The following is a 54,471-nucleotide window of genomic DNA, read 5'->3' as shown; positions in this document are numbered from 1 at the left end:
TCTGTGTCCCAGGGAACTCGGAGGGCGCAGAGCTCTGGAAGAAAAGTGTGGACACTCCCGGCTGGGTTCTCCGGAGCAGCGAAGGGGCGGCAGGAGGCGGGACTCAATGACCTCCAGCCGCGGCCACGGGGGGGGGGGGCGGGGGAGACCAGGGGCAGTCTGGGCAGACGGTTCCGCCGGCCCGCCAGGGGGCGGTAAGGAGACAGATCATTTTATCGGACGTAACATTTCCAACTGCCTCCTGCGCCTGCGCGGCGGGAGGGACAAGCGCACCCTTCACTCGGCTGCCTAGGCAACCAGGAGAGGGCGGCCTTGCCCAACGGTCAGGAGTACGGTACTTTCCCTCCGGGAAGGGAAAATCCCGCGCGCACGCGCGCTGCGGACTCTGGAACCCGTCCCCCTCCTTACTGGAGCAGTGAGGAACCTCGCCACGGACAGATTTCTACGCAGGCGCCGAAGTCCGTTTCGGCCCCTCGGTTTCCACCCCGCGCAGGCGCACAAAGCCGCGCAGGCAACCTCCGCAGCGGCTTCGCGCACCCTTCGCTCGCTGGCTGCTTTTGTCCCACGCAACCTTCTCAGGTCCTCCGCCAGGTTGGCTCTTCTTTTCTTCCATTCTCCTCACAGGGAGAGCCAGGTGCCGAGAGCCGGTACCCCGCCCCCTTTTCTGTATCCCTTTCCCTGACCCATCTTGCCTCAGTCCTCCCTCCCTTTTCTGTTCCCGAAGCCGGAAGGAGCCGAAGCGCCGACGGAAAAGGCCGAAGCTGTGCCCCGTGAGTGAGGCCTTCACGAAGCGGAGGCGGAAGGAGCCGAAGTTCTCCGGGAGAGGAGGAGTGAACGAGTGGAATCTCCGGAAAGAGCCGAATTTTGGAATCGAGCGTAATCTCTGGAGGGACCCGAGGGCAAGCACCGGAAACCTTCGGCAGGGGCCGAAGTCCGGGACGGTTACGCTTGTTGGAAGTGGACGATTGCTTGGACAGGGCCGGCAGAGAAGGCGGGGCGCGTCTGCGGAAGAAGTCATAGGCTGGGACGGTTTGAATTGTCGGAAGACGCCGAACCCCTAGAGGGGGCTGGGTGCAGAGGAACGCGAGGACCCGCAGAAACCTCCGAACGTTGAGAAGCTGATCTCCGAAAAGTTACGGAGACCTGGCAAAACCGTCGCTTCGGGTGTTTTCGGAAGCAGCCGAAGCCGCCGCCTGCTTACTCCTTCAGCTACTCTCCGGAAATAGCCGACGCGCTTCGGAGTCAGGCTCGGGGTGGGCAGGGGCAGCTCGCGGAGGGGGCGGGTGGGGAGAGGGGGCGGAGCCTGGGCGGGGCGGGGCGGGCTGCCGGGGGCTTGATTAGGTAGAAGGCGGCGAAGCGCCGGCGGCGGCCGGAAGTAGCCGAAGCCAGCGGCGGAAGTAGCCGAAGCGGCCAGAGCGGGCGGGCGGCAAGGCGAGGCGAGAGCTGTACAGGGCCCTACGCGGCCGCCTAAGCATGTCGGACTTCGACGAGTTCGAGCGGCAGCTCAACGAGAATAAACAAGGTGAGGGCGCCGGGGTCGCGATGCAGCGGTGCGGGCGGTTCCCTACGTCGCTCTTTGCCCCCCGCCATTTTCCCTCTTGCTTCCCCCCCCTCTCTGTGCCGCGCGGTGCCCCCCCACCCCGGTTCCGTGGCGCGCGCCTTGCTCACGTGACTCTGGCGTTCCGTCGCGCGCGCGGCGAAGGGAAGGGGGCGGCAGGGCGCGGGCCCGCGACGCATGCGCGCGCTGCGCGTCCGCGCGCCCCACGTGGTCCCGACCCAGGCGGCGTAGGGGACGCGCCGCGAGCGCGCCAGATTCTCCGACATGAATTTTTTTGTTTTTTCCTTTTTGCTGTAAAGGAGATTGTATTAGGTCCCGTAATCCCTTTTTCTCCCGCTGCCTTGGCACTTCCGCTTCCGGTTGGGGCGACGGACCCCCATCTCCACGCCCCCTTTGTTTCCAAAATGGCGGTTGTGAAGATGGGCTACCCTCCTTCACGTGGATGAGGGCAGAACCGTCTCGGGGGGCGCGCGTGGAGATCGTGGGTTCCTCGTACCCCTTTTCCTTTCTGCCTATTAACTGTGAACTCTCCGCCAGGGCGTTTCTGCCCCAGCCACTGGTCGTGGGGCGCCTCAGATTAACGTGTTGGAAGCCCATACAATCTTAAGAGGGAACCATCTGCATTGTTTCAGCGTCCCGCACGCATACATCTTGCATATACAGGGCTTTTGACGTTCCCGACAGTCGCGATATGGAGTGTTTGCTCCACCACATCTCCCTAACTTGACAAACCCAAGTCCTGTCCAATCCCAAACTCAGGGCCCCTAGATTCAGCCTCATGATTCTTATCAACGTAGAGGTAGGGGAATTGAGGTTCTGCTTGAGGAAAAGGGATCTTGCCCAGTTAAGTACTTAGGCGGGAGGCAGATATCCCTTGTGTGATGTCTAGGATTGTGGTGGGTCGCAACAAAGCCCAAGGCCATGCTAGTGCTGATCCGTTAGTGACTCCAAGAATATTAGAACTGGGAGAGTCGTTAGACGTTTTAAAATTCTTGACTCCATATTTTGGTTTGAGAGTGAGGAAACTTAGGAGTAGGGAAGCTTGGGGACATGGGTCTTAGATCTTGAGGTTTAAGCTTAAGATCCGTGTTTCTAGCTGGAGTTTGAGGATGGAATGAGGGCTTATGAATTCTCCTTTGAACCCAGGCTGGAGTTGTGTAGGGCAGTGGCTGGCTGAATTAGTAAACAGTTCCTGGGGAAGAAATAACATTTACTGAGTTCGCAAAGTATTTTGACTCTGTCTTAGGTGACTTATGTACTGCCTAAGAGCATGGTCTTTGGAGTTGAGCACAGCTGGGTTCAAATACACATTTTGTTGCCTAGTAGCTGTGCTACTGCAGTACCTTTATAGCTTGGTTTTTTTTCATCTGCAGATTGACCATCATTATTCTTTTGTCATTGGGTTTTTAAGAGGATTAACATTGGTGCTATTAATGACAGTTGCAGTGATGAGTGCTTACCATGTGCCACAAGAGGGGCACTTTGCTCTTAGCATGGTTTCTCTTTCTCCTTCCTTTTTTTTTTTTTTTTTTTATGATTTTTTTTTTTCCATTTGGAGATGGGAGATAGGGGTTTCAATATGTGGCCAGGCTGGTCTGGAACTCATAGGCTCAAGGGATCCTCCCACTTCAGCCTCCTGAATAGCCAGGTGTGCGCCACTTCCTCTGACTTAAGCATGGTTTTTCTAAGTAGATCCTTGTAACAGCCTTCTGAGGCCAAAATGGTTTCCATGCCTTTATGGGGAGGAAACTGAGGGCTCAGAAAATTTAAACTTTACCACGTTTCTGCTGGTCAGAGACAGAGCTAAGATTAAATGGAGAAACATCTAAAGTGTGTGGCTTGGCATACACTAAGTGCCTAATAAGTGATATTTATCGTGAAATCTCACGTGTAGAGAGGAAGTAGAAAGGCAGGTTTTCGGCATGCATAGAGATGACATCGGAGTTGGGGAAGGGCAGGGAAATGTACTTTCCAAACATTATTCTGGCAAGTCCTCCCAACGTGGATAAAAAGTAAATGTGGTGTCTCACGTTCAAAGAAGAGAAAATCAAGTCTTAAAGGTTAAGTTACCTTTTTTTTTTTTGATTTTAAATTTTTTTTTTTTTTTTTTTTGAGACAGAGTCTTGCTTTGTTGCCCTGGCTAGAGTGAGTGCCATGGCGTCAGCCTAGCTCACAGCAACCTCAAACTCCTAGGCTCAAGCGATCCTCCTGCCTCAGCCTCCCAAGTAGCTGGGACTGCAGGCATGCACCACCATGGCCGTCTAATTTTTTGTATATATATTTTTAGTTGGTCAATTAATTTCTATTTTTAGTAGAGATGGAGTCTCGCTCAGGCTGGTTTCAAACTCCCGACCTCGAGCAATCCGCCCGCCTCTGCCTCCCAGAGTGCTAGGACTACAGGCGTGAGCCACCTCACCCGGCCTTATTGTATGGTTTTATATAGTTGGTAAGCAGAAACACAGATACTGATTCTGACTTCTGTCTGGGTGTAAAGCCAAGTTCAACTGTGTTGGACCACAAAGTGGAGCTGATTGAGCTGTTCTTCGAGGCTCTTTCAGATAATGTTGCTCTGGTCCTCCCAGGTTTTCCCCTCTGGTTTTGAGAGGCCAGACCCTGAGACTTGGTAGGGCTCCTGGGTTGGTGGAGCTGCTCCTGCAAGATTACTACAACACAGTGAATGAAGCTCCGTCTCTGTTCTTATCTTTGCAGCATCAGTGTAGGAGAGGGTTCTTGCCACAGGGGAAGCTCTGTCCATGTCCACCTTGTCTGTGAGTCTGCTCTGCAGGCCATCCTCCCTGCAACTCTTGGCTTCAGTCCATTTCTCAGCTACCTGTGTCTACAGGGAATTGCCTTGTCTATGTTCCAGGCACCCAGTGGGCATCATTGCCTCTCTGTGGGTCTCTCTCTGCTTGCTTGTCTGTTTCAGAGCCTTAGCAGCAGGAAAGGCTCTTGGGACTCACAGTCTGCTCATCTTACAAGTGTGGAGCCAGCGCTCTGCCCAGTGCCTTGCCTGTGTGCTTACCCCACTACTCTACACTGCTGATGTGGCTTGTCGATTCTTCCCTCCCCATCATAATCTTTGGGGTTTTGGGGGGGCCTTCCTAGGAGACAATTCCATTGTCATTAGTGGCTCCACTCAGACTCTGGAATGTTCTGCCATGTTCAGGTGTATGGCCTTGGTACTTAACTCACAAAAATTACAGTGTTTAAATTCAGGCTTCACTGTTTCTTAGCTGTTGGGCTTTGGACAAGTTGTTATTTCTCTGTGCCTGAGTTTTCTTATCTATTACGTGAGCCCCCAGCAATGTTTTTCCAAAGCAGTAGTGAGGATTAAGTACAAATAAAACTGTTAGTACAGATTTCAGTTTTAAGAAGCATGTCAATATTTGTTACTAAGTTATTTTCTCTTCTGGGTGCATGTTTTTCTTGAGCCTTAGTGGTTATGGAGTTGAGATGTGTTTACAAAAAGTTCATGTGGCATCAGAAAAATACATGAAATAAAATATTATGAGTGAAGCTACAGTGTGCTTTGACACCTTCTCCTCACTGCCTTTTCCTCCTCTTGTCCCCAGGGATCACTGCTCTTTAGGAGATACGTGTGAAACTACATGAGTACAATAACGTGTTTATCTTTTTTTTTTGCTTGTGTGTGCCTGATGGATAGTTGAGAAATCAGGTGCCTTTGAATTAGGGAAATAACGTATGATGGTGCTCATGAACACCCCTAGTTCTCATGGTTTGTTCTTTCCCTGTAAGGGTTCATCTCCCTTCTTCAGAGGGTGAAGTGTCTGGTGGGAGCAGAGGTTTCTGTGGTTTTGCTAGCAAGGCTCCCTTCCTTGTGGCCGCCTTGGAGGCAGATGAGAGGGGTTTAGGGAACCCCTAACTCTAACCCCTACTCTGCCTCCCCCTCCTGTACTTGGCTTTGAGGGAGTAGGTGAGCCAGGGAGGATCAGATGGTTTGGGATTCAAGTGTGGGTGGGGCAGACTCCTCTTCCGACCTGCTGGAGCAGGGTGGGGCATCTTCCCCTCAGTCTGCAAATTCAGAAAGAGGCCCCTCCCTGGGGGAGGGTGCTCCTGTATTATTTACCTGGTTGGGAAGGGATGGGTTGAGTTTCCCTGCTTCCTGGGGATATCAGATCCTGTCTGGCACCTGACCCTTGGGTCTGATGGTGGGGCTGGGGGTGCCAGCTGGTTGCAGAGGTCTTTCCTGAGGGGTCGCTGGGTCCCTTCAGGAAAACATCATTGGGTCTCTTGATTCCCCAGCCTCTAGCCCTGCCCCTCTCAGGGACGACCCTGGGGTCAGGCCCCTCAGCCCTCGAGGGGGACCAGGAGCCAGCCTCCTCTGTCTTCTCTGGCTCCCCAGCTCCTCCTGAGCATCCTCAGGTATCTTACACCCCGGGGGCATTTGCAGGCCCCGTCCCCCTGGTCCCCTGAGTCCCTGGACTCGCTTGTGGACCCAGGAGGCCTGTTATGTCCCTTCCTCCAGCAAATCCCTTCCCTTTGGGGGTGGCCTCCCTGGGGCTCCGGGCATAGCCACCAGCGTGCAGGGTGGGCTGGGCCCATGTCCTTTCTCTGCTCATCCCTTCCCGCTCCTCTCACCCTTGCCCAGAGCGGGACAAGGAGAACCGGCACAGGAAGCGCAGCCACAGCCGCTCTCGAAGCCGGGACCGCAAACGCCGGAGTCGGAGCCGGGACCGGCGCAACCGGGACCAGCGGAGCGCCTCCCGAGACAGGCGGCGACGAAGGTACCAGGGCTTGGGGTCCACGGCTGGGCCAGCCTGGGAGTTGGGGGTGTCAGCCAGTCCATGACTGTGCTTAGTTGGTGGCCTGTGGTGTGTGTCTGAGCCCGGGCTCTGTGTGGCTCATTCTTTCTTTGTGTGTATCTGGGGGAGGGATCTGCTGCTTGGTCTGTCTTGAATTCAGTTTTTACCCTGTTTCTGTGATTTCTTTCATTTCCTTGTTAGTAGTGCCGGTGTGTTGCTGGGGGCAATAGGTTTTTTATCTGGCAACTGGGAATTGATTCTGTCTTTTCCTTCACAAGGGGCTGTTCTCTGTCCCTGACTCTGAGGTCCTGTTTCTTCTTTTCGACTCTCTGTGGTTGTCTGTGGGACTGTCTTCAAGGGGGTTGGTCTCTGTCTGCAGTTTCTTTCTTCCCAGCCTTCCAGGAAAAGGGAGTTCTTGGAGTGGGGCCTGGGCTTACTTTTTAGCTCAGGGATGCCCGTTTTCTGTTTTTCTAATGCCTCTTCCCTCCCTAGGTCCCCCTCTCTGTTCTCTGTCCCCTTAGGTGAGGAAGGGCAGGGTGGGTGGAAGTCCTGCCTTCTCCCATCTCAGTTTCTCCAGCTGGAGAACAGTCTGTCCTGACCCTTTCCTGCTTTCCTCACTCCTCTTTCCTGGGGGTGGGGGTGTTGGTGGGGGGAAATGGCAGGGCCGAGGGGGGCCTGCTTGCTGCTTGTTCACCTCGGCCCTGCCCAGCCCTCGGGCTCAGTGTCCGGGGGAGGTGTGGCATGTGGGGAAGACGAGGGTCCCCAGTCACCCCTCCCCATACCTTTCCCTCCCACCCCCCAGCAAACCTTTGACCAGAGGCGCTAAAGAGGAGCACGGTGGATTGATGTGAGCTTCTCTTCCTGCCCCTTCCACCCTGACGTCCACTCCCTTCACCTTCCTCACACCCTGTGTCCCCTGCCCTGCCCACATCCAGCCCTGGCCCAAGCACTTGAAACCAGCACCCTCCCCAGGCCTGGGCCCAGCCCTGTCCCTGATTTTCTCCCTTCTGGAGAGAGCGGAGCTTATGTGGTTGGGGGGTTGAGGGGGGTGCCTGGGAGGGGCTCACAGGCCCACTGTTGGTCAGACTGAGGTTGCCCTGCCCCGCTCTCCCCTCCCCCTTCCCCAGTCGTTCCCCTCGCCATGAGAAGAAGAAGAAGGTCCGTAAATATTGGGACGTGCCCCCTCCTGGCTTTGAGCACATCACCCCAATGCAGTACAAGGCCATGCAAGGTAGGCCCCGGCTGGGCTGCTCCAAAGGGTGGAGGGTAGGGGGCAGGGGCATGCATTGTTCTCTCCATCAGTCATTCTCCTGTGTGTGTGCTTGGGAGGTTATAACCCTGGGGTTTCTGGCCTCTCCCCTTTTGAACCCCCCTAGAGGAGGACATGATCTGAGATGCCTGTGGTTGAGGGAGGGATGAGGCCTCCATCTGGACACTTTTAGGAGACGTGGCTTCTTAGAAGCAGCAGTTACTGGGTGGTGGCCTCTGATGCTGAGAAGAAGGTTCTGGAGGGGCTGAGGAGGGAGAGTTCTCAGGGTGTGTGATGGGTGGTACTTGAGCTCTGGTCTTGATGGTTGTCCTAATGTGGTTTAATCCTGTTTTTACTTATTCTGAAGCTGCGGGTCAGATTCCAGCCACTGCCCTTCTCCCCACCATGACCCCTGATGGTCTGGCTGTGACCCCAACGCCGGTGCCTGTGGTCGGGAGCCAGATGACCAGACAGGCCCGTCGCCTCTACGTGGGCAATATCCCCTTTGGCATCACTGAGGTACTGCCCTCCCCCTGCCCCTCCCCTCTCCCTCGCTCCCCTACCCTGTTGCTCCCCTCCCCTCCATTCCCTCCCCCAACCTGCACGGGTCAGACTTTGCTCCTGCAAGACCCCCCGGCCCCCTCCCAGACGGACCGATGGAGTTGAGCCAGCCAGGGGCCGGGCTGGGGGTGGCCCTCTCCCTCCCTCCTCTTCCCCTCTCCCGTCTCCCCTCCCCTCACCTCCTCCAGCAACCCAGGGATCAAGCACACACATAACGTACCTACGTGTTGTACCTACGTGTCGGAGAGAGACAGAGAGGGAGACTCGGACACACACACACTCACACACTCACACACACATACAGACGCACGCTCCCCCCTTCAGTTTTTTTCTGACACTCCTCTCGTTCTCTGCCGCCTGTCCCCATCCTCTCCCCCACATCCCTCCCATGGTCGCTGTTCTTTTATTTTTGATCGCCCTGACCTCCCCCTTCCCCACCGCTCCTCTCCCCCACCCCTCTCCCCCACCCCTTCCCGTGGCACCCCCTGAGAATCCCGAGATCAAAGAGTTGTTTCCATTTCTCTTTAAAGTGAAATATTGTGGGGCTGAGATCCCTCGTAGCAACAAAAAGTTTGCTACCATCGTCGAAGGCAAGTAAGGTCCATTCTGACTTTCTCAACCTGCACTTTGCTACATTTGATAAACCAGCCCCCGGACTCCAGGGCCAGATTCCTCCACATCACTCTTTTCTCCTCCCCTCCCATCCCTGCCCCTTCCTCCCCACACTCCTTCCTTCCCTCCTGCTCCTGCACTCTTGCCCTTCGTCCTCCCTTTCTGCCCTCTCTGCTCCTGCCTGCTGCTCTTTTTCTACTGCCCCCATTTCCTTGTCTGTCTTCTCTGGGTGTTTTTTTTGTGTGTTGTGTCTCATCTTTTCCGTGTTTATGTCTTTTTTCTTTCACTGTTGTCTTCGTTTTCATCTGTCTTTTCTTGAATAATCTTTCTCCTTTCCCCTGATTTTTCTGGGGACCCCATGGCTCTCCCCCACACCTGTCCATCTCCTGCTCTTGGCTGTCTTTCAATACTGCTTCCTTCCCGCTTTCTCTTCGTTTTCCTCTTGCTTTTGTTCCTACTATTGATCTCTACACCCCCACCCATATTCCACTGTTCCTTCCCTTCCCCCTCCGCCCTACCCTTGTCCCTCTCCCCTTACCCCAAACCCCTCTGTGTCTCCCTCTCTCACCCTCCCCCTCCTCTCTCCACCTCCCTTCCCCTGCCCCTCCCTGTCTCCTATTCCCTCTGCAGGAGGCCATGATGGATTTCTTCAACGCCCAGATGCGCCTGGGGGGACTGACCCAGGCCCCTGGCAACCCGGTCTTGGCTGTGCAGATTAACCAAGACAAGAATTTTGCCTTTTTGGAGGTGAGTTGGGAGAGTGACAGGGCCATGGAAGTGTAAGTGATGTGAAGACCTGTCCCTTTGTCCTGTGGTGTCTCCTGCTTCCTTGTGTTGTCTGTTCCCACCTGGCCCCTCTGCAGAGTTGCCAGAGTGAGCTCTGTAGGGGCTCTGCAAATCTGATGCTACCTCCTGCCTTCTTTTGTTCTTTTTGGTGGCTTTGGGAGGCCTTTTGGTCCTCTGCAGACCTCTTCAGCCTTGTCTACATTATTCTAGCCCAGTCCTAGGCACTCTGACAATACTGGCCTTCCCAGAACACACCTTCCCCATCTCGGGACATGGCTAGGGTTATTTACTGTAAGCTAACTAATGCTACTAACATTTCCTGTTAGTGTTTCTGAAACTAGGGATGGACTTTCATTTTATGTATTTGTTTATTTTTTGAAATGGAGGTCTTGCTCTTTTGCCCGGGCTGGAGTATAGTGGCATGATCATAGCTCACTATAGCCTCAAACTCCTGGGCTCAAGTGATCTGCCTCACCCTCTCTAGTACCTGGGACTCTAGGTGCATAACCACCATGACAGACTAATTTTTTAAAAACCATTTTTATGGAGACACAGGGGTCTTGCTATGTTGCCCAGGCTAGTTTCGAAATTCCTGGCCTCAAGCGATCCTGCTGTGTCAGCTTCCCAGAGTGCTGAGGATCTTGGTTTTTAATTTTCAACTCCTGGCGGATGAATACTTTTGTAAATACAGTAAAGATGCTGAAGTAATGTTAGCTTGCTGCAAAGGTTTCTAAGTGCTCCATCTCCAATTCTCTCATTGCAGTCCACTTTGAGTTGCATCGTTCTGGATGTCAGCTGTAAATGTCACCTTATCAGAAAGACTTTAATGCTGTTACCTCATTTAATTAATTTTTCTTGTGACATCCTCTTACAGTACTTTGTCCCTTTTCAGCATCATCATAGTTTGCGGTTATGTGTTTGTGTCAAGTGCTGGGCTGGTGTCTATAATCTCACTAGAGTGTGAACTCCTAGAAGCAAAGACACACCTGTTGTCCTCCCAGTGCCCAGCTCGAAGCCTGGCACCTTGTATTTGGTCACATGAGTGAAAGAGGAAAATCCTGGTCACAGAGCCCCTGGGGTATACCAGTCCCTGACCCCCTATCCCTCACAAATGCTTCTCTTCTATTCAGTTCCGCTCAGTGGATGAGACAACCCAGGCCATGGCTTTCGATGGCATCATCTTCCAGGGCCAGTCACTGAAGATCCGCAGGCCTCACGACTACCAGCCACTGCCTGGCATGTCAGAGAACCCCTCTGTCTATGTGCCTGGTGAGTGGGCTTCTGTCAAGGCCCCTTCTTCTCCAGCCCTGTTTCCATATCCCCCACTCTTCCCTTCTTCAGCCCTGTCGGAGCTGCTTAGGAAGTGGGGTAGGTGTTTTGGAGTGTATTTGTCTTCCCACTGCTTCCCCCATGCCTCTGAGTTGGGTCTGCTTCTCCTGGCAGAGGGGGTGCCTGGGGCCCAGGGGAGCGAGCTGGGACCTGCTTGAAGATACACAGCTTGTACATGGCAGAGCCAGGACCAGGCTGAAGGTGCTGGGGAAGTGAGGAGCTTACAGTCTGGGACATGTTTCTGCTTTGAGGCCTCAGAGCTCAAGGACCCCAGAGGGCTCCATGCGTGTGTGCCTGTCAGTGCTGGTGTGCATCCGCAGATGTCAGCAAAGCTCTCCAGGGTGGGGTCTGGCACCTGGGTATTCACTCATTTTTTTTGTCTCCCAGCGTTTGCCTTGAATCCTATGTTCTGGGCCGTTCTCCACAGCTGTGTTAAGTGTTGTCTTCAATTGGTAGATAATGTAGCAGAGGCTTGGCCAGCTTTTTCACTGTGTGTGAAAGCAGCCACAGACACTACCTGAGCGAACGGGCATGGCTGAGTTCAATGTACCTTAGTGTGTGGTGGCTGAAATTTAGATTTCATACGTTTTCCACATGCCGTGGAATAGTCTTCTTTGGGAAAGCTTGTAGGCTGTACAGAAGCAGGTGGTGGGCTTCATTCAGCCTGCAGACTGGCTTGCTGACCCCTGCAGCAGTTGAGGTGAAAGTGAGGATTCAAGTTTGTTGGAGGCCTTGTGAGGGTATGGGAAGTGCTGCCTGGCTGAGTGAGGCTGATGGCCCAGGCCCCTGGGACACGGAGGACCTGGCTTCTCCTGGCTGATGCCTCGCACTGGAGGACCCTGTTAGAAACCATGTTGGCTCTTCCCTTCCTGGAGTGGGGGTCAAGGAGCCAGGGCAGCACATCCATGTCAGTGCAAGACTTGAGCTTGGTTCCCAACTTGCCTCCAGTGCTTTTCCACCATGAGTTTTGGTAAATTCAGTGCATCCTTTTTAACTTATCAGAAACCCAGGGGAAATGGGCATTTATTGAAACCTTAAAATCTGTACCCCCATAATATGCCAAAAAAAAAAATACAATAAAAAAAAAGGCAAGAAATTATACAATAATTATTGAATAAATAAATAAATCATAAAAATCTTTAAAAAAAAAAAAAGAAACCCAAGGTATAATAGATACTGACATACTCTCATTTAAGTGTGCAGCTTGATGACTTTTTACGTATGGGCGCATTTAGCAGGTTGAGCTATGGAACATCTTTGTGCCTTGTCCCAGTAAATTCACTGTGTTTCAGTTTGTCTTTAATTATGTAAGTAGCCCACCATTTGTTGGTGCTTGTGTGTCAGGCATTGTCCTAAGTGTGCTCCATGGATCTTCTTTTAACCTTTGTGACGGTTTTGTGGTAGAAGTTAGGGGGCTTGGGCCAAACCTGCCCAAGTCCCACCTGCTTTTGTAAAGAGAGATGTAGCACACATCTCTCAGTGGGACTTGTCTACACCACCTCATCCACTGCTGCACCTAGGGAAATGCAGCACCTCCTTCTGGTGGGGGCACATGTGGGCCCTGGGTGATAGGACGGCAGGTTTCAGACCTAATGTTGCTTCTGTTACTAAGCCAAGAGGCTCGACTGTTCTGAGGGTAATAGGGTGCTCTGGCAGGGACTGAGCTGAAGGTGATGGCTGTGATAGCTGTGGCTGCTGAACTCCTCTGAGGGTGCCCTCTGAGGGCTGAGCTGGCCTGGCCACCATGTGAAGTTGAGGCATTTCCCCATTTCACAGATGAGGAAAGCTTTGGGATGGTGGGGAACGGGTTCTCTACTGGATCTAGGTCAGTCCATCTCTGCCCCACACTGTTTTTGCTCCATGTGGGATCCTTTCGAGGTACAACTCCTGCAAAGTCACTTTGCCCGTTTTCCCACCTGACTCTGGGAACATCCCTGCTAAATGGAGGAATTGATTAGCGCAGGAACCTGAGGCTCTGGGAAGATTCCCTTGAACTTGTCATAGGTAACAGTGGGTCATGTCACTGACTTAGTGTTTACCAGGGTTTGTCTGGGCCGGGCTGGCCTGGCCCTGTTGTGGTTAGGGTGTCCAGCAATTACTCCAGCTGTGGGGACTCCTGTGCCTGTTCTCAGGCCTGGTATTAAATGCACGCACCTTGTGCAGTGGGCACTAGCATTCTCCCCGTTCTACCCATGAGGATGCCTGAGGCCTTTGGAGCCTCATAGGATACAACCACAACTTGAACCTGGGAAACTTGACTCTCGCACCCTTGGCCCTGTGCTACTTCCTGAGACACACACAGTGGTTAGAGCCTTTAGCCTGCCCAGCTACCTGTGGAGAGTCATAGTTGAGTGTGAGTTTGGGAGGCTTCCTTTTTCTGCCTTTGTGACTTGGTTCTATACCCCAGGTTATTCCTTTCATAGTTTAGATAGGGCTCTTGTGAACATTGTGGTAACAGATAGAAGGAGCATGGCATGGTCCCTGGCCTATGGAGAGTGCTCAGTATCTGTTCCCGTCCCCAGGTTACTTGTGCTTGTCTTGGTGACACACAGGCTGTGCCTCCCATGGTCTGCGTGGCCCCACTCTGCTGGGTTCACCTCTGATGGTTGGAGCTGGCTTGGTTGGTGTCAGTTTTGTGGGAACTGGAGGGGCCAGGATTGGTGGTGGGAGAGGGTGCACTGGGGACATGTGAGCCTGGAGGGTGGATGGAATGCTGCCTCCTTTTCCTCCCAGGGGCATAGCAGCTCAGCTGCTGAGACTCTTTCCCATTTCCTGTCTTATCTGTTCCTTCCCAAGATCAGGATGGAGGTAGGATGGGGCCATGTCCAGTGGGCGTAGGGGCTACAGAGGAAGGGGAGGCCACAGTGCTGGGCTTTGAACTTGGGAGTCAGGCTGGATGGGTGCTGGGGCCTTACGTAGCTCACATCTAATAGGATGGCTCTGAGAATGAAATGATAGATTCATGAAGGCTGTGGGAGTCAGGTTGAACCGTGAACCATCCCATGGGGCAGGCAACTTGTCTGTGAGTCCAGAGTTCAGTGGTTTGGGGGCTGTTAAACTCTGCTGGTGTGATCACACTGACATCTTAGCCCTATGGACATCAAATCCAGCATCCTGGCCACATCCAGCAGTCACCTCTGAGATGATACCAGCCAACACTGGGGACACTGTTCTGAGACTCACTGAGCTCATGCCACCCCAGTGAGCGCAGACCGCCCCCCCCCCCTGCAGTGGCACAGATGAACTGACTGCTGTGAAGGGAAAAGCCTGAGAGATTTAACAGGGAGACTTACCTGGGTGGTTGTTGGTGAAAGGCACCTGAGGGGTGAGGAAGGGGTCCAACGTGTTGTGACTTACCAGCAGGTTCAGAGTGAAGGTGACTGGCCAAGGTCACCCAGCAGCAGGTGGCAGATAGGTGTGTGAATGCAGGTGTGTGCCCTTGGTGTTCTGGGAGATGCCTCTATTTTGAGGTTCCTCTGAGGCTGGAAGAGTCTAGGAGAGGCAGTGCATTCTGTCACCGGGGAGCCGTGGTGTGCATTGCCCACATCTCCTCCTCCTCCTGGGGAGGGAGGGTGAGTGTGCAGTCCCTTCTACACACCTCAGGCGGGGGGTCCTGGTCTGCCAGTGAGGGGCTCACCCTGTAGATCTTCCCCTGGGCTTTTGAGAGGTGACCTTCTACTGGAATTGAAGTCCTTTTTTCCCATCTGCCGTTAGGAGTTGTGTCCACTGTGGTCCCTGACTCGGCACACAAGCTATTCATCGGGGGCTTACCCAACTACCTGAATGATGACCAGGTAAGGCCCCTGCCTCCTTCCCAGCCCCTCCCCACCCCCAGCGCCCAACGGCCCTGATAGATTCTTGGCCCGCTGCAGGTAAAAGAGCTGCTGACATCGTTTGGGCCTCTCAAGGCCTTCAACCTGGTCAAGGACAGTGCCACGGGGCTCTCTAAGGGCTACGCCTTCTGTGAGTACGTGGACATCAACGTCACAGATCAGGTGAGTCCCGGATCCCTGCCCAGTTGCCCCGTCTGCCCTTCCCTGTCCTGCGCTGTTTCCAAGCTGAGGTTTCCCCTCTTCAGGGGATGGGGCGGGAGGCGGCCAGCCTGAAGCAGTGTCCTGTGTGTGGGACTCTTCCCCTTGCCCTTGTTTTTGGCTCTTTCCAAGCTGTTAACCCCTTTGCCTTCCCCTCTTCCCCACCAATGCCCCGGCTCGGGGGGAGGTGTCAGGCTCTGGGTCCTGACCGCACCTCTCCCCTGCACCCCCTCCCACCCCTCATCCTCCAAACGCAGGCCATCGCAGGGCTGAATGGGATGCAGCTGGGGGATAAGAAGCTGCTTGTCCAGAGGGCGAGTGTGGGAGCCAAGAATGCCACGCTGGTGAGCCCCCCGGCACGTCATCTTCCATTGGTTAGAGGGACCCTGGGGGTGGGAAGGGGCTGGCAGGGGGCAGATTCTTCTGAGCTCTGGCCCAGCTTTCATGGGGGGAGATTTGAGGGGCATTTGGTACATCCTGGGGGAGGGGGCAGTGTGATGAGGAGTTCAAGTGGAGGGACGGCCTTTCCCCAGGTTGGTGTCTGAGGGGCACAGGCTTGAGCAGAGGGAGGCTGGGTCTGGGCCCCCTGTGACGCCTCTGCCCCCTGTTCCACAGAGCACCATCAATCAGACGCCTGTGACCCTGCAAGTGCCAGGCCTGATGAGTTCCCAGGTGCAGATGGGTGGCCACCCGACTGAGGTACTGTGCCTCATGAACATGGTGCTGCCCGAGGAGCTGTTGGATGACGAGGAGTATGAGGAGATTGTGGAGGACGTGCGAGACGAGTGCAGCAAGTACGGGCTTGTCAAATCCATTGAGATCCCCCGGCCTGTGGATGGCGTCGAGGTGCCCGGCTGCGGAAAGGTCAGGGCACTCCGGGCTTGGCACATGTTACTCCTTCTCCCTCTTTTCCTCTCTCTCTCTCTCTCTCTCTCTCCCTCCCTCTGAAGGTACACACATGTACGCACACCACCCTCGAGTGCCCCCTCAGGCCCATCTGTGGGAGATGTTCGTGGCCCAGTGAGGTGTGTGGCCTAGTGGGGTCCTAGGGCCCACAGCTGAGATAGAAGCTGGGGACACAGCTGTTGTGGCTGAGAAGCAGTTAGGTTCAAAACATGGCTTTGCCTCTTTGTTGTTATGTGATTTTGTGCAAGTGGATTTGCCTTGTCTGTGAAGTAGAGGAGAAGTCCTCAAAATAGTCATGGCCACACCTGCTGGTGTCTCCTGTTTGCCAGGGTGCTCTGCTGAAGCTGGCCTGTACTGGCCCGAATTCTCCCTGTAGCTCCTGTGCCCCTTTGTGAGAGGAGCTGACAGGTCACACAGGCAGGTTTCAGTTTCTTTTGGTCTGATTTGTGAGCCCACTAAGTCAAATTGCCGCTGATCTTGTTTTTTTTTTTTTTTTTAAGGTACAAAATAATATATTTTTTTAATCCATTGGAAAACTGTACTCCTAATGCAGCCCAATAACCTGAATTCCAAAGCGGAACAAACTCCTCCAAGGAGACAGAGGACACAGAAACTGTATTAACTGCCAGGGAACACAGGCTTCCATAAAAATGCCCCAGGTGGAGCAGGCAGGCAAGAGGAAATGGGGTAGATAGCCAGAGGGGATGGGCAGCCATGGGGTACAAGCACAGAATGCTGTGCAATTCCTTGGACTCCCATGTAAAGGAAAAAGCCTTAAAACATAGGAGAGAAGCAGCAAATATGCACTGTGGCTGAGGAAAGAATGGGAAATAACTAAAAAACTTGCTGTGCTTATGTGAAGGGCAGGAAACTTGCCGCTGGTCTTATGCTGGGTCTAAGTACCTAATGTCATCCTCCTTGTGAGGTGGTGGTGAGGCCTTTGACCTCTGTTTTTTCATCCCTTGTTGGGTGTATTTATGAAATTCCTGCTGTGGGTAGGCTCTGATCTAGGTGCTGAGGGTTCAGCAGTGAATAGAAGCCCTTGCTGCTCTTGAGCAGCAGCAGTTCTGGGAACATGGCTGTGAGCCACCTGGAGTAGTTGGGGGGCTAGGACTCCTTGGGGTGGGGTTCAAACAGGGAGGTCAGGATATTAAGAGAGGCAGTGAGTGGGTGAGGAAGATGTTGGGGCAGGGTGAGGAGGGCTGGGGGGCCGTGTGGGTCTCAGTGAGATGGGAAGGAAGCTGGCAGATAGAGATAGCTCCTTATCATAGGTGGTAGGCACAGAGCTGGCATTTACCCTGGCCCTGCCCAGCTGAGCCCTGCAGGGTGGGATGTGGTTGAGCAGGGGGAGTGGTGAGGGGTGGCTGTGGGCATCTGGGGCTGGCCAGGAGCTGGTAGAGTCAGTGCTGCCTGGGTGGTGGGAGAGCGGGTTTTGCCAGAGAGGACGCTGGCTCTTCAGGGTCAGATGGGGAAGGGCCTTGTTAATTCATGATGAGGGAGTGCAGCAAGTACAGGCTCCTCAAGACCATTGAGATACTCTGGCCAGTGCATGGCATTGAGGTGCCTGCTCTGGAAGGGTCAGAGTGGCTTGTGGCTTCTCCCTGGAGTAGTCGGTTTTTAAAGGAGAGAATAGGGCTGTGGTCATGACCTGATTTAAAGTAGTAGCAGGGATGGAGAGAAGTTGATGGATTTGAGAGACGTGAGCCTGTAAAGTTCCCTGGGTGTGATTGGTTTGGTCTGCTGGGAGGGGGACAGAGATCAGTGAGATGCTCTTGCTCAGAGTGGCAGCTCCAGGACCTGGGGAATGGCAGGTTACACACAAGGGTAATGAATAGTTTGGGGGGGGTCAAAGTGGGATCACCTGGCTTTGGGGTTTCTGAGACACTTGGTAGAGATGTTGAGGAACAGTTAGATGGACAGATCTGTGTTCCCAGCATAGGGGCTGATGGAAACTCTGATGATGTCATTGAGAGACCAACCTTGATTTGGATGTTGGCCTGCATGAGCTTGCCCCGGAGACAGGGCTGGAGTGGGAAGGTGGTGGCTGGAGAGGTGAAAAGAACACAGGGCTGTGAGTGGGCAGAGGGCCAGGGGAGGGGGTGTGAGGAGGAAGGTAGGCAGCATCTACTCTCTTTTCCTTTTCCTGGAACTCCCTGCTACCCCTGCTTTGGGATAGAGCCTGGTGAAGCAGAGGCTGAGTGAACATGTCTTGGGAAGAATGAATGGAGAGACCTGGCTTTGCTATCAGAGGACCTATTTTGCTTTTTTAAATTTATTGCATCCTATTCCTGTTTTGCTCTTAAACTTTTTATTATGGATGTTTTAAAACATGCTTAAAAGCAGAGAGTGTAATAGTGATATATTATTTGTATTATGGTATATGTAGTAATATTAATATAGTGCTCCATTACCCAGCTTCTAAGTTATTGATATTTTGTTCTTAGTTTCTATATTCATCTTATTCCCCACCTTTTTGCTGGAGTATTTTAATGCATATCTCAGATATATTTCACCTGAGATACTTAGGTATATTTGTCTAATTTCTCAGCTACTTAGATTCGGGGTTAACTCTTTGCTGTGGGGATCTGTGCTGTGCATTGCAGGATGTTTAGCTTATCCCCAATACCTTCCCACTAGATGTCAGAACTGTTACACCCGTCCTTGTGACAGTCTAAAGCATCTCCGGGGCTGGGCCCAGTGGTTCACACCTGTAATCCTAGCAGCACTCTGGGAGGCTGAGGCCGGCGGATCGCTCGAGGTCAGGAGTTCGAAACCAGCCTGAGCAAGAGTGAGACCCCATCTCTACTATAAATAGAAAGAAATTCATTGGCCAACTAATATATATAGAAAAAATTAGCTGGGCCTGGTGGCCATGCCTGTAGTCCCAGCTACTTGGGAGGCTGAGGCAGGAGGATCGCTTGAGCCCAGGAGTTTGAGGTTGCTGTGAGCTAGGCTGATACCATGGCACTCACTCTAGCCTGGGCAACAAAGCGAGACTCTGTCTCAAAAAGAAAAAAAAAGCACCTCCAGACTTTGCTTTAATGTCCCCTGGGGGCATATTTGCCCCTGGTTGAGAACTACAGCTCTAACCAGAGAACCTTTTTTAAAAATTTTAACAAAACCACAATACCATTATTATATTATAAAATTAACATCAATTCCTTATTGTATGCCTAATCCGTGTTCAAATTTACTCTCTCAAAAATGTACTTTTTACAGTTAGTTTGCTTCCAAACAAGGTCCCCGCTTCAAATTTGTTTACAAAATTTCTTCCAATTTATCAGTTGTATTTTGCTCCCCCTTTTCTTTTTCTTTTTTTTTTTTTTTTTTGAGACAGAGTCTCACTTTTGTTGCCCAGGCTAGAGTGAGTGCCATGGCGTCAGCCTAGCTCACAGCAACCTCAAACTCCTGGGCTCAAACGATCCTCCTGCCTCAGCCTCCCAAGTAGCTGGGACTACAGGCATGTGCCACCATGCCCGGCTAGTTTTTTGTATATATATTTTTAGTTGGTCAATTAATTTCTTTCTATTTTTAGTAGAGACGGGGTCTCGCTCAGGATGGTTTCGAACTCCCAACCTCGAGCAATCCGCCCGCCTCGGCCTCCCAGAGTGCTAGGATTACAGGCGTGAGCCACCGCGCCCGGCCCCCCTTTTCTTTTGTTAGCGATTTTATTTGTTGAAGAAATAGGGTCATTTGTTGTATAGAATTTCCCATGTTTTAAGTAGGCTCATTGTATCCTCCTTTTTCTCCGTTTTCCCATAAACTGGTGGTTCAGGCAGTATTAGAAGCTTGAATAGATGAAGGTTCAAATTAAGTTTTCTTCCTCTCTATTCAACATGGGCTTGAATCCTAATTTCTGAACGTTCCATCCTTACCTGTTGTCTGGGGAGAGCATGGCCATTAGGGCCAGAAGTACCTGCCATGGTGCCTGGTGCAGAGTGGCATTCAACATAGGTGGCCTCTTTCTTCTCTTGGGAGCTTGTCTTTGTCTCCCACCACTTGCCCTGTGTGCCTCAGTTGACACTCAGGCATGCTTTGTTCTCTCTATGCTTATGGGGTTTCTGTTCTCTTACCTGTGCTCTTGTTCTTTCATCCTGGGGGATGTTTGGGTGAACTCTACCAAACCTGCGCTAAGGGTCCTTTTCTGAAGCCTGTGGTGAGGCCCTCTTTCCCTCTCTGTCACTTTGTGCACCGAGTCCTGGGCTTGGATGGATGTTGGCTGGTCGCTGGGAGTGAGCCTTCCTTGTTCACAAACCTGCCTCTTGTTCCCCACAGATCTTTGTGGAGTTCACCTCTGTGTTTGACTGCCAGAAAGCCATGCAGGGCCTGACAGGCCGCAAGTTCGCCAACAGAGTGGTTGTCACAAAATACTGTGACCCCGACTCTTACCACCGCCGGGACTTCTGGTAGAGGCGGGTGGGGGAGGGTGGGGGCAGGGCTGGCTGGGGGCTCCTCCCCCCTCCCGCCCCCCCCTTTTCCCCCTCTGAAGATGATGGGCAGAGGAGTGACAGCCGAATGACAGCCGGCAGCAACTGGAATGGCAGCAATTAAGGGTGGGGGGGTGGGGGGTTGGGGGGTTAGGGCAGGGAGGGGACTGGGGAAGTGCGCACACAGGCCCACTCAGACACACGCACTCACACAGACACAGAGGGAAGGGGTTGAGATGGGGACGGGGTGCACAGCAGGGCGGGGTAGGACCCCCATAGCCCCTCCCAGAACAGCCTCTCCTCCTCCTTTGTACCCCCTTCTCCTCCCCTTCCCCATGGTAGGAATATAGCGTGTTTATATTTTATGGCCAAACTATTTTGAATTTTGTTGTCCGGCCCTCAGTGCCCTGCCTCCCCCCCTTTACCAGGACCACAGCTCCATTCCTCTGGCCTCTGGTCCTCTCTGACCCTCCCTCACTGGTTTCTTACATAGTTGACTCTCTCTTTAGTCTTCCCCCGACCTGCTCCCAGTCCCCTCCTGTCCCTCTCCTACTCTCTGTGGCAGTTTCATATTTGCTAAGACGAATTTGCTCATTAAACATTTTGTTGTATTTTACTTTATGGAACTGCTCTGTGTCCAGTGTGTCCGACCCCTCTCCGTTTCGGTTCTGGGCGGGCAGTTTCCTTTGGCAAACTGCGGGCCTTGGCGAGTACCCTGGGCACCCTGTGCCTGCACACCCACTCCTGGGGGTCTCGGCGGGGCAGGGTCCTGGAGGGCGTGGGGCTCTGGGGCGGGCTCCCTCTGCCGAGGGGAGGGAGGGTGGCCTTGCGGGCCTTGGATCCGCTGTGTGGGGCAGGTATGGCGTGCGCAGGCCAGGGTCTCTGGTTTCCACCACCCTTCACTGGCTAAGCGACTGCCGGCGGCATCTCTTTCGCACCACCTCGCCCTCTGCGGAGCCGGGACGCCTGGCGGAAGTGACGCAAGGGCGTCTTACGACAGCCGCCTGCGCGCCGGAAGTGATGCGGCCCTGGCGGGCTTGGCCGCTGCGCGGGGCCAGACGCGGAGGGCGGGGCGTGCGCCACTTCCGCTTCCGGTCCGTCGCCTCCTTCGGTTTCTTCCCGTCCCTTTAGCGGCTCCCCTCCCCCGCCTGGTTATCCGCGCCCCTCCCGGGCGCCGGGGCGGAGGGGCCCTCGGCGTGCGGCCTTTCCTGCGTACGCGCGTGCGCCCGTGCGCGCCTTCGCCTCTGCCGTCCGCGGCCAGGCGCGTGCCCCCAACACCGAGGCCAAGCGGGGGCAGGGGGCTGACCGCCATGACCCCCAGGAGCTAGGCGTGAGGGGGCCGAGGTGAGCGTGGGGCAGGGGGCGCGGGGCGGAGCGCGACGGTCCGGCCTGCCCTGGGCGCCCAGGCCTGGGCTGCAGCGCGCGCTGTTCCAGCCGGGCCTCTGGATCTGTGAGTTTCTGGCTTCTAGTAGTCCCTTACCGGCCTTTGTGTGTCTGTGCCTGGGTCGGCCTCGACTGCCCCTGTCTCTGTCGGTCTCTGTCGTGTCTGTGTCTCTGTTAACGTCTCTATGTCTTGTGGGCCTCTGCCCGTGTCTATGTGTTGCTCTATCTCCCTGTCTGTTTCAGTGCATTTGCAAAAGGATTTGGAGATAGGAGTGTCCCTGTGTGTTTGGCCCGGCTCTCTTTCTGTCTGTCATGTCTGTGTCTAATTGTCAGGATTTTGTTCCTATCTCTCTGGGTTTCTGTGTCTTCATTCCCCTCCCGCCATACCCATCTGGCCCTGGTGCAGGTCTTGCTGCCCTGCCTTCGCATCTCATTCTTGTCTCCATACCTCTACTAATCCCGAAGTTTCTTCCCAAATGTCAGGTGCTTGGTGTAGGATCTGCCGCCTTTCTCAAGGTTTCTGAGTGTCTGATGTGGTGGTTAAGAGCTCCAATCCTGGATTTGAAAGCTCCCTGCTTGCTAACTGTGTGATATTTGCTGGGCGATCTCTGTTTCCAACCCTCAGTTCCCTAAACTTTAAAGTGGGGACATTCATAGTTCCTACAGCATAGTATCCTGTGTATTTAAATCGAAGTGATGCTCATAAAGTGCCTAACAGTGTCTGGTATTTAGCAAATGTGTAATTACTGGGAGCTCTGGTTTTTATTATTATAGTACTTAGAGATTTTCTGTTTTACATAGTAAGTGCTAGATATTGGTCATCTGAGTACTTCTTGGAGAATTCTGCCATATTGTTTGCATTCTATTTAATCTATTAGTTTTCTTTGAGTCAATTTAATTTGAAAAACCGTCTAATTCTAAGCAATATCTGCGAGATCTTAGTTTTTATGTCCTAGTTGTATATTTTTTGCTAACACACTTTAAAGAAATACACAGTATTAAAGTAGCACATCTTCTGTTGCCACCCATTTAGATATGTTCTGTGTTTTTTCTCTGATAATAATAGCAGCTAGTGTTATTGAGTGCCTACTATCTGTGGGGCATAGAGCCAAGCACTTTATGTACCCATCTTGTTTAATCAACAAGCCTGCCAGATAGGAATTCTTTCCTTCATTTCAGAGTTGAGCAAACTGAATCTCAAGGAGGTTTGCTCCACTGGTAGCTGATGTGGCCAGGATTTGAACCCAAATTTCATGTCCTTTTCTATTATATCCCATTTTTATCAGTCCCAGGGCTCTTTTTGTTTCAGGATCTATGTCTTTTCTCTTTGCTTCTTGTTATGTCTTTGTCTGTCTCATCATGTCTCTGGGTAGCTCTCTGCCTGGGTTTTTCTATGTCTCTTTCTGTCCTTGTCTCTTTCTCATTTCATTTATTGTCACTCATCTTCTCTGTATTTGTCACATCATTACTTTATCTTAGTTTGGCTATGCCTGGGGCAGCTTTTGTTGAACTAGCTACATCTGTCTTCAGGTACACGGCTCTCTGGCCTTAGTTGAAGGCAGGGGCCAACTTCTCTCATTCATTGTCTTAGATCATGGTAGGGCTCCGAAAGTCTCCTGTGGCTTGTTGGAGCGGCATAGACTGTGGTGGTCAGAGCCTGCTCTGAAACCAGGCTGCTTCAAGGGTGAGGTGTGTGTCCATGGGCAAGGAAGTTAACTTCTCTCTGTCTCAAGTTTCCTCTCCTCTAAGGTGACTGTGAATCATGGGGGTGTTGTAAGGATTAGTTGAATTGATCTGTGTGCAGCATTCAGAGCAGTGCCTGGCTCAGGGTGAGTGCTGGGCAAGTGCCTGCTGGTATTGTCATTATTGGCTTCATTCCCCTCCTGTTTTTCTCATCACCAGTGGTAGTACAGGTTCATAGTTTAAAAGTATAAGTTTTGGAGTTGAAGTAGGCCTTGGGTAGAGTCTGCTTTGCTGTTCCAAGTATGTGACCTTGGCTGAAATACTTAATCTTTAGGAGCCAAGTCTCTGTTACATGAGATAATGTACATTGTACTGAGTGAGCTCCTGGCGCACAGCTAGGACCCAGGCAGTGGGCCTGTGTTCCTTATTTCTCCTCCCTTGAGCTTTGGACTTCCCCCACCCTTGGGCCACCTAGTTCCCTGGTATCTCCTATCTTCTTGCCACCCTGGGATGGCTCTCCCCTTCTGCCTATCTCTTTAATCCCTTCATGGGCGCCTTTCCCGTGTATCCTCTGGATTCCTACATTCCTGCCTCCTCCACCCTTGCTGCGGAGGTCTTTCCTGCCCTCCCTCCTTCACTTCCTTCCTGCACCATTTACTGAATGGTTTTTCTGGGCCATCTTCTCTGCTGGGAAAAGCTACATTCAGGCAAACTTGTTCTCTGTCCCCATGGGGCTCATGGGTCGACCTTAGCCACAGAATCAAATGACTGTAAAATCATGAGGGTGACTGAGTCTACCGACGAAGCTCGTGGCAATGGCAACTGTGGTGTTTGAGTGCAGATCTGGGAAGTTTTAAGTGGGTCTCTTGAGGTCAGTGGGCATCCCTGGGCGAGGAAGGAGAAAGAGCACACGGGCAGGACGGAGGGTCTCATGAAGTGCTGCCAGAGTTGACAGAGTGCTTTCCACTCACCAGGTTAGATCACCACTCTCTAGATCATTGCACGGAGCCCAGGTTTATAGAGAAAAAAGCTGAGATACAAAAGTTCTTGGCCTCCCCAGCATAGACCAGCTTGGAGATAGCCGAGCTGGGGCGAGGGTTTGTGATCTGCCACTGCGTACTCTGCCTTGCTGAGCAAAGGCCCCATGTAGGAAGAAGGCAGGCATGTTTGAGGAACTGAAAGTTGGATGGGGTAACTTTCAGATGGAGGTTAACTAAGGGCAGAGCCTTCTAGGCCACAGTTAGGAACTTGTCTTCCATCCTGAGGGCAGTGAGGAGCCCCAGGAAGGTTGGGCTTGTGCTCTGGGCAGCCTATAGCCTGTCTGTGTTTTCAAAGTTGCTCTCCCCTTCTCAGATGCAGTGACCCGCCAGCACCTGCTGAGGCCTCCCTCGGAGAGTCACCCAATCACTACACGCCTTGGGGGGCCCTCACTGCTGCTGGGCACCATGTCGACTTCATCCCTGAGACGCCAGATGAAGAACATTGTCCACAACTATTCGGAGGCAGAGATCAAGGTTCGAGAGGCCACAAGCAATGACCCCTGGGGCCCATCCAGCTCCCTCATGTCCGAGATTGCCGACCTCACCTACAACGTTGTGGCTTTCTCCGAGATCATGAGCATGATCTGGAAGCGGCTTAACGACCACGGCAAGAACTGGCGGCATGTCTACAAGGTCAGCGCCCTGGGTCCCCTCCCCTGGGGTGGAGGATGGGGCAGAATCTATGTGTGCCTAGAGTAGGGGGTCTTCCCAGTTCTGGAATACTGCATTAATGTAAAATCTTTTTTTTTTTTTTTTGGGAGACAGTCTTGCTCTGTAGCCTCGGATAGAGTACAGTGGCATTACCATGGCTCACTGTAACCTCAAACTCCTGGACTCAAGTGATCTTCCTATCTCACTCAGCATCCTGAGTAGCTGGGACTATAGGTGTGTGCCATGACACCTGGCTAATTTTTCTATTTTTAGGAGAGATGGCGTCTCGTTCTTGCTCAAGCTGGTCTTGAACTCAAGCTCAAGCAATCCACCTGTCTTGGCCTCCCAGAGTGCTAGGATTACAGGCATGAGGCACCACTCCTGGCCTTTTTTTTTTGGTTTGTTTAACAAAGGCTATAAATAAAGCATTTTAAGAAGCTTTGAGCCTTATAATTTAAAACTATTTTGAATGAATGATGCATTTGTAAGATTTAAATACTCAGAAGGCCTGAGAGGGTCCTTGGTTTCTATACCTTCTATGTGCCCAGATGCCCAGTTCTTTTCCTTAGAACAGCCAGGTGCTAGCTGCTGGGGACCACCTCTGTGTACCTGTCCAGGAAGATGTGTGCTCCTGTTGACACAGGTGATGCTGTGCTGTGGCTGTGTGCCCAACAGCATGGGTGAACCTCTCACACCTTATCAGCCTCGCACGCTGCGTGCTGTTTGCTTCCATTTATCTGACACTTGGGGAGAGGCAGCCCTGTAGAGACAGAATGCAGATAACAGGTTGGTACTGCCAGGATTTGGGGGTGAGGAGCTGGCTACCATGGGGCAGCACAAGGAAATTTGGGGGATGATGGGACTATTATGTATCTTGATGGCAGCACTGATTATGTGCCATACACATTTGTCAGAATTCAGACTGTGCGTTAAAATGAGTTTTACTGTATGTAAATTAGACCCCAATTTAAAAAAGGAAAATGAGACCATCTTAGAGAACATTCCCTGTTAGGATGTAAAAGATTTGTCACATTTATTTTTCTTTTATGATTGCAGAATAATTTAATTCACTAGTTTCCTGTTGATAGTTTTTTTTAAAGGAGTGTGCAGTGTTTTGTTTTTATAAGCAAGACTGCTATGAGTATCCCTGTACATTTACCATTTTCTAGAACTGGAATTGCTGGGTCAAAGGGCATGTGCATATGTGATTTTGTTAAATGTGGCCAAAATGCCCTCCACAGTGGTGGTCCAGTGTGCAAGCCCTAATCCATTGAACAGACAGGCAGATCTCAGGCTTTGGGCCAAAGGGAATGTGTCTTTCGGTAGAACATGGGTGGGTTTCAAGTTTGACCATGGCTCTGGGGACCCAGGGGCCTGGCATCCCCGTCTGGTCTGGTCACTCTGTTTCTCATGTTACAGCAAAATGGCCAAGGATGTGGGCTGGGGCCAGGTGACTGCCTCACTCTCCTGGTGGTGGGGCCTCAGGCTAGTTCCTGTATCTCTCTCTGGGTGAGGGTTGGGGTGTTGATGTACGTCTGACTCTTGGGCAGTGGCTGGTGCTTGTTGGAGGGTCCTGTTGCTGTTTCTTCAGCAGGTGTCTGTGGAAGGTTTGCTCTCATGGACTTAGACTGGGGTGTGTTCTGGCTGAGTTCCCTGTCCTTGCTGATTTTGAGACTTCCTGCTTAAGTTTCAAAATGAGCAGGATGGTTCCCTCTGCCCAGAGATGAGGAGGCAGGCCCAGGGAGTTGGAGCAGGGAATTGAGGCCCGTTTCTTCTGACTTGTTTTCATGCCCATCCTGACATGCCAAGATTGGGTTGTGGCTTGGGTTGAATCATAGATTGAGTCAGTAATTGGTGATTTATTGTGAAGGACTAGGTGATGGTGGTTCGGCTGAGAATGGGCCAGGGATGCAGGCGAGTCTTTGTGTGGAGGCAAGGGGCTGGAGGGATGGGTATGTAGAGGGAGGTGGGTCCTGAGGGGCCCCAGATAGTAGGTCCTTTCTGACAAGTGGCTGGGGTAGTGATGCGGGGGCCAGAGAACAGTAGGGCAGTCCTTGGGCAGGGATGGTCAGCAAATGCCAAGGCCTGGAAGTCTGGGGTGCATGCCGTGCATTGGTGTGGGTGCAGGGCAGGGAAGTAGCAGAGGTGCATGGGCTCAGGCTGCTTTCTGAACTTGACCTGTGTTCATTCCACACTTCTGTCCTGAGACTTCCTGTGGGTGGCCCCTTGCTGGATGGTGCTAGGGACTCAGCCCTGATCAGATCCTGCCCCAACCCTTGAGTAGCTCTTGGGTGGATAGGGATCAGCTTTGGAACATGTAGACAGGCTGGCAGGTGCCGTAGAGGTAGGAACACAGCAGAGGACCCTGCTAGCCTTAGGCGGTCAGGGATGACTTTCTGGAGACGGTGGGTCAGTTTGGTCACAGGTCCTAGCCGACTCTTCCAGCCTGGTTCTTTCTAAGAACTTTTCAAAGGTAGATTACTGAAAATATAGTTCTCTGGTTCTGACAGATGCATATATTTGTTACTGTCACAACCATCAAGACATAGAACGTTTATACCCTCAAAAAGCTCCCCTCTGATCTTTTGCAGTCCTACCTGGGCCCTACCCCAGCCCGGTCATTACTGTTCCATTCTCTGTCCCTGAAGTGTCTCCTGGTTTTTGGGGCTCCCCTTTCTGTGTTCTCCAAAGTACCAGTCTTTGGGCGTTTGGGGGTCCCCAGCCCATGTGGCTGAGGGCACAGGGTTCATGCTTCACTCTGCACCTGTGCTTCCTCATGCTGAGGATGGGATCTGGTCTCAGTGTGCTGCTGTCCTGAGAGTGGCTATGTGGGGTCAGCATGAGTGTGTGCCCCTTCCACGGTGCATGCACATAGCTAGGCACAGGCACAGGACAGAGGTGGGTGGGGAGGGGGTGGTTCTCCCTGGGTGCACACCTGGCCAGTGCCTCCCTTCTTGGCTGGCCACCTCCCTCAGGCTTCAGTCCCCTCTTGGAAGTGTGAGTGACAAGGACAGAATCCTCCAGGCTCATGGTCCCTGAACCACTGTGAGCCTGCAGCATCCCTTCTGGCCTTCTCCAGAGCCCTGTGTGCTGACCTGTCAAGGGCAGGTGCCCTCGTTTCCTGCCATCCCTTTGCCACCATGGTCTCGTTTTTGTCACGTCAGCCCTGGGTGGTAGGTAGGGCAGGAACAATCTTTCCTCTTTGATGGATGGGAAAACGTAAGGCCCAGAGGAGGAAGCTGTCTGCCTGGGGTTGTGGGGGAACTGAGTCTTGGGCCCATCTCTCCAGAGCTCGACCTCTTCCACCCTAAGAGTCCTGGCTGGTACTCTTTTTGCCCGCGGCCCCCCCCCCCCAGAGAAAGTATGAGCTTGGGGACCTGGCAGGGCTGGCTTCTGTATGTCTTCCCTGCATGGCATTGGGGACGAGTCTTGGTGAGTGAGGGCCAGTATTTGTTCAGTGCCTTGTATGTGTTGCCCTGTGCAAATCCTCATAATTACCCAGTGAAAGAAGTACTTTTCCTCCTTTTTCTCCATTTTCCAGGTGAGGAAAGTGAAGCACAATGAAGCCCAGGGCTACCCAGGATGTAGTAGAGCTGGGAGAGGAGCCCCAGAGCACACTCTCTCAGCCCTGCACGGTACCTAACTTCTATGAGGAATACGGGGTCTCAGTCTTTATCTTAAACCAGGGATCAGCAAACTAAAATCCACTGGCCAAATCTCGCCCTCCGCCTGTTTTCGTAAATAAAGTTTTATTGCAACACGGCCAGGCCCATTCATCATGGCTGCCCAGTAGTCGAGATAGAGTGTATGGCCTGAAAACCTGAAATGTTTTTCACCTGGCCCTTTACAGAAAAAGCTTGCTGACTCTGTTTTAAACATCTTTGACAAAGTTATTTTAAAAATAAAGAAAATAAATAATTGGGTTAGCCAATTGCTCACATTTTCTTTTTTCCTTTTTTGAGAACAGGGTCTTGCTCTGTCACCCTGGCTAGAATGCAGTGGTGTCATTGTAGCTCACTGCAACCTTAAACTCCTGGACTCAAGCGAAGCGATCATCCTGCGTCAGCTTCCCGAGTAGCTGGGACTACAGGCATGTGCCACCACGCCCAGCTAATTTTTTTTTTTTGAGATAGGGTCTTGCTGTGTTGCTCAGGTTGGTGTCAAACTCCTGGCCTCAAGCGATCCTCCTGCCTTGCGCTCCCAAAGTACTGGGATTATAGGCCACTACACTTAGCCCAGTTTGCCCACTTTTAAAATAAAGTTTTACATTTTTTTGTGAGGAGTAGCATCTAAGCAAATCATTAGTGTACAACCAGCTTAGCTTTGACGTATGTGTACACCTGTTTAACCTTTGCCCAGAGGGAGATTGAGGTGTGTCCAGCCCCATAGGAGGCTCCCTCACAACGCTCCTCCCCCATAGGCACCTGTCTGACTTGAGTTTGCCCAGGCAATTCTTTTTTTTTTTTTTTTACTGCCCTATGCAATGGTATCAGGCAATTCTTGAATCATGGACATAGACTCGTGTATGGCCTTCCGTGTCTTGCTTCCTTTGCTCACTATAACTGTCAGGCCTGGGAGGTTGACATGTGTTGTCGTGTGTACCAGCCGTTCATTTATTTTTTTAATTGTGTATGTGGTAGTCCCACTGTGTGCATTTGCCACCGTTTATACATGTATTTTGCTGTGCGTGAGTATTTGCACTATTTTCTGGTTCACGGTCTTTTTAACTGCAATTCCAAAGTCCAAAGAGCTCTGAAAATGAAAGTTGTTCATAATCCATTTGCTAGAAAGCCTGACCTGAGGTCATTTATATGACGGTTTATTGGTCCCCTTAGTGTGACTATTGGTATAGTTTTCTGCTGGGAGAGTTCTCTTATGTGTGGCAGGTGTATTATCTTACTGGTCTGAACTCTGGAAAATTCTGAATTCCAAAGTGCAAGGGCCCTAGGAGTTCTGGATCCAGGACTGCCTCTTGGAATGGGGTGTGATAATACATGGAAATCACTTTCCTTTTTTCCTTTCTCTAAAATGTAAACACCTTGAGGGCCAGTTAAAGACTAATCTCTGATAACAGCTGTACATACTGTTAACACACCTTCAAAAAGCCTTGCCAAATGTAGGTCCAGCTGCCTCAAGGGGTTGGGGAGATACAAATGGCCCTGGCATTTTTCTTGGCAAATTTTTCCTTGGTTCAGAACCTTAGGTTCAATGGCTGACACCTTCCTCCCTTATTTCCTCTCTACTCTAGACCTAGGTGCCCTGGAGGGGTTGGAGGTTCACAAAACCCCTGGAATCACCTGCACAATTTAAGGTGGTGTGCCTTTTTCTGAGGATGGTGGCTAAGGCTTCCAGCAGATCCTTTAAGGGGCTGCAACCCCTCGTCTTGCTCATCATAAGGGCCTTGAGCCCGGACTTGGGGGAGCCACAGAGACTGTTTTTCACCTCTCATTTCAGTTTGTTGAAAAGGGAGTTTGTTCTCATGTTATGAAATACAAAGATACCAAAGGGTGCACATGGAACAATAGTTTCCTGCACCCGTCCTTTTGTTCCTGGTGTTGTGGAATCCGTGAGTCCCTCAGGCCCATGGTTTCCCTTCATTTCAGAGGTGATGAGCTCCCTATGTTCCAGAGCTCCCCCTTGGTTATCTTCATGGCCCTCCCATGTTTGTGCGAGGTTTTACATTCAAAAGGGATGACACGTTTCAAACTTACAGAACAGTACAGAAAGCCTTCTGAGGTACCGTTCATTGTGATTTAACAAATGTGGTTTTTTGGGTGTGTGAGTGTGTGTGTGTGTGAGTGATGTTACTTTAGAGTTTCTTTTTAAAGCAATAGGTCAGGGTTGTGGCTCATGCCTGTAATCCCAGCCTTTTGGGAGGCTGAGATGGGAGGATTGCTTGAGCCCTGAAGTTCAAGGCTGCAGTGAGGTGTGATCTTGCCACTGCACTCCAGCCTGAGCAACATAGTATGACCCTGTCTCTAAAAAAAAGAAAGAGCAGTTCTGCACTGATGCCCAGGGCAGCCGCAGTGATTGCAGCGACTGTAGCTGCCATTTCCTCTTTTTATTTTTTCTTGAGCTAGAGCTTGTGTAACATTCAATTCACCCCTTTAAAGTGAACAGTTCAGTGGCATTTGGTACGTTCACAATCTTGTGTGGCCACCACTTCTGTCTAGTTGCAGAAATTTTTCATTTTCCCAAAGAGAAACCCCACACCCTGAGTAGTCCCTCCCTATCCGTCCTTCCTCCAGGCCCTGGCAACCCATGATCTACTCTCTGTCACTGTGGAGTTATCTGTCTGGACGTCTCACATTGGTGGGATTATACTCTGTGTGGATTTTTGTGTCTGGCTTCTTTCAATGGCACATTGTTTCTGTGGTTGGTCCATGTTGCGGCATGTGGCAGTGTCTCGTTCCTTCTCATGGCCATATGATACTCTGTTGTGTGGACAGATGTGTGCCTACCTGCTGACGATTCATGGCGTGTGGGACTTGAATCCTGGTGGCTGCCCCAGGGCCTGGCCCGTGGCACGGTCTCCAGCCCATCTTTATGGTGCCTGGTTGGTGACTGGTGTGTCCCTGTCCCTCGCTGCCAGGCCATGACGCTGATGGAGTACCTCATCAAAACCGGCTCAGAGCGTGTGTCACAGCAGTGCAAGGAGAACATGTATGCCGTGCAGACGTTGAAGGACTTCCAGTATGTGGATCGAGATGGCAAGGACCAGGGAGTGAACGTGCGTGAGAAGGCCAAGCAGCTAGTGGCCCTGCTGCGAGATGAGGACCGGCTGCGAGAGGAGCGGGCACACGCGCTCAAGACCAAGGAGAAGCTGGCGCAGACTGCCACGGGTGAGGCCCCCGCCCCTCTCCCTGTTGAGGCCCCAGTGGCCTAGAGTCTGTTCCTCTCCTGCCGAGGCTCCTGTGCCTAGCCACTGAGCCCCTGCCTCTCCCTTCTCCCTCTTTTTCCTCTCTTCAGCCGGGCGCTGGTCCCGCAGGCTCACTTGGGCTGTTTCTGTCTCCTGCCTCACACCCTGGGGCCCTAGAATTGAGAAATTTCATTCTGCTTAGCCACAAAACTAGCTGAACACCTCTTCAGGGCCCAGGTGTGTCCAGGTGATGAGGGAGGCAGGCAGAGCCCTACCTGTGGAGCTGTCATGCAGGTGGAGCATGGTCCTGTCTAAGAACTGTCAGTGCTAGGGGCAGGGACTCCTGAGGGGACTGCACCCTGACCTGTCAGGGTGCTGTCCTCTCGTCTACAGCAAGATTGGGGGTGGGGGGGCATCATTCTAGGCAGAGGGTGGTGGCCTGGGCGAGACACAGTGGGAAGGCCAGCATCAGAGCCTGCAGGCCACCACAAGGCCTTTGGGCTTGCTTAAAGAGCCTTTATTTTTTTATTTTTATTGTTTTTAGAGACAGGGTCTCACCCAGGCTGGAGTACAGTGGTGTGGTCATAGCTCGATATAACCTCGAATTCCTGGGCTTAAGCGATCCTCTTGCTCTGGCCTCCCAAAGTGCTGGGACTACAGGCATGTGCCACCGTATCTGGTCATGATCCTTTAAAATGTTCTTAGGTGGTGGACTCAGTTTGGTGGGTGGTGACTGCTTTACCAAAAATTGAAATAGAGTAAGTAGGAAACGGGAGTGCATCGCACATTGTCAGGCTGAGATCTGTCTTGTGAAACATTTCCAGTTATGTGGATGGGTATGTGCGTCCTAGACTGTGCTGGGAAACATGTTCTATACTGGTAGGGGCTCAGCCATGAAGAGACGCCAGCCGTTCAGGGACGTGGGTAGAGAGAGCTGGGAGTGTTGAGACTTTTGATCCGTCTGGGTAATGGATGGAGGCGTCCTAATTGGCAGGAGGTGATCGGGATGGGGAGACGATGGTGCATGGCCCCAGAAGTGGTATTGGGTGGACCTACCAGGGCAGATGGAGCAGGAGGGAGCTTGTGACCTTCAAGGGGTCTGGCTCGGGGGTCGGCTCATCTGGGGGAGATGAGGTCTTCTGTTTGGATGAGTTGAGTTTGGAGTCACTATTCAACACCCACTTGGAGGCATGAGGACACAGTAGGGTGTGTGAGGCCTGGCCTGGGACTCCAGAGTCATGACCTGTGTGCCTGCAGACAGCATTTAGAGCAGAGAGAGTGTAAAGTGCAGGAAAGGAAGCCAGGTGATGGAGGAGTGATGGGGCTAGGGGACACCAGGAGGGGAGTATGTGAGGTGGAGAGGGGCCACTGGCTTGAGGTGGTCGGATGGACGGGCAGGGTTGAGTTGGACCCAAAGAGGGATGTGGGTGAGAGCCAGGGGGACTCAGGGAGGAGTTTTCAGTATTTGGAGATCCTAGGGCAGAGATCGCATACTTTCCATGAAGGGCAAGAACATGATAATCTTTGGCATTTCTGGCCACACCATCCATATGTGACTGGGCGCCGGTGCTGCCCTCAGACTGTCCTCATGGGCTCTGAAGTTTGGATTTCGAGTAATGTTCATGTCTTGATAGTTTTTTTCATTTGATCCCTAACCATTAAAAAACGTGAAGACCTTTTTAGTTCCTGGGTGGCTTTGCCACAGTTTGCTGGCCCCTGTTCTAGAGCGAGTTGTGTGGAGGGATGAGGATGAAACAGGAGGCCAGGGCAGTTAGACAGTGTGCCCTGAAACTCTCAGGCAGCTGGGAAGGGCTGGTGGTCCCACAGGGAGCTCACACTAAGGCCAGGTGCTCTGAGGATGGGGACATTAGAGCCTTGCTTGCTTGGTGCCTTTACTTGCCCATGAAGCGGGAGATGGGGCCTGCAGCCTCAGTGAGGGCGAGGCAGCTCAGGGTCAGGGACTTGGCAATAGGCTATGGACTCCCAGCACCCACCTGGGAGTCCTGAGAGTTTGAGAGGGAGGGCAGGGAGGAGACCACAGAGGTTATGTCCTCCCAGTGGGTTAGCCTTGTCTGTGACCCCATCCTTCCTTCTGTCTCTGTCCTCTCAGACAGTCATTTACCTGCATTCCCATTCTCACCCTTTCTCTGTTCCTCACCCAGCTGGCCACCCTGGTCCCAGCCGGCCACCCTGGTCCCAGCCTGTGCCCCCAGCCCTGGCTCCTGCTGGGGACACCACTCTGAGTCTGGCCCAGAGCTGCCTAGACCAAGTGTGGGTGGGGCCAGGGATGGCCGTCTGCTGCTGCGTGGGGTGTAGAGAAGGTGGGAGCCTGCTCCTCCGTGAGCAGCCTGGACAGTGGGGCCGGTATGCACAGGGGCCCAGGATGCAGGAGCAAAGTGTCTTGATGCTAGAGCAGATGGAACCTGCTGATGCATCCATGATGGTGCAGAGGGCAGGGCAGGATGGGGCAGGGGCTGCTCTGGGGCCCTAGTGGCTCGGGCCCAGGACAGAGTCTGTCCTCTGCACTGTGGAGGGGCAGGGTCCCCAGGCCTTGGGGACTGAAGCAAGCAGGACTTGGTTCGAGGGCAGGATGGGGTCAGGGGCAGGAGGTCAGAAGCTGCTACCTGTGGAGGCTCGGGATGTCCTATCTGTCTGCTGGTAGGGTCCTGCCTTGCTTTCAGGTGCCCAATCCCTCCCCTCCCACTCTTGCTCCTGGAACCAAGAGCTTCTTCTTGTCAGCCCATTCCTCTCCTCTGACTGGGCTTTGGATCCCACAGTCTGAACAGATGTTGTCCTTCCCCCTAAATTCCAACCATTCCCTGCCAGAGGCAGTTTAAGCCCTGGAAGCTGAGACCCTGGGCCTCCAGACACTCCAGGCCAAGATGAGAGCTTTGAGGCCTGGGAGACCAGGCCATGGGACAGACTCCAAGGCATGTGGGGGCATCTCAGGCTGGGCGTCCGGCAAGAGCCTTTGTGGCAGGGCTCAGAGTTTCCCACAGTGTGCTCCCCCATCAGCAGACTTTCGTCTGTCCTCCCCTGGGGACCCTGCACACCCCTGCCTGTTCTCCTGAGGACCTGGTGTCTGATCCCTGCCTCATTTGCAGTCTTGGCCTTCTGAGGTCATGGGGTTGGGGAGGAGACATGGAAACTGAAGCCTCTGTCTGCCCAGGGTCTGGGTTTCACCTGCTTCTCCCTGCCCCCAGCCTCATCAGCAACTGTGGGCTCTGGGCCTCCGCCTGAGGCAGAGCAGGCGTGGCCGCAGAGCAGCGGGGAGGAAGAGCTGCAGCTCCAGCTGGCCCTGGCCATGAGCAAGGAGGAGGCCGACCAGGTACCTGGGCTGTGGTGCCAGGGCTCACTGTTCGACATCCCATCTCCATGCCGCACCCCAGCCTCTTTCCTCCTGGCCCTGACCTCCCTGGGTGTGTGCCCCCACTCGTTCTCTGACTGGGTCCTCTGCCCCAGTCCTGTGCTCTGTTTTTGTCCCTCCTCCCCTCTCTGGGGCCTGTCCTGCCCTAGCCCCTCTGCGTGTCCCTCATGGGCTTGGGTGACCGACAGCCTCTCTGCTTCTTCGGCCCTCTCTAACCCTGGCTCTCCTCCACCTACCCCTCTCTCTCGGCCTGCCTCTCTGTGGCTCTGGCTCCCCCCGGCCCCTCACGCTCTCTCTCCCTCAGCCCCCGTCATGCGGCCCTGAGGACGACGTCCAGCTCCAGCTGGCCCTTAGTTTGAGCCGAGAGGAGCACGATAAGGTCAGAGCAGCCTCCCTGCCCCTGCCCAGGGCTCCCCTCAGACCAGCCCCATTGCCCCTTCCTGAAGAACTCCCTCATCCTGCTGGACCCCAGCCCACAGGCTCCCGTGTGTTCAAATCTCTGCATCTTTAGCTGAAGGACCTCGGGTCAGACAGAACCTGAGGCAGACATGCTGAGGCTGCTCTGGGTGAAGCAGTGTCTCCTGCTCCCCCAGTGCAGGAGACACCACCGACTCAGCAGGACCAGGCCTGGGCTGTCCCCCGGCATGACACCCCCCACACTCCTCAGCCCTCAGACCACACCCTCCTCCCTGTGTCCTCCCTGACCTTTGACCCAGGTGTCCCATCCCATTCCATACATTGTCCGCATCCCATTTTAATTTTTTTAAGTTGCTTTTGTTAGGGTGGGAGGGGGTGGGAGGGGGCCTTCTAGGCTGGGGGTGTCAACATCTACCTGTTGCCCAGTTCTGACCCCTCCCTCTGGCCGGCTGCTCCGTGCCCCCAACAGGAAGAGCGGATCCGTCGTGGGGATGACCTGAGGCTGCAGATGGCCATAGAAGAGAGCAAGAGGGAGACAGGAGGCAAGGAGGAGGTGAGTGTGGGCGGCTCTGCACACCATGGCCTGTTTACTGCCATTGCTGCTGATCTTTCTCTGGCTCCTGTGAGCTGCTCTTCATCCCACTTGCCAGATCCCTGGGACGCAGAGACTGAAAAACAAGGCCCTGGAGCCCCTCTCTCCCCACTGGGGCCTGAGGCCAGCAACCCACTGGGCCTCTCTGCAGCTGCCTGCTGCCTTGGAGGTGAGGGTCTTCTCTGCAGGTGTGTGGAGCCAGGCCCAGGCGCTGCTGTGGTCCCACCTTGTCAGGTGCTGATGCCACTGGCCATCACAGGTGGATGAAGAAGGCCCAGAATAGGCTAACAACAGCCTGACATGTGCCACAGGAGGAGGGTGTAGGGCTCATCCATCCATCCATCTGTCCCATTTTCTCAGGCACCTCCTAAGTGCTGGGCGATGTGCTAGACACTGAGGACTGATTGGTGAGCAAGAGAAGCATGGTCCCCTCCCTCCCCTAGACCTTGGAGAGGGACAGTGTTTCCTTGGTGTTTGTGTGTTCTGCAGCTGAGTTGCAAACCTTTCCAGAACCTCTCTGCTTCCACATCCTGTTTTATTCTCAGCTGGGTGGTTCTGCTCAGTGTGACGGGGCCGAGGTCACTCATGCTGGCCTTGTCCTCCACCCTCCTCCTGTGTGGCCTCTCGCTGGTCACTAGTCTGTCCTGAGTGTCTTCACGGTGTGGCTGCTGCTGCTGTTTCCATCCTTGCACCACGAGGGCAAGCTCACCGGGCAGGCTCTTGGCCTGTGCCACATGCTGTTGGTCTGAGCAGGTCCTGAGGCAGCCCAGATTTAAGGAATGGGGACACAGCCCCCTCCCCATAGGAGGGGCAGCAGATCGCTTGTGGCTGTGCGTGATCGAGCACAGTGGGCCTTTCTTGATGTACAGAGAAGCCAGTTCAGGATGCAGCTCCCAGTGATCCCCAGTGAGGATTCCCCCACTGGAGGAAGTTGGGGCACCAGACTCCCCATCTCTTCTCTGCTCCTGTCCTGCCCCACCCTGCCCTGAGAACAGGTGGGGAGGATGGATGTGGGTGCTTTGGGTAAAACTTGGCTCATCTGTCCCTGGGGGCACTTTGGCTCAGGGGTGCTGATTGAGTGCGTGTGGGGGGCACCTCCACCTTCAGAACTAAGGGACGTTGAGTGTGGGGGCCATTGGAGAGGCAAGCTCAGGGTGGTCAGGGTCGGGGCTTAGGGGGAGTTCCAGGGGGAGGTGTGGAGAGGTGCTGCAGTTTGAGGGGAGGGGTGGGCCTCTGTCCTTGTTCAGGGCCATGCAGAGGACCTCAGGGCAGGTGGGTTTGAAGAGCCACCCTGTGCTGTGTAGAGGGTGGACTAGGGGCAAGGGTGAGGGGACTTGGGTCAGGGTGGGGCAGGTGGACAGGCAGGCTGCCCTGGGAACGTGAAAGGAGAGGAGGGTGCATGGGTGTCTGCAATGGCTCTGCCTCCCTCGCATCCCTTCTTGTGGATGGCTCCTGTCGAGGCCCAAGGCCCTGGCTACCCCCTAAATGCCTGAGGGCTCAGCTTGGTCCACGCCAGGCCCTGCCACCCCCTCACGTTCCTTCTCCTTTCTCCCCCCACTGCAGTCGTCCCTCATGGATCTTGCTGACGTCTTCACAGCCCCGGCTCCTGCACCAGCCTCCGACCCCTGGGGAGGACCAGCACCTGTGGCTGCTGCCATCCCCACGGCTGCCCCCACCTCGGACCCCTGGGGGGGTCCCCCCGGCCCTCCAGCTGCTGATCCCTGGGGTGCTCCAGCTCCCACGCCAGCCTCTGGGGACCCCTGGAGGCCTGCTGCCCCCTCAGGGCCCTCAGTTGACCCTTGGGGTGGGACCCCTGCCCCTGCAGCTGGAGAGGGGCCCTCACCTGATCCATGGGGAAGCTCTGATGGTGAGTGCCACCGCCTTAGAGATGGCCTTCACTCGGCCATGTCCTTAGATGGGGATAGACATAGCTAAGTAGCGCCAGGCAGTTGGGGGGCACCCTGGGCACTGATGGGGGCCCTGAGCTAGAGCTGAGGGGGGTCAGGTGAGACAGCCAGGAGGAGAGCTTGTGAGATCAGGGCCCAGAAGGCCTTGGGGCTGTGGAGAGGGCCAGCTCAGAAGGCAGAGTGTCACGTGGGCAGTGGGTGAAGCTGGGGCAGGAGCAGGAGAGAAGGTGTCAGATGCCCAGCTGGACAGGGATGGGGGTGGAGGCGGGTGACAGGGAGCTGAGGAAGGGCTCTGAGCATGTGAGCAGGTTAGGGGAGGCAGTGGAGAGGCTCCTCGCCCTGGGTAGGGTATAGGGACAGAGCCTGGAGGCATGACACCCACAGCTGGAACTCAAGCATGTTGGGGCATCCAGCTGGGGTGGGCTTCTTGAGGGAAGAGGGCTAGGGAGGGGGAGGGAGGGGTGTGGGCAGCATTTGTGTGAACAGCCACAGATTCAGTGGTGACAAGCCCCCGAATTGCCTTGGCAGGCAAGGTCACCAGCCCCTCACGTGCCATTTTCTTCACCCAGGTGGGGCCCCTGTCAGCGGACCCCCAGCCTCTGATCCCTGGGCACCAGCCCCAGCTTTTTCAGACCCCTGGGGGGGGTCACCTGCCAAGCCCAGCACCAATGGCACCACAGGTACTGGGCTGGGGGCAGGGTGGGCAGAGCCCCAGTGAGTGTGAGCAGGTAGTCTCCTGGGTCCTGGGGAAGAAGGTGCTAGAAACCTGGAGGTGAGGGTAGAGGCAGGGTCCCTGGGCAGGTGCTAAGCAGACCATCCTGCCCCCCTGCAGCAGTTGGGGGCTTTGACACAGAGCCCGATGAGTTCTCTGACTTCGACCGACTCCGCACAGCCCTGCCGACCTCCGGGAGCAGCACAGGTGAGCCGCCCTCCCCTGGGAGCTCCGTGGCTCCTCAGGAGCCCAGGCTGGGCCAGCCGCACTTAAGGGTGAAGAGTGCAGTCAGATAGAATGAGCTAGACTCACCCACCTGTCTTTAAAAGAAGTATGTATCCAAGTCCTTTCAGACTTAGAGAAAAGTTGCAGAAATAGTACAAAGAATTCCTTCTTGGGAGTCCACCCCCTCCCAGATACCAACCTCAGACCCCTCTGCTTCCGGGTTGCTTTTGAGTGCATTGCAGACCTGCTGAGTGTTTCCATGTGTTTTTGAGAGCAAGGACAGTCTCTGTCCTGTGTAGGCAGCTTTGTGGTGACCAGGATTTGGAAAGTGGCCCTGACATGCTGACCTCCCTCCATCATCTCTTTCCTTGCCCCTAGCATCCCTCGGCCCAGGGTCTGTCCTCAGTGGGTGTTGAGTTCAGCTGCAGACCCGTCTGGAGAGTGTCCGAGGTCTTGGGAACACCACGTGGTTGCTTTGGAGTCTTAGCAGCAGCAGCTGCTGGTATCTGCCTGTGGGAGATGTCAACTTTGATCACTTTTATTTTTTTGAATTAAGGGAAGTTCTATTGTGTGGTGTTTTTTTTTTTTTTTTTGAGACAGAGTCTCACTCTGTTGCCCTGACTAGAGTGCTGTGGCATCAGCCTAGCTCACAGCAACCTCAAACTCCTGGGCTCAAGGGATCCTCCTACCTCAGCCTCCCAAGTAGCTGGGACTACAGGCATGCACCACCAGGCCTGGCTAACTTTTTCTATATATGTTTAGTTGTCCAGCTAATTTCTTTCTATTTTTAGTAGAGACGGGGTCTTGCTTTTGCTCAGGCTAGTCTCGAACTCCTGAGCTCAAACGATCCTTCCGCCTTGGCCTCCCAGAGTGCTAGGATTATAGGTGTGAGCCACTGCTCAGGGCCAAAGGAATTTCTGTTGAGGTGCAGATTGTGGTACAGAAATACGTGTCTGGCCGGAGGTGGGAAGTGACGGGGACAATGGCCACTTGCATTGGACACTTCCTGCTGGGTCCTTTCACACTAGGGTTGCTTTCGATTAACTAGCCAGTCTGCAGTTTTTGTTTTAGGCTCTTCTGCCTCCACACAAATTTGTACATTTTTCTTCAGCATTAGATAGAATTTTTATTTAAAAAAAATTGAGACCTTGAGCCAGCAAATGTCATCAAACCTTCCGGGTCATTGGTGTTTGCCATTGTTTCTCCACTCGGAAATTCCTGTTTAGGGCTGTGTAATTAGCTTCTGTGGGGGCAGCTCCTTTGAGACTAGAAGTGCCCTGACTTACCCTTTTGGGTCAGAGACCATGCAGCAGGCACTGTGCTGTGGCTGTCACGGCGACACCCTGTTCCATCATTCCTTCTAGTTTGTTCACTGGAATCACACCCCCTGGTTTTGAATGTGGGCTCTGACACTCGGAGCTGCTGGCCTTGGGCAGGCAATGCCTGCCTCTGTGCCCTAGTCTTTATCCTTGGCCTCCAGCGATGGGCCCCACCTGGTCTGCACTGCTCCCAGGTTGGAGCCACCCTTGCTGGGCAACCCCTCTGAGCCCCTCTCCTGGCTCCTTGTAGGGGAGCTGGAGCTGCTTGCAGGAGAGGTGCCCGCCCGCAGCCCTGGGGCGTTCGACATGAGTGGGGTTGGGGGGTCTCTGGCTGAGGCTGTGGGGAGCCCCCCGCCTGCAGCCACACCAACCCCCACACCCCCCACCCGGAAGACGCCGGAGTCATTCCTGGGGCCCAATGCAGCTCTTGTTGACCTGGACTCGCTGGTGAGCCGGCCGGGCCCCACGCCGCCAGGAGCGAAGGCCTCCAACCCCTTCCTTCCAAGTGGTGAGTGTGGCCCCCTTGCCCGTTCCCGGGTCCTCCTGCCCGTCCTGCCAGAGCAGGCGCCTCTCAGGGATGCTTCTCCCCACCCACCCGCTGTACCCCCAGCTGGACACAGATGCTTGGTGGGTGGCACCCACTGACTCTATTCATGTGTCTCTGTTTTCTCTCCCTGCAGGAGCCCCGGCCACCGGCCCCTCTGTCACCAACCCCTTCCAGCCCGCCCCCCCTGCGACGCTCACCCTGAACCAGCTCCGGCACAGCCCTGTACCCCCAGGCCCTGGAGCACCCCCCTACATCTCTCCCCTTGGTGGGGGCCCTGGCCTGACCCCAGTGCTGCCCCCGGGGCCTCCGGCCCCTAGCACGAACCCCTTCCTCCTATAATCCAGGGCAGGAGGGGCTTGGCCCCGCCTCCCCCTTTCTGCTCCCTGGAGATCAGTGCTGTGAGTGCATGTGAAATGGGCCCACCCAGCGCCCTTCCCTCTCCCAGCGCCCACTCACACTACGCCCTCCTCCCACGTCCCCACCCCTCCTCCCTGAAGAGAAGCTGGACACGGGGTGGGGAGGGGTGCTGGCCAGAGGAGGACCCCGTTCCCGAGGCATTAGGAGGGGGAGAGACGGCTGGGCCCCTACCCATTCCCCCTCCCTCCAAACTCATGACCCCTCATCAGTGTTTGAGCCGCCTCCTTCTCCTACGCACCCCTTGGTGAATCCTTGGTGATGATTTTGGCAACTTCGGGAATAAATGGCAATTCTCATGGGTGTGGCTGCCCCAGACTCCCATCCACAATTCACACGTCCCTTAGCATCCCCTCACCCTAGGACCCAGGGCTTGGATCCCGTTTCCCACTTGGGGGCACCTGGAAACCAGTCCCTCTTTCTCAGAAGGCCTGATTTCCTGACCCTTCCGAGGTCCACAGGGGTGGGCGGCCTTGAGGATAGGAGGTGTTCGGGGCCAGCGGCCTGCAGCCCTTGCAGGTCTAGGTGGTCACCCCTCCTGAGGCCAGGAGTTAGCCAGACACTCTTCTGGGTTCAGGAGGCCCCATTTGGGAGATTGAGGTCAGAAGGACATCCCAAGTTTCGGTGGGAAGATGGTTGTGATGACGATGATGATGTTAAGAATTCTTGCTGAGATGGCACATGTTCACAACACGTGTCACCATTGCCATCGCCTGTACTCCCTGTAGGCATCACCAATCCATCCTAGCACTCCTTGGAAAACCCTGAGTCAGACTCTGCTGGCTGGGCTGAGCTCAGTGCACCTCCAGGGTCCACCTGTTTGTTGCCTGGGTTCTTGCCCCCTAGTGGGGTGGGGGCTGCTGTCATCTCCAGGTGTAGATGGACATTGAATTCTTCCAGGTCCTGCAGCCCAGGGGCTTCAGTGATGGGCACCCATCCACATCTGTTGTAGGCAAAATGGGCTTCCCTTTTATGTGGTATCTCCTTCCAGTGCTCCCTGGGGTCAGGTCCTGTTTGCTGGGTTGTTCTCTTGGTGAATCCAACAGCAGCTTGGGCTTGGAGGCCCTAGGGATGAGGGCTGTGCGGGAGCCAGGCACCCTGAGGTCAGTCAGGCTTCCTTCTTGTCCCTTTTTGCCTGAGAGAGGCTCTGGGCTCAAGGTGAGGAGACAGAGTGCCACATCGCTGGGGCACTTGCTCCCATGGGGGACCCTAGGGGGAGCACCCAGGCCAGCCGGCACATCCAGGAAGACCACCAGGAGGGAACGGCTTGGCAGTCGCCCTTGTGTGCCTTCTCCGTGGTGAACAGAGCAGACCTGCATCATGCATGGAGGTTGCAGACGGGAGAGCGGTTGACCCCTGAGCCTTGGAGATGACCCTGGGTTCCATGTCCCAGATGGGTTGTAGAGCAAAAGGGAGTGCATAGGGTGACAGGAGGTTAGGATTCTGTTATTGCTGTGAGGCGGGTCCTGACCTGTCAGCATCAAGGAGTGTTTTCTGGCCTCCGCCCCTCCAGGAGACCAGGGTGTCTGGAGGGTTGTGGAGGCTTGGTGAGGAGGCGCCAGCTACGCCATGCAGGAAAGGATGGGGTGCAGGGATGCAGGAACTCTGGGGTCAGCTGGTTCAAGATTCAGTCCCAGGGGAGTGTCTGCTCAGCTAGGGAAGGGCATCCCCCTTCTGACACCCAGACTTGCTGTGTTGGGATGAGGTGACTTCTCAGGAGGACATGGGGGCATTACTAGGGGGGACATAATGTTTCCTGGGGGAAGAGAGTGCCGTCCCTGGGCAGCAACAGTTGTCTCTTAACATACTTGGGCTGTCTGTGACCCCTGCTGCTCTAGTCCTTGGCATGGAGGCCGCAAGGGCAGGAGAGCCAGCTGCAGGCAGTTCTGGGTGGGGTCACGGGAGGGCGGGTCCTCCTTCCTGCAGATTTTGGTCTTCCACAATGCTGTTGCTCAGCGGCCACTCTCTGGATTAAGGATATATTTCATTATTTTGTATATCTGAGCCTTCACTCCAGTTCTATTAAAAGAAGCAAAGGAGGAAGGTAAGAAAGGATCGAAGGTTTGAAGCTTTAGTTCTCTCTCCCTTTTCTTCATTTGTCAAAACAGAAAAGACAACATTAAAAGAAAGACAAAAACCCAAATAGTAACATGGCACATAAATTAGTGGCTAATTATAACATCTCTTCTGCATCTTCCTTTCGTTCTTTACACTATGAAATACAAAATGTCACCAAAGATCTTCTGTCTCCTAATTTATTCCTCTGTCCAGAATATTCCAGCCACCAGAGTTCTCAGGAGCTGTCATTTGGGGGAGAGTCCTGAGCACCTGGGTCTGTAGTGACGCTCTATGATTGTCGAGTGAGCTCGTTTCACGCTCACTGCGGGACTTGCTCTTCAGCAAATGCTCACTGTCCTGAGGGTGGTGTCCAGCTTGTTAAAGAGAAAATTCAGTGATACTTGTTAATGCATGGTAATGCGGCCTTTATTCCGGACCATCCCGGACAGGCGTGGGCAGTAAGGTCAGTGGAAGGAAAATTACCGAGAGGAAACCTCAGGGATGAGGGGGATTCTGGCCTAAGTGACCTCACGGGGCTCCTGCTGAAGGCAGGCCCTCAAGGTCAGACCTCACCCGGGAGGGTGGAGGGTGAGGAGCCGGTCAGAGCGAGGGTGGGGATTCTGGCTACACTGACCTACCAGAGTCAGTGGACTTTACAAGGAAGTGCACAGATGGGCCTGGGGGAAGGTTCAGAATTCCCACTAAAGTTTGGCTAAACGGGATCTACTTCAGGTTCCAGGCTGAGTTGCCTGGCAGTGTGGATGTGCCTCTGACCATCCAGAGGGGCTGATGTGGACAGACACACACCACGGAGCTTTTCTGTGTGCTCTCCTGGGTTTTGGATCTGGGGCTGGGTGGGCAGGGGCCGGGAGGGGACCCAGCAGGCAGCACCTAGGAGCTCCGCCTGGCCACCGAAGGCTGCTGCTGGGGAACTTGTGGGACGCAGCCCTGGGTGTGTGTCCTGGCTTAGTCCTCTCTGAGCCTCCTGCACTCTGTTTGGGCCACATGCTTCAGGGCCCTCGGCATGTGGCTGTGGACGGCCTGATCTGCTCTCCCCATGCTGCCCGTGGGCCTTCTGGTTGGTCCCCTCGAGCCGGCCTGCCACGGTGGACCCGACACTCCCTTTCCCCACCTGTGTGCGATGTGCCCTGCACTGAGCTGCTGTGGAAGCCTCCTACTCACATCGCACGGTGGGACTCGGGGTTCTCAAACCCCATCCCTAGGGCTAGCCACTTGTTTTTGTAAGAAAGTTTTGTTGGAATGAAGTTGTGGTTGCTTATGCACTACAGTGGCAACATGAGGTGTCACGGAGACCTGACACATCCCTTGAGCATAAAATGTTTACAAGCTGGCTCAGTGAGAAGAAGTTTGCTGATGCCCTGCTACTCCTCGTATTTTGTGGGATTTCTGGTGTCTGCCCCATACCCGGGACAGCCCACACGCCCCATGGGCTTCCAACATGTTTTCGCCTGAGAAATTGTTCCATTTGCTGCCGTTGTTTCCTGTTGAATGTGTTTTTCTACTTTTAGGCATAATTCTTTAACATGTTTCATCCACTTTATTTTATTTTTTTTGAGACAGAGTCTTTCTTTGTTGCCCAGGCTAGAGTGAGTGCCATGGCATCAGTCTAGCTCACAGCAACCTCAAACTCCTGGGCTCAAGCAATCCTGCTGCCTCAGCTTCCCAAGTAGCTCGGACTACAGGCATGCACCACCATGGCTAGCTAATTTTTTCTATATATATTAGTTGGCCAATTAATTTCTTTCTATTTATAGTAGAAACAGGGCCTTGCTCTTGCTCAGGCTGGTTTCAAACTCCTGACCTTGAGCAATCCGCCCGCCTTGGCCTCCCAGAGTGCTAGGATTACAGGCGTGAGCCACCGCGCCTGGCCTCATCCACATTATTTTAGTTCAGATATTTATGATTTCAGAGAGCACTATTTAATGATTGCTCTATAGATGCAAACTTCTTAGTGGACGCATCCCCTCAATCCCAGGATGCCTCGCCCTGCGAGGATGCCAGCCGTCCTGTACAGTGAGCCACCCTGTTCCCTCCGTCTGTGGCCCCTCGCAGCACCGGCAATTGGAAGGTGCTGCTAAGAGGTATAACTATAATGCATTTATGGGGGGAGCCCCCACAGCAGGTAACCCAGTGTGTTCAGAGCGGAATGACCAACGAGGGGGGGGGCTCAGGGTCATGCTGGGGAAGCATTACCTCCATCTGGGAGTGGCCACATCTGGGAGTGGCCAGACCCTGATGTCACGGGCGCAGGGCTGAGGCGAGATCCAGGTGGTGGGGGTGTGGGTTTGCGGTGGGGCTGCTGATACTGGAGCCCGAGGGTTATCTTAGGTCCCCATCTTACCAAGTCCTGGTGCTCCGGAACTTAGCTCTTTGGAACACATATTTGTTAAGTTCATCCCTCTCTGCTTTCACCATTTTTTTTTTTTTTAAATTCTGTGTTGGACTATTCAATTTCTTTAAAAAGAAACAAAAGAAAGTAATAACAAAATTGTCATAATTCTCCTGAATTCCTTGGAACGATTAAAAGTTAGAGACTTTCTTTCCCCATTTGTGAAAAGGGAAAAGAAAATATATGAAAATTACCTAGAGGAATCATAGCCACGTGAAAAAGAGGCTAGAAATGGTTTTATTTTTTCTGTGTAATTTTCTTCCTTTTTCTTAGTATCTAAGAAACACATTATTTGAGGTTTGAGGACCTTGTGTCTCCTCTTATTTTCTGGAGTATTGTGACTGCAACAGTTCTCAGCAGATGCTGATGTTAATGAGAACGTCTCCCCATTAGACCCTTAAAATTACTACTTTAAGGGCCTGCCTGGCTTGTAACTTGATATTGATTTCAAGTAGATTGAATGACTGCATTTAATTATTCATTCGTCCAGCCCATCTCTACTCCATTCTTTCAGTGAAACTGTTTTGATGGCAAACTCTCTTGAAGCCCTGCATCCTCAGATGCTGATGTGGCAGCTCTGGGCCAGCCCGAGATGGTGGGAGGGGCGTGCGCATGCGTGTGTAAGTGAGTTTCTGCTCTGGCCACGTTGTCCTGTGGAAGGACAGTGGGAAGTGCCCAAACCAAGCCCGGATGCTGGCTGATGCTGGAAGTCTCCAGAACTCTTCTGTTGAGAGAGAGAGAGAGAGAGAGAGTGAGTGGGTGGGAGGGACAGAGGTGAGATGGTCAGGGGTCCTCTTTTTTCCCATAGAATTCATGGTCACTGGCACGACATCAGATGGAACTTCTGTGCTGTGCGGAAGGGATGCCACTAGCCACTGTTAAGCCTTGAAATGTGGCTGGCATAAATGAGGTTTCTAACCTTTTAATGAACTTACATTTCAGCACCTCCGTGTGGGTGGCTGTGGTGTTGGGCCGGGATCGGGGAAGCCGAACAGCGCTCCCCTGTGCTTTGCGAGTCTGTCCAGCAGAGGGCGCCAGAGACTGTGGACGGAGCTCTGCGCTGCCGCAGGCGGGGTGCGGGGAAGGGCTGGAGTCCCTTTCCGCGCGTGTGCTCCTTCTCCGTTGCACGCACAGACTGTTCAGTAAAGGAATTCAGTTCCCCGGAAACGCATTTCCTCTGCCTCCAGCCTTCGCACCCCACGGAGACCCTCACTCACACGTTCCTTCTCACTTCCTCATCCCCTCCCCTCCCAGCCCCGCGTGCGCACTATTGCTCCAGCTCTCCCGCTCTCTTCCCCTCTCTCCCCAGCTCCGCCTTTCTCACCCAGCACAGACACACGCGCAGGTACATCCTCTAAACGCACAGACATGTCTGTAAGCTAAACTGTGTGCCCCTCAAATCCATATTTCTAAGTCCTGGCCCCCAGTACCTCATAATGTGACTGTATTTGCAGATGGGGCCTTTACCGAGGTGATTAAGGTAAAATGAGGGCCGGGCGCGGTGGCTCACGCCTGTAATCCTAGCACTCTGGGAGGCCAAGGCGGGAGGATTGCTCGAGGTCAGGAGTCCAAAACCAGCCTGAGCAAGAGCGAGACCCCATCTCTACTATAAATAGAAAGAAATTAATTGGCCAACTAATATATATATATAGAAAAAATTAACTGGGCATGGTGGCGCATGCCTGTAGTCCCAGCTACTCGGGAGGCTGAGGCAGGAGGATTGCTCGAGCCCAGGAGATTGAGGTTGCTGTGAGCTAGGCTGACACCACAGCACTCACTGTAGCCTGGGCAACAAAGTGAGACTCTGTCTCAAAAAAAAAAAAAAAAAAAAGGTAAAATGAGGCAGTTAGGGTGGGCCCCAATCCAATCTGACTGGTGTCCTTATGAAAAAGAGATTAGGGCTGGGTGTGGTGGTTCACACCTGTAGTCCCAGCTACTGGGGAGGCTGAGGCAGGAGGTTGGCTTGAGCCTAGGAGTTTGAGGTTGCTATGGTGAGCTATGATGATACAACTGTACTCTAGCCTGAGCAACAGAGTGAGACTCTGTTTAAAAAAAAAAAAAAATTAGGGACACAGACATGCACAGAAGGACGACCATGTGAGGACACAGGGAAGATAGCTATCTGCAAGCCAAGGAGAGAAGCCTCAGAGGAGTGAACCCTGCCCACACCTTTGATCTCAGACTTCCAGCCTCCTAAACTGAGAAAATAAATTTCTGTTGTTCAAGCCACCCAGCCTGTGGTACTTTGCTATGGCAGCTCTGGCAAGTGAACATAGTCACCCACACTGTCTGTGGACGGACATATGTACATAGTCCACCCCAGCTCCACAGCCTGCCCCCTCGCAGCACTCTTGCTCTGTCTCACTCTGTGTCGCACGAGATCACCCTTGTCTGTCTCCCAAGTCCCTGGAGTACCTTTAGCCTCTCTCTCTCTCCTTAGAGGGGGCCTGGCCTGCCACCTGTGATGCTCCTGGGCCCCCAGTCCCAACACTGACTTGTCCTTCTGTAATTCAGACAACAGGGAGAGGATTCTTGACCCAGCTTCCTCATTTCGAAGCTATTTCACCTTTGATCTCTATTTTATGTAGAAGTGTTTTTGTTTTTAAATTTTCACATATGTGGAGATTTTTCAGATAGTTTTCTGTTACTCAGTTAATTCTGTTGGGATTAAAGAACAGAGTGTATATTATTTCAACTTTAACCTTAATGAGTTTTGTCTCATGACCACATATGTCTACCTTGGTGAATGTTCAATGTGGGTTTTATTTATTTATTTTTTATAGTAATATGATTCTTTGTCTCTTCAAAGCACTTTTTTAAAAATTTCGGCATATTATGGGGATACAGATTTTAAGGTTTCAATAAATGCCCTTTCCCCCCTCCCCCCACAAGTCTGAGTTTCCAGCATGACCATCCCCAGATGGTGCACATCTCACTCATTATGTATGTATATACCCGCCCCCCCTCCCCCCTCCCATCTGCCCAATACCCTATTACTGCAGTCCCTATGTGTCCACTTAGGTGCTGCTCAGTTAATACCAGTTTGCTGGTGAGTATATGCGGTGCTTGTTTTTCCATTCTTGGGATACTTCACTTAGTAGTATGGGTTCCAGCTCTAACCAGGAAAATATAAGATGTGCTATATCACCGTTGTTTCTTAGAGCTGAATAGTACTCCATAGTATACATATACCACATTTTATTAATCCATTCTTGAATTGATGAGCACTTGGGCTGTTTCCACAGCCTTGCAATTATGAATTGTGCTGCTATAAACATTCGAGTGCAGGTGTCTTTTTTGTAGAGTATCATTGGATCTTTTGGGTAGATGCCCAGCAATGGGATTGCTGGATCAAATGGTAGATTCACTTGTATCGCTTTAAGGTATCTCCATATTGCTTTCCACAGAGGTTGAACTAGTTTGCAGTCCCACCAGCAGTGTAGAGTGTTCCTCTCTCTCTGCATCCATGCCAGCATTTATTGTTTGGAGACTTTTTGATAAAGGCCATTCTCACTGGAGTTAAGTGATATCTGATTGTGGTTTTGATTTGCATTTCCCTGATGATTAGAGATGTTGAGCATTTTTTCATATGTTTGTTGGCCATTCTTCTGTCTTCTTTAGAAAAGTTTCTGTTCAACAAAGCACTTTTCGTATACGTTATTTTCCATTCTATTCTATTATTATTATTTTTTATTTTAGCGTGTTATGGGGGTACAAGTGTTAAGGTTACATATATTGCCCATGCCCCCCTCCCCCCTCAAGTAAGAGCTTCAAGTGTGTCCATCTCCCAAATGTTGCACATGTTACTCGTTTGGTTGTATATACCCATCCCCTCCTCACCCCTCCCACCATCCGGACACCCGATAAATGTTACTCCTATATGTCCACTTAGGTGTTGATCTGTTAATACCAATTTGCTGATGAGTACTTGTGGTGCTTGTTTTTCCATTCTTGAGATACTTCACTTAGTAGGATGGGTTCCAGCTCTATCCAGGAATATATAAGAGGTCTTATATCACCATTGTTTCTTAGAGCTGAGTAGTACTCCATGATATACATCAATGTGGGTTTTAAGTAAAAATGTTTTTCAGATGTTAGATAAAACTGGATGCATTCACATATATATTTCTACCATTTGTATAGGTCTGTTCTCCTAATCATTTATCAACCAATGAGTCTGTTGGGTCACATTAAAATTATTGTTTTATTTGTAACTTCAATAACACACTGAATTGATCTTATAAGAACTAAACAAGAAAGCACTTGCAAATTTATCTTAAAGTTCAAAATATTTATTGGAAAAAATATAAACAAAAGTCTCAAAGAAAAGAACATGAGGATACTTCATATTTGAAATATAATTTTCCCTAATCAATATAATTAATTATTAAATGATGCAGTTTTATTTACTGTATCTTTGTACTATGCAGAAAACTCCTTAGCTCTGATCATGAGCACAGAGCGATTTCCTGCGGATGATTCTGTGTCCCCGGGTTTATTCCCCTTGCCCAGGGTAATTTGGAGGACTGACAATGCCTGGATTGATCACAGGACAGATACTCAGGAAGCCTGGATCATCATCTGTTTCATCTGCAGGGGAGAAAAATGGGCGCAGTGGCTCTGCAGTGGGAATTTTAGTGAATGTGAAGATATGGGACCCATCACTGAGGTTATAAAAGGACACGGTGCCCACATCCATGTCCAGGAAAATCCCCATTCGGCGTACCCGGGGACGCACCCAGAGACCTGTGAAAGGTGTGGTGCTGGCAGTGTAGAGCTGATCGTCTATCAAACCCACAGTCCAGAAGCCCAGTTCTGAGGACAGAAGGATATCTCCTTCTCGATTAACGGATTCTTTGCAAACTCCCACGTCCCATTCTTTGGTTGTGCCCACGTCCACCTCCCAGTAATGCCGGCCGGAAGTGAACCGAGGGGAGCCCAGGACACACAGTGCATGGTTGAATCTCTCTGCATGCTCTTCCCTATGCTGCTCTGAATGCCCACAACAGACATTCCTCAAGTCGTCAGAAACGAGGAGATGGTTGTTGGCTGTGTCCACGTCGAAGGTCATGTCCACTGTGGAGAGAAAAACTAGAGTTCAGCAAAGACACACTGTAGACTCGCTCATCCCTTCTGCTGCAAAAACCCAAACATTTCATTTCATTTCACTCCTTTGTCTACTTTTCTTCCATGATCAGAATTTCTTGGGGCAACTTACCTGGCCCCCCCTTATTATGTCAAATGTTATGTATAAAATCCATGAATTTGTAATAGAAATTCCTCTGGCATTAAGTTTGGATAATTTGTTTAAAGATTTTTTTCCATTTAGTACATAAGAGACGTGAAGGAAAAGACTGTAGTTTGCTCTCACAATTATGCTAAGTAGCACAGATTTTATGAATGTATAGTTATCTAATACATAATTTAAAGGATGGTAAATATGTTAATAACTGTAGAATACTAAATTGTTTTGGCAAACATTTCATTGAGGCTTGTTGATTAGACAATTGCATTCCAGGTTTCTTTCCTGGGTTTATATAAAAAATTAAGAGATATTCTCGGAGTGCAGAGATTAAAGAGGTTAACTGGGGAAGTCAAGATAGAGGAAATGATTCCCAGGGATATGAGTGGGATGCTGGGATCATGGAAGCAATTTATTTGCGGAACTTGAATATGGCAGTATTCAGAGGTAAACTTGGAGAAGAACGACTACGTGTATTGCCAACATCTCCAACTACCCCTAATTTGTCAGGATGGGTGCAGAGAGCTGCCTTTTCGAACGTGTCTGTATATGGAGCCAATGGCAGACTCTGAAATAAGCCTCTGTATGAAAGACTAATAACTTTATTCAGCTCCAGTATGAATTGGCTCAGAGGAAAATGCTCAGACTTTCCAACATTCACGGAGGATTTGTCAAGGAAAAATCATCTGGGACAGGTTTCACCACTCCACATACAAGTTTTAATGCAGCAAGAAGAAAAGAAAGTAGTCTATTTTGTTCACACTTGATGTCGCAGATTGAAATGGCTGCCTAAGCACATTTGTCATATTCATACCCACACATCCAGTGCTGATTGTGAGACACATTATAGCAGGCACAGGGAGTAGAGAATGAACCAGGGCTTGGCACACACCAAGGACCCTGGGTTCAAGAATCTGACAGGTCTGGTCTTGCATCCTGACTAGCACATTATATATGCAGCTGCTCTGTGACCTTTCACCTTAACTCAGAGTTGATGCTGAATTGGGCATTATTCCTCTTAGTTCTGTGTCTGCGAGAGAGGCAGGTGCTTCAGTGCTCAGCGTGGTGTCTACTGGAACTACCAGCACCAGGTACCTTTGCCACCCTCGCCTGGGGGCCTGAGCACTGAGGCACATTCACTGCCCACACTCACCATGGATCAGAACCTGAGAGGTTGCACATTGCAGATTCCTGGGCTTCACTGCCAGTTGTGCATGTCCTCGCTGCCGAGAGTGTGGTTTAGGAGCTGCAGCATCACGACCACCTGAGCTCTTCTCAGAAATGCACATTCTCATGCCAGCCCAGTGCTGCAGCACTGGAACCAGCATTTAAACAAATAATTCATGTAGATATGCAAGGTGAGAAGCCATTTTCCAGGTCCATGTTGCCCAAGGAAATGTGTTTCTTTGGTAAACACAATAAATTTTTTTGTAAACACATAAAAAGTAGTAAGAAGCAGGTATAATTATTTGTAATGATTTATTTCATTTAATGCAGTATATTCAAAATATTCCTGCATGTGGAACTGCCACATTTCAAGTGCACAGTAGCTACCAGTGGTTACCCTATTTGACAGCACAGATCTGGGACATGACGTCAAAGCTGTATGCCCCTAAAATTCCCCAGGTGGTCCTGATGTATACTGAGAGATGAGGACAGATGTTGTTGGGGCACATAAAAGTTTTAGGTGCCAGAAATTAGCTAATATATTTAATGAGGAGACAAAAGCAGTTTTGCCAAGGTCCTGTATAGGTTTGGGGCAGGTGGAACAGACTCCTTACCTTGGAACTTCCTCATTCTTGGGTTCATCTGTAAAACACATTGCAGCTGGGGCTCCAGTTCCTTAACCTTGGAAACCAGGTCCCCCATCTGGGGAATGGCTCTGATGTCACTCTTTTGAGAGACCACAGGGCAGAGGGGACACAGCAAGCCCTCCCCGTGGGGCTCCTTCTGCAGTGAGTCGACGCATCGCAGGCAGCAGAGGTATCCACATTTCAGGTGCACGGGTTTTTCGAGGTAAGTTAGGCAGAGAGAGCATGAGCTTATTTCTTTAAAGTGTTCAGCCATGGCCACTGTCTGGACAAGATGTACAGGATATTAGAATTTGCACGTGTTCAATAGCTAACAGTCCTCGGGACACTTTCATCTTTCCTGCATAAAGTTATAGTTGCCCACTCTTTGTAATCGCTGCTACTAAGAAATGAAGAGACAACACCACTATAAATGTAAAATACTCTAGGCCCTGAACTCCTGATATCTGAGATGCTAGAGGGAATGAAGGACATGAGCCATCATAAATCTTTGCAATGAAGTGGCTTTATAGGGTCCATACCTGACCTGTCTGATACGCTAGCCACGAGTCACAGGTGGCTAATGAGCTCCTGGAATGGGGCTGATCTGAATTAAGATGTGCTGTGAGTATAAAGTACATACTCAATTTTGTTTCTTTGTCTTTTTTTCTGTCATCAGTCCTGGCCTATCAATTTTGAAGACACAATGAGAAAAAAATGTAAACTCTTTCCATGGGAACTTTAAAAAATTGATTACATGTTGAAACGATTATATTTATGAGTTAAAATTCACTGTGCTGATTTTATTGTCCTTCATGTGGCTGCTACAAATGTGGGTCACATTATGATTCTCTTGGGGGGCACTGGAGACCCCCCACTTCCCCAGCTGTCCAACTGGGATGTGGCACAAAACGTACAGAATAATTTCACACCAAAAGTACAAGCACAAACACAAAAAGTAAATAAGTTGGACTATGTTAAATTCAAAAACTTTTCTATAGAACAGGAAACCAGGAACAAAATAAAAAGGAAACCTACAGAATGAGAGAAAAAATTTGCAAACCTTATATCTGATATTAGGTTAATATCTAAACCACATAAGGAACTCCTGTAACTCAACAGCAACCCTCCCCAAATAAACCAACGCCCCCCCAAAACCCTTTAATGTTCTGATTTTAAAATAGGCAAAGGACCTTAACAGACATTTGTTTGAACACATACAATTGCCCAACAGGTACTTGAAAATGTACTCAAGTTCACTTATCATCAGTGATAAACATATTAAAACCCCAATGAGATACCACTTCACGCATGTTAGGTTGGCTATTATCAAAAATACAACATAAGAAGTTTGTAGAGGGTGTTTAGAAAGGGGAATCCTTTGTACATTGTTGATGGGATTGTAAATTGGTACAACCAGTATAGGAAACAGTATGGAAGTGGCTCAAAAGTTAAGATAAAACCATCATATGATCCAGCAACCTTACTCTCATACCATGGAAGTGAAATTAGTATGTCAAGAGCTGCCTGCACTACCAAGTTTATGGCAACAGTATTTCCAATAACGAAAATGGGAAAGCAATGCAAAGTCTGTAGGCAGAAGAGTGGATAAAGAAATTCTCATGTGTGTATC

The 54,471-nt window shown here is 52.2% G+C and overlaps 3 protein-coding genes across 8 annotated transcripts; 2 read left to right on the top strand and 1 right to left on the bottom strand.

Moving 5' to 3' along the window:
* The first annotated feature begins 1,317 nt into the window (after positions 1-1,317).
* On the top strand, positions 1,318-20,838 carry U2AF2 (U2 small nuclear RNA auxiliary factor 2). Of its 2 annotated transcripts, none has more exons than XM_012750240.3 (12): positions 1,318-1,522; positions 6,168-6,303; positions 7,124-7,168; positions 7,449-7,552; positions 7,938-8,089; positions 9,374-9,490; positions 10,660-10,798; positions 14,573-14,652; positions 14,731-14,853; positions 15,147-15,245; positions 15,505-15,753; positions 20,071-20,838. In XM_012750240.3, the coding sequence occupies exons 1-12, from the start codon at positions 1,474-1,476 to the stop codon at positions 20,203-20,205; spliced, it is 1,428 nt and encodes a 475-aa protein (XP_012605694.1). In that variant the 5' UTR covers positions 1,318-1,473; the 3' UTR covers positions 20,206-20,838. The 2 variants fall into 2 exon arrangements, with proteins under 2 accessions (XP_012605694.1, XP_012605695.1); XM_012750241.2 differs by having other exon boundaries at positions 1,320-1,522; positions 15,147-15,233.
* A 465-nt stretch (positions 20,839-21,303) lies between these two features.
* On the top strand, positions 21,304-41,641 carry EPN1 (epsin 1). Of its 5 annotated transcripts, none has more exons than XM_012750232.3 (11): positions 21,305-21,566; positions 24,642-24,961; positions 31,572-31,821; positions 35,042-35,166; positions 35,510-35,584; positions 36,092-36,175; positions 37,778-38,081; positions 38,691-38,801; positions 38,957-39,040; positions 40,628-40,885; positions 41,058-41,641. In XM_012750232.3, exons 2-11 carry the CDS (start codon positions 24,734-24,736, stop codon positions 41,261-41,263), a joined length of 1,725 nt encoding a protein of 574 aa, XP_012605686.1. In that variant the 5' UTR covers positions 21,305-21,566; positions 24,642-24,733; the 3' UTR covers positions 41,264-41,641. The 5 variants fall into 5 exon arrangements, with proteins under 5 accessions (XP_012605688.1, XP_012605686.1, XP_012605685.1 ...); XM_012750231.3 differs by having other exon boundaries at positions 38,954-39,040; XM_012750234.3 differs by lacking the exon at positions 35,510-35,584 and having other exon boundaries at positions 21,304-21,566.
* A 441-nt stretch (positions 41,642-42,082) lies between these two features.
* On the bottom strand, positions 42,083-53,115 carry LOC105863302 (ret finger protein-like 4A). The gene is made up of 5 exons (XM_012750225.2): positions 52,830-53,115; positions 50,338-50,882; positions 46,742-46,941; positions 46,343-46,457; positions 42,083-42,403 (listed from the first exon to the last, which is right to left on the bottom strand). The coding sequence occupies exons 1-5, from the start codon at positions 53,113-53,115 to the stop codon at positions 42,083-42,085; spliced, it is 1,467 nt and encodes a 488-aa protein (XP_012605679.2).
* Positions 53,116-54,471: the final 1,356 nt, after the last annotated feature.

The sequence above is a fragment of the Microcebus murinus genome, chromosome 32, assembly GCF_040939455.1.
Source record: "Microcebus murinus isolate Inina chromosome 32, M.murinus_Inina_mat1.0, whole genome shotgun sequence".
NCBI lineage: Eukaryota > Metazoa > Chordata > Mammalia > Primates > Cheirogaleidae > Microcebus > Microcebus murinus.
Note: the sequence above shows the minus strand (reverse complement) of the source record. Positions and strands in the feature narration are given on the sequence as shown.

Bases quoted from the DNA above. Each gene is read 5' to 3' on its own strand.
- U2AF2 (XM_012750240.3), top strand. From the start codon at position 1,474: ATGTCGGACTTCGACGAGTTCGAGCGGCAGCTCAACGAGAATAAACAA. The intron at 9,491-10,659 runs GTGAGTTGGGAG...TCTTCTATTCAG, and splicing joins AGAATTTTGCCTTTTTGGAG to TTCCGCTCAGTGGATGAGAC. The intron at 10,799-14,572 runs GTGAGTGGGCTT...ATCTGCCGTTAG, and splicing joins CCCCTCTGTCTATGTGCCTG to GAGTTGTGTCCACTGTGGTC.
- EPN1 (XM_012750231.3), top strand. From the start codon at position 24,734: ATGTCGACTTCATCCCTGAGACGCCAGATGAAGAACATTGTCCACAAC. The intron at 35,167-35,509 runs GTACCTGGGCTG...TCTCTCCCTCAG, and splicing joins GCAAGGAGGAGGCCGACCAG to CCCCCGTCATGCGGCCCTGA. The intron at 40,886-41,057 runs GTGAGTGTGGCC...CTCTCCCTGCAG, and splicing joins CAACCCCTTCCTTCCAAGTG to GAGCCCCGGCCACCGGCCCC.
- LOC105863302 (XM_012750225.2), bottom strand. From the start codon at position 53,115: ATGGCTGAACACTTTAAAGAAATAAGCTCATGCTCTCTCTGCCTAACT. The intron at 50,883-52,829 runs GTAAGGAGTCTG...TTCTCTCCACAG, and splicing joins AAGAATGAGGAAGTTCCAAG to TGGACATGACCTTCGACGTG. The intron at 46,942-50,337 runs GTCAGTCCTCCA...TTTACTGAACAG, and splicing joins CTGTGATCAATCCAGGCATT to TCTGTGCGTGCAACGGAGAA.